General features: G+C 51.6%; 2 protein-coding genes, 1 long non-coding RNA gene and 1 pseudogene across 6 annotated transcripts; 1 reads left to right on the top strand and 3 right to left on the bottom strand.

Moving 5' to 3' along the window:
* Window positions 1–703: 703 nt before the first annotated feature.
* ERLIN2 (ER lipid raft associated 2) lies at window positions 704–17,692 on the bottom strand. Of its 4 annotated transcripts, none has more exons than XM_086380198.1 (12): window positions 16,330–17,692; window positions 16,099–16,220; window positions 14,320–14,401; window positions 13,187–13,233; window positions 11,470–11,531; window positions 11,154–11,279; window positions 7,699–7,772; window positions 7,473–7,531; window positions 6,735–6,826; window positions 5,802–5,891; window positions 4,074–4,153; window positions 704–3,288 (listed from the first exon to the last, which is right to left on the bottom strand). In XM_086380198.1, exons 1-12 carry the CDS (start codon window positions 16,552–16,554, stop codon window positions 3,091–3,093), a joined length of 1,257 nt encoding a protein of 418 aa, XP_086236324.1. In that variant the 5' UTR covers window positions 16,555–17,692; the 3' UTR covers window positions 704–3,090. The 4 variants fall into 4 exon arrangements, with proteins under 4 accessions (XP_086236324.1, XP_086236325.1, XP_086236327.1 ...); XM_086380199.1 differs by having other exon boundaries at window positions 17,104–17,692; XM_086380201.1 differs by having other exon boundaries at window positions 17,598–17,692.
* A 5,978-nt stretch (window positions 17,693–23,670) lies between these two features.
* LOC147343758 (uncharacterized) lies at window positions 23,671–37,517 on the top strand. Its single transcript, XR_015156196.1, has 4 exons — window positions 23,671–24,250; window positions 26,006–26,183; window positions 34,214–34,424; window positions 36,495–37,517. It is a non-coding gene; the product is annotated as an uncharacterized LOC147343758 (long non-coding RNA).
* On the bottom strand, window positions 27,635–31,789 carry LOC147343759 (elongation factor 1-beta pseudogene; annotated as a pseudogene).
* Window positions 37,518–51,585: 14,068 nt separating the features above from the next.
* ZNF703 (zinc finger protein 703) lies at window positions 51,586–55,911 on the bottom strand. The gene is made up of 2 exons (XM_086380196.1): window positions 55,447–55,911; window positions 51,586–54,452 (listed from the first exon to the last, which is right to left on the bottom strand). The coding sequence occupies exons 1-2, from the start codon at window positions 55,678–55,680 to the stop codon at window positions 52,923–52,925; spliced, it is 1,764 nt and encodes a 587-aa protein (XP_086236322.1). The 5' UTR covers window positions 55,681–55,911; the 3' UTR covers window positions 51,586–52,922.
* Window positions 55,912–60,948: the final 5,037 nt, after the last annotated feature.

Here is a 60,948-nt window from a genome sequence, read left to right as displayed (position 1 = left end):
AGAATGATTAATATAACAGGAATCATTTCTCAGTTACAAAGAGGGTCATTCAGTCCTCAGGGCTCTCTGCCAGTAGAATTGGTTTTGACCATTCAATTATCAGCTTGCTCAAAAGCAGAAATAGAGAGGAATGAAAATACAAAGTGACTGGCTATCACTTCTTTTAAAAGGCAACAACAGAAGCCGTGACTAGAACCTGCTGAACAGAACTAAAGCATCAGTGGTTGGTGGACAAGCCACTAGTCAGGATTCACTTATCCTCAAACCTGGGTAAGTCAGTAAATACGCCGATCTCACTTCCACCATTTACTCTATAAATGGTGAAGTTATGTGTTGAAAGATACAGAGACCCACAAACTGCAACAGATCATTTTAAAAAATCCACTTTCTTTTTTTTTTGGATCAATACAGTCAGCCCTTTGTAGCTGTGGATTCATGGGTACGGAGGGTGGTTGTACGACACCGTTTTATATAAGGGATTTGAGCACCCACAGATTTTGGTATCCTCGGGGCTCCCAGTCCCCTATGGATACAGAGGAATGACTATATTGCTAAAGTTCTTCCAGTAATTTCTGCCCTCCCCTCAATTTATTATGATCACAGATCCCTCCAGATTTAGTCAGATGAAAATTAACAAACTGTGGCTTCCTTTCATTCTGTCCTGATATTTAAAAAGTGATTAAAAACAGGTACTGAATATGGATCATTTCTGCAAAGTTTAATGAGTGAGAAACATTCAACCAAGGTGACTTTTCCTTGGAAAATCCTACAAAAGCTGAATTTTAGAAACAGTTCCTTATTTTGATAGAGGTTCCATTTATCAATAGCAGCCATGAGTTTACTGCCTGCCAAATGGCAGGCTGTCATATTTTACATGTTTAGAATTCAAATGTTTTCACATCAGGTTCTCTAGTAAGCATTACCAAAACGAAATCACACAGACAGACTGGTTAGTTGTCCCAAGCCAAGGCAACAGCCCATTCCCATGATTTTCCTATTCAGGCAGGTACAGACAACCATTGGAATTAAGCGAATGGGAACTACAATACTTGTATTTTTGCTTACAGAAGAAGGACATTGACATTGAGGGGGCAGGGGTAGCAGGACTTCACTGAGGCGCTCCTGTGTAGTGCAAGGGACAGGCCATCATGGGACGCTAGTGTTAGAGCGGTGTTCTGTCTAACCACCCCAGCAAGCGTGCTTTCGGACAGGCTGAGATGTCCATGCTGCGTATCCCATTGAAAAGAAGTGTTCTCGGAGCTTAGGCAGCCAGTCTCAGAGCAGAAAAATATGTAAGTCAGGGATGCTGGATGTGACACGGTGCTCCTGACAGGTGATTCATGGTACTGAAGTGAGGGTGAGTATATCTTAATGATGGATGTTTTGTGTTGGTCTTAGGAGACTAACTGCCTTCTGCAAAGACGCCTGAACACATTAACATCCATCACTCCTCGGACATTTTGGATTCCCGCTCAAAGTGTGACCAGGACTGGTGGTTTGAGAATTCAAAGTTCCAGAAATTAGAACAGAGAAGGGCAACATTTAAATTAAGACAAGTTAACCCTTTGTGTCTTCTTAGGCCGGCCGAATGCTCCCCCAATTCCCGGCTTTTGGGACCATCCAATAAATCAGAAGTCTGGGTGTGGGGTCAACAATGACATGGAAATCTGTCCCAGATATCATCACCATGTTCCACCAAGAGGAGGGGGGCACAGTGGGAGCTTCTTCTGGTGTGGGGGTGGGGGCAGCTAGTAACAAATCCTAAGCCAGGGCTTGTCCTGGACGAAATCAACAGGCTTGCAAGCTCAGTCCAGCAGCTGCCCTCCACTTGGTGAACTGGTGCACGACCCCGCCCAACTCCAACTCCAGAACGCGAGGAAACCTCTGTTTCTGGTTTGTGCTCCCTCAACCAAATCCCCAAATTAGTAATGAAAACACATTTGAGTGGATTCTGATGTGGCCCTTCTGACACAGGGACTCGGGCAGGAACTCTTGACTCGAACCCAAACAGCTATCTCTCTGTGACCCCTGAACCCTTGATCTAAAGACACGAGTTGCTCAGAGAACAGGCTCCCTCTTATCACCGTATCAGATGAACTCTCAGCACAAGTCATAGATGCTGAGACTGGGACAGCTTTTGGACAACCCATCCTTCTCACCCAGAGGAGCTCTTCAACGCAGAATATCCACAACAATAAAAAGACACTTGATCTCAAGGAACAGATACTGTTTGCCAAGCAGGGACCACAGAGGCGAACGGGTATTGTGGTCCCACTTCAGTAGCTTTTAAGACACTGGAGAGTTCTTTGTTCCTGCCTTCTTGATACTGAGTGGAACCAATGAACATGTAGAGAAAAAAAACAAAACCAAATCACGGAATAGGTGAAAAGTTTTACAAAGAACTGGGGGTGGTGGCCAAATCTTGACTCAGAAATGAGGTCAGAAGCCACCATGCTCTGGGGCAGAGAGGGTGGTGTGTAGAAAAGCTTGCAAAGCTAGCACCAGATCACCCTCACCAGAGCCTGAGGAAGTGCCCCTGGGTGGTGACTCACGGACACTTGGCCAGAAACGCCAGGAGAGCCAACATCCTTCAAGTCCGCCTCTCTACTCTCTGCTGGCAAACTCACAAGCACGTGTTTGCTCAGGAGCTGGGCCTCACCCATGGGCATCTCTCACTGTGGAGGTGGCTCGCGACGGCTTTGCTGCCTTTTCCCACTCCAGGGCAGACCTGGAGGTGACCTCCTGCATTTCTCCCACTTCTTGTTGATAGCATCCCTAATTAAGCCAGCCTCAGAAGGACAAAAATCAGTGCCTGGAGGTCAGAGCTCTAACCCACCTTTTCCAAAGCTTAACCTAAGTCGCTTAACCTAAGTCATGTAACCTACTTACCTGAATAAAACCCCAGTTCATCAGTCCCTGCCCTGCCCTTCCCAGGAAGGAAAATAGATTTAGGTCCGTTTCTTCTTTTTTTCACCACGGTATGTGGAAGAGAGTCAAAGAAGGTAGCGTGGAAGGGAGGGGACATCCTGGCTCCTGGTTAAAAAATAAAGATCTCTCTCCAGTGCCACTGGAGGCTGCGGACGGAAACACTCAGTTCTCGGAGTCTGCCTCCATGGGCTCATCTTCCAAGACAAAGCTCAGCTTGTCAGCCAGTCCTTCAAACTGCTTGCCCACGCCGCCCGCAGAGTCCATGAACATGTTAGGGATGTCTTTGCCAAAGTAAATCTTGCTGTTGGAAGCAATGGCCTTGTACTTCATCAGCTGCAGATACTCAGGGGTCAGCTTCAGCTGGAAGCAAAAACAGCAAAGACGACGGTGGTGAGGCCAGATCAGGGAAAAGCCTTGGGGGCCATCCCTTGACTTTTCTCAGGGAGAGTGTCTCTGTGAGAACCACACCCCGTCTCCTCTCCCTGGTCTCCCTGTTATATTAGTAACCACGTAAAGACCCTGATGCTGGGAAAGACTGAGGGCAGGAGGAGAAGGGGGCGACAGAGGATGAGATGGTTGGATGGAATCACTGATTCAGTGGACATGAGTTTGAACAAACTCTGGGAGATAATGGGACAGGGAAGCCTGGTGTGCTGGAGTCCTTGGGGTTGCAAAGAGTTGGATATGACTGAGTGACTGAACAACTATTGTATAACCACTACTCTGGGAGAGCGTGAATCTCAGGTATTCAAGGTAAGAACTGTGAGAATTTTAGCAATTTCTGTGTTTAACAGCAAAATTAAGGAGTTCCCTGATGGTCCAGTGGTTAAGAATCTGCCTTCCAATGGGGATGAGGGGGCATGGGGTTCGATCCCTGTCAGGGAACTAAGATCCCACACACTGCGGGGCAACAAAGCCCACGCATGGCAACAACCGAGCCTGAGCGCTGCAACTTAGGCCTGATGCAGTCAAATAAATGAATATTTTTTAAAAATCACCACAATTAAACTTCTATCAGGGTCCAAGGGAAAGGGAAGGCCCTGCCCACAGGGCACAGGAGCCCTCGATTACGGCCAGGCTGGGGAGGCAGTGGTCTCCTGCAAACACGTACACTTTCTCTTCGCCAGGCAGCACTGGCCCTTTACCTTATTTGCTTCGGCTATTTTCATGGCAGTGTAGCACTCGGCGTCTGCCTTGGCCTTCTCCCGGGCCAGGAACGCAGCATCTTAAGGAGAGAACGCAGAGAATCAGGGCACAGAGGCCATCAGAAAGCAGGTCCCCGCAACTTCGCCCGGCTGGCCCCGTGATCCCGGGCACACTGCTCTGGTTTCTCTGGGCTCTGATCCTCTTATTTACGAAACTGGGGAAAAGGTATTTTCTCCTATTTCGCAAGTTGTGAAAATTGACCAGGATGCAAAAGTGCTGTGCCAGCGTCTCCCGTGGCAGGGACTGGCTGACCACGTGCAAGCCTGTCGCTGTGCCTGGCAGCGGCTTCTCTGATGGCGTCATAGAAACACACATCCTCTTTCCACCTGCTTACCCCTTCTGGGGCCGGGGAGGAGAGGGCTGGGACATGGCCTCAGCCTCCTGTCTCTGAGCTCTCTGCCCTGGCCCTCTCCCCCTGTGCCACACAGCAAGAGCCAGAGAAGCCAGAAGGTTCTGGATGTGGCCTGAGGTGGAGCTGCCCTGAAACCGACTGGCGTAAACAAAACAGCACAGCTCGTTTCCAACTTCATCTCTCTCTTCATTTCCATCAGTTATTTCAGAAAGGCTCTAGCACTGGTTAAGCTGGCCCGATTCAAAAACAATTACAGGCCATGGTCCAGACTAACACCTATTTGGACTAAGAATGATTTAAGCTTCTACTAGGTAAACAATCCCCTTCCTTAATCTGCTGAGACCAGCTTTCGGTCAAGAACTGATACAAAGTTGTTGGTATTTCCTCCCTGTCCTTGGGGGTGAGGCCAACCTCATGTGAGCAACACCTGGACCACAACCCGGGAAGCAAGGTGGGTTCTCACTGTGCAGCCTCAGCAGGGCCCCGGGTGGTGGGGGCCTGCAGGGCGGCCGGGGAGCAAGCGGCCAACTCAACTGCCTTAGCACCTGGTGCCTTGTGTTTACGAGAAACAAAAAACGTGCCGCTCGGCTAAAAGCTCCCAGTGAGGAAGCACTGATCCATAAAATCCTCACTGGCTCCTCCGTGGGCCCGCTAAGCCCAACAGGGCAGGTCAGGAGTGTAACTGGGCACCGAGCTGTGGAGCCTGGGGCTGGGCCCTGAGGTCGTTTTCGGCCTACAGTTTGCTCGAGGAGGAGGTGGGTTGTAGGATGAGCGGAGGGCTGAGGGCAGGGGCCTGAAGGTGAGTGACACCAGAAAAGCCAGCAAGGAAACACCTTTTTCCAGCCTGTGATACTGGTGTTGACAGGTGTCTTCTTCACACCTGACTTAACATTCACAGGGACCCGAGAGGCCAAAGCGAGAGGGTTCACAGGCCTCTGGGACGAGGGGGCGGGGCAGGCGGGAGAGGCGGGGGAGTGGGCTGCTGCTCCGCCCTGGCTTCCTGGTTTACTTCCGGGCCAGACTTCGGGGCCCAGGACAGCCAGGACCACGTGCTTCCCCTTTTTCCGAAGCCCAGCCCAGCGGAAGAGTCCTGAAGGCATCCAAGTCAAATCTGATGAATGACTGAAGTGGAAAATTAATCCCACACTGGCCTGCATCTCCCCAAAACTTGAATCAGAGCACAGAGAACGAGGGATGTTCCAAAGAACCCGTGACGTCTGAGAACAGAGAAGGCAGGGCAAAGGAAAGGCCTCCCGGGCCCGGCCGCATGGCAGGGTCTGAGGAAGGAGGGAGCAGGGATTTCGGGCTTGCTCACCTTCAATCTCTGAGATCCTCTTCTCTGTCTCCTTCTCCATCACCTTCTGCCCAAAGGTGATTTCGGCCACCTGCGCCACCTTCTCTGCCTCTGTGTGGAGAAAAGCCTCAGAGTTCTGATATTTCAAAAGTGTGCACCTTTCACCCGACCTGAGGCCCTGAGGCAGGGCAGTGGGTGGGCCCAGGTGAAGGGCCACTGGCCCAGAGGGCAGTCATGCAGGTCCCCCGGGCAGGGGTGGGACACCCTAAGGAGCACAGGCCCTTGTATCAGTGCAAGACAGTGAGTGGGGGTGCCCGGCCCCAGGAGGGAGTTACTTCTCTGATATAAGTGAGGAGCCGGCCCCGACCTCTCTTGTAAGTCACAGGGTGTTCCTTCCAAAGGGATATTTTACGGGTTAAGGGGCGAGTTCCCTCCTGCCACTGCACTTTCGGAAGTGGCCAGGGCCGTGGCTGGCAGTCTGGAGCAGTGGTGGAGAAGCCAGGGCTGGGAGGTGAGCCCCTGGATTTGAACCCCATTTCCCTCGCTCCCCTGCCATGGGACCCTGGGCAGTAGTTCAGCCTCTCTGAGCTTCAGCTCAGTGAGAGTAGGTTACAGACAGTGGCTTCCTCACCCAGGGAAGGGGAGGGGGGGTGAGGAGCGGGATGAATTGCACACAAGTGTTTAGAAAAGTCCGAGGCTCATTGTAAGGGCTCATCAGTGCTACTGTCTTTGTACATGAAGGGTTAGCAGAAGGGCTCCTTTCATTTAAGAGGCTTGTGGAAACACAAAGCTCGACCCTCGGCCACGATCTGACAATTTCAGCTCTGCTCCCGGGGGACGAAGGCTGCTCCTGTGTGAGGCAAGGCTTCGGGGGACCGTGTCCCAGGCTTCCTGAATTGCCCTCCCCACCCCGCCAGCCCCTCTGTCGCCTGGACCGCAAAAGCACAGTCAGACCAATGAGGGCCTTCTTCCGCTCTGTCTCGGCTTCCTTCTCTACCACCTTCTGCTTCTGGGCTGCGATCAGGAGCTTAGTCTTCTCGCTTTCCCTGAAGGGCAGAAAAGTGTGCAGCTGTGAGGCCACTGGGGACGAGCTTCCTCGGAACTTTCCTGGCCCCCGGGAAGCCAAGCCCCCTGCCCTGTTGTGAGAGGTAAGCTGTCATTCCTTCCACCCTCGGGAGGTCTGGTCTTGTTTGTAAATCTGCCTGTGCCGAATGGCATATGGAATCTTAGTCCCCTGACCAGGGATTGAACCCACAGCCCCTGCCCTGGAAGTGCAGTCTTAACCACTGACTGCCAGAGAAGGCCCTGGAAGGCTCCTTAGGTCCCAGGTGAAGGCGAATGTGCTGCAGACAGTAACACGGCTAGCCTTCTCCTTCAAAACCCACTTGTGAGCAATAAAGCATAACTGACTTGAGTGACAGGCACCTGCCTGCCCACTCAGTCGCCTTCCCGTCCTCTCTGGTGTGAGCCGTGAAGGGAGCACAAGACTCCCTGACCCTCTGAAGAGCGTCCGTGCCTTCTGGTCACGGAGCCCAGGTGAGCGGCCTGACACGCCTGCCCTGTCTTCAGGGCGACGGCTGCACAGATACTCCAGAGAGGACCACACGCGCGCCACGGCTTGGTCAGCCCTGGGATGGGATGAGCAGGAGGTGGGCAGGGCGGTGCTTCCGCCTAGGCGCGGGGCCCACTCACATCAGCTCATAGTTCCTGCGGATGGCTTCTGGGATGTTGGGCTTTGTCACCCGCACAGCCTGGAGAGAGAGAAATACAGCATCTGATGGGGGCATGGGGGTGCGCAAGGACCAGCTCCCACGGGTCCTTGGTCTTCCTGCACAGACAGGACATCCTCTGGAAGAGGGGCTGTGCCTTCCTGGGGGCGGGGGCGGGGTGGGGGGTGTCCCACCAGGGTGGTGCTCACTTGGATGACGAGCCCAGGGGCCATGGAGGTCAGGTCTTGTTGCAGAGCCAGTTTGAGATTTTCATCAATCTGATCTGGAATCAAGACAGACAGAACACGGAGCTGAGATGCTTTCTAGGCAGGGTGGAGGGACGCATGGGGTAGAGAGCAAGGCAAGACACCAGCTCAGGAATGTACCCAACGGGCCAAAGCTCTTCCGGAGGCAGAGCGCTCATCAGAGCTCGAACGTCTGAAGACTCCCTGGAAGACTCTCACGGCGGACACCCACTGGGCCCGCTATGTGGCCAGATGGGAGTGTCCTTTCCCTGCGGCCTCAAGAAAACATCAACCTCGCCCAGAAGGGAACCGAGCTTTAAAAGAACAAACAACAACTCCAGCACATTTCTTGAGTCAGGAAGCGGCCCTTCCCTACAGACAGCAGCCAGAGAAGGTGGCCGCCCATCTTTCACAAAGAAGGAAGGTGGGACGGTCACGTCAGGTATTTTGAAAGGAGTCAAACACACTACATCTATTAATAAATTTCTAAAACAAAAACAGACTCTGACATCAAAAGAGGCCCCAAGGAAGACTAATTCCATCAGGAACTCCATCAGTCAAGGGGAAAAGGACCATTACAGTTCTGGAAAGGAGTCTGAGTCTTTTTTTTAAACATTAAAAAAAAAAATTTTTTTTCTTTTGGCTGAGCCACTCAGCTTGTGGGATCTTAGTTCCCTGACCAGGGATCAAACCCACGCCTCCTGCCCTGAAAGCGTAGTCTTAACCATTGGACTGCCAGGGAAGTCCTGAGCCTGAGTCTTTTGATGTGTTGTTTGCCTTGGTTCTGATTCTTCTGTCTGTGAGTCATTTTATGGCTAAGTGTCAGAAGACCTGTAACTGATCACCGCTCTAGCTGTGACCCAGAACAGGCTGTCAACGTTGGCCTGGGCCTTCCCTTCCCTGCCCCCACCCACAAGATCCTCAATAAGCTCCTTGAAGGGCCCTGAGAAAAGGACGCCCTGAAACCAGCCTGGGACACCTACATGAAACCATCTCCTTTATTGTCAGCGGCCAGCTGCTTTACGTGGCCATCCTTGGTCCAGGAGCCTTTGAGGAACAGCAAGTCTAACTCCCACCAGCCTCTCAGCACTGAGGCAGAAATGCCCGTAAGGGCAGCACCTCACACTTGACATGGGTGTAACAATTTGACGGCTAAAGATGAACATAACATTCCATATTTTCTATTTTAAATAAGAGACTGGCCAAACTTTAAGGGAAATAGCTCATACCCTCCATAAGCTAATAACATGGTTGTTTCTCAGATTAAATTCTATCTGAGTCAAGGAAGACACCCATGGCCCTGGGCTAGTAACTTTCCAGGAAAATCTAGAGGAAATATTTTACAAGATACCTTACTAACAAATTTACACCAGGACCAAGTTGTTTATGGGTGATGGTTATGCTGACAGACGCTGATTAAGTTAAGAACTGATTAAGTTAAGCGAAGAACTGACTCACTGGAAAAGACCCTGATGCTGGGAAAGATTGAAGGTGGGAGAAGGGGAAGACAGGATAAGATGGTTGGATGGTATCACCGACTCAATGGACATGACTGTGAGTAAACTCTGGGAGTTGGTGATGGACGGGGCAGCCCTGGTGTGCTACAGTCCCTGGGGTCGCAAAGAGTTGGACACGACTGAGTGACTGAACTGAACTAAGTAAACACAAAGTCCTGGATAACACTTTCATCAAACGGGAAACACGGATGCCTCGGTGTAGGCGGTGATAAACACTGCATCAAGCTGAGTTAGGGCTAGAGTACTGGGAGGAGGGGAGCAGAGAAAACCTTTTCATTATCAGGACCCAGGATTAGAGACGCGAGTTTCTCCTTTGCAGATGCAAATGGACGCTAAGCAAAACAGTGCTTGCTGGCAAGAATGAACTTCAAGAAGGAAAATATTCCAACGCAAACATAAATCCCTAGCTCCTCTGTACACAAAGCTTTACTTTACTGTGCTGCCAAGTTCATCTGCAAGACAAGACAGTGAGAAGTTTTCTAATGCAGAACAATTTTACATCTTAATTCTCTCTTCATAGAAATTAGAGATCTTTTGTTGTTGCAAATGCTTGTAATGTTCATTTACTGGCACTAGTGCTAAAACGATGGCTAGAGAGAAAATTAATGATATTTTATGAAATTCTATCGGGTTGAGGTAAAAAAAAATAGCAAAGTTACTGAATTTTTCTAAACAGCACACCAAATCCAAACGTGGGAAGAAACTTCAAAGTCTATAAAGTGAGTTTAAACCTATTTTCTTCTGCAGAAAAGTTAAAATGGCTTCTGATGACTTTCCAAATTTGAAACACAGGGCAAAAGGCTGTTTGCCTAGTTAAGATCACCGGTGTTGCCAACGACTCCACCTCTGTCTACAGGATATTCTCACTCCAGGCCCTTTAAATTAAGATTCCTGGGGAAAACCACTGTCTGGTCCTGGCATTAAGAACAGTGGTACCACTGGTTGCAAAGTGCATTTGCTTTTAGCCCTGGCTTCTAGAACACTCCTAGCAGTGAATTTAACAGAACGCTTTACCCCAAATGAGCTATAACAATTACTGAAATGCTTCTTTTCATTGTTGCTGAAGTCAGGCTATGTTTTCGTTGATCAGGAAAAAAGGAAAGAAAGTGTCAACTTAAGACCAAAGTGGGTCCTTCCTGTTTTACGCGTTTTCCTATTCTTCTCTATGGGCACAGGGTAAAAGCCATCACTAACAACTGAAACCCACCCAGGCTCTAGGACTCCAAGTAGTTCCAGTCCTTGTCCCACTTTTAGAATTAAATGTGACCCCGTGGGACTTCCCTGGAGGCCCGGCGGTTGAGACTGCATGTTTCCAGTGCGGGGGGTGTGCGTTCGATCCCTGGCTGGGGAACTAAGATCCCACATGCCTTGCGGTGCGGCGGAAATACAAACACACTAAAGCAAACAATAACAAAAATGTAACCCCGTGGTTCTCATCACCCTGTCCTGGCGCCCTTCATCCAGGGTGAGGTGGATGGAGCCAGAAGCCAGAGGAGGGAGGTCTGGACTTCACCTCTGCTCCCAGCCAGCTCTGGGACTTTCTCCCTCGGGACCTTGGTATCCTTATGTTGAAAGGAGGATGCTGGGCTGGGTATTCTCTAAGGTTCTTCTGGAACTGACCCCTCTTCATTACAGAAGGAAGTTTAGGGACATGGGCACATATTTCCATCCCAGGTCTGATGTAGGGCAGGAGCGAGTCTCTCGTTCACTATGACTCCCGTGTCCAACACTCAGCCACTCTCACCATCTTCTTCCATCGGCACCCGTGTTTCCCAGCAGTGCCCCATGTGACTGCCTGCTTCCCGGGCACTGGATCTTCAACACTCCGGTCCCTCGGTACCCACCCTGCCCCGTGGGCAGCTGAATCAGGCAGCAGGTGATCATCTGAAGAGATTTTCTTACCGAAGAGCTCGATGTAGACCTCCTGAAGCGTGTGGACACTGCAGAATTGGTTCAGCTCATGGTGGATCTTGTTGAAGATGAGGGCCTTGTCGTAATCGGCTGTGTAGTTCTTCACTATGTCATACACTGAGGGGGAGGAGACGTTCAGAGTGAGGAGGGCGGACCCGCCACGCTCTCAGACACACAGGCTGTCCCTTCCCGAGATGCTGCGACAGACACGGGGGTTGGGTGGGGGGAGACTCGGGGATGATGCCAGGAGAGTGGGCTGTGGGGAGGGGGTGAAGGGGGGTAGGGGAGGTGCACTGCAAGCAGGTACCTGCGTGTGGGACCAGGAAGTTCACCACCTCGATCCTGTCGAAGTAGATCATCACGCCACCGCTGTCGGAGGAAGCGCGGACAGCGCGGTCAGTGCTGAGCTTGGGGATACTGGGCCTCTCCCGGGGTGGTGGTGGTATGTATGTGTGTGTGCGCGTGTGGGACTCGGCAGGAAAGGAGGAGGGTTCATGGGGGTCACAGGTGTGTGGATCTCAAGGCAGGAGACCTTCTGAGTTTCTATCATAATCTCCTGAGAAATCATACCTCCTAAAAACATCTCCACAAGGACAAAAGTGAAACTTTTGGGATACAAGAAGAGTAGTTCATATGTTTTGACTCTGCAGTGACTTTTGAATAAAGCTACCAATTGCAGGGAAAAGACTAAGGAAGGTCACGGAGTTCTCAGAACTTTAAAACGTGGAATGTTTTGGTCAGTGTTTCTCACTGTTTTCACCATCATTTAGTTCAGCTCCCTCCCCACCTACCTTCAATATTCATTAGAAAATACTTTCAAACATACAGAAAAGAACAGTACAACACTCATATACCAACACCTGACTTTAACAATCATGAACAATTACCTATTGATTGATCTACTTTTTCTTTTTTTTTTGCTGAACATTTCAAAGCAAGCTGCAGTCAGGATACTTTCCCCCTAACACTTGGCAAGCACCAATCACCTAAGAACGATGACAGTCCCCTGCAGAGTCAAAATACCATTCCTAAAGCTGGGAAATTAGCGATAATTCCTCTTCACCTAACGAGCCCTTCTCTAATTTTTCCCACAAGTTCCCATCATGGACTGAATTTGTGTGAGCCCCAAAATCCACATGCTGAAACTGGAGCCCCCAAAGTGAGTGCATTTGGAGACAGGGCCTTTACAAAGGTGATTAAGGTTGAATGAGGTTATAACGATGGGGCCCTAAACTGACCGGACTGGTAAAGGGAAGAAGACAAAGGCACCAGAGATCTCTTTCTCTCCTCACACATGCACAGCGGAAAGGCCGTGTGAGGACACAGGAAAGCAGTCACCTGCAGGCCAGGAACCAACCTTGCTGGCACCCTGATCTTGAACTTTGAGCTTCTGCAACCGTGAGAAAAATAAATGTCTATTGTTTCAGCCACCCAGGCGATGGTATTCCGCTATGGCAGTCCAAGATGACTAACAGTTTCCATAACATCTTTTGGAGCTGTTCTGTTGGAACCAGGCTCTAATCAAGGTTCACCACTGCATTGCTTATTTCTTTATGTCTCTTTTTCGACCCAAGCCCTCCAAATACAAAGCCTTTGTGATGAGATCAGGCCAGCTATCCTGTGGGAAATTCCGATTCTGTATCTGTCCGAGCGTGTGGTTTACTTTGTTGCTCTGTCCCTGTTCTGACCACCTTGACTTTTCAATCAGACCACTGCAGCGGTTCTCTTTCAATTCCCTGCCCTGCAGTCTTCTCCTACCACCTATCCAACATTCTCCATATTTAGTTCTGTTAAATTTATCTTCCTCTATCAAGTTATTTACCTGCTAAAACCCTTCATCATGTCCTTCAAGGCCCTTCCAAACCTGTCTCCACCACCTACTCAACTCAGAACACAGGGAGCTTGGGGGCAGAGAACTCGGTGAAACCACCCAGGGGGGTGTCCCTTTCCACTGTCTCTTACTGCAGCCAGTCAGATGGTCCTGCCTCTTATTTGTCTTCACAGCTTGATTCTGGGCACCTTACCTTGTCCCACAAGGCACATTCTTCACCTCATCTGTCTGGAGTGTGGTCTGGAAATAGGAGAGACAGAAGATGCTGTAAGGTGAGAAGTGACCAAGAAAGTGACTTCTTTAGGGAATCCCTTGGCCTTGGTCTTAAATACTTATCTGGGTTAAGCTTTGCCTCTGTTAAATGTGAATACCCCCCTGAATCCTCCTTATTTGCAGTGTGTGAGACCAAACCAGGCGAAAGTGCCACCCCAGCTTCGCTGTAAATGCACCACCATACAAACAAGCTGAGTAATGATGGTTTAGTGCAAAGGACCCTGGACTAGGAGTCCCACGACTCTGTTTACATTCACCTCTTCCATTTACCAGTCTGGAAACAGCAGATTATTTAACCCCTCAGCCTGTAAAACCTGTTCAGCCCATTCTCAGGATTACTGGGAGACTCAAACGAGATAATATGCATGAACACACTTTGAAAACCATAAATCATAGCAAATGGCAGAAGAAACCTACAGGGCAAATGCTGATGAGGTAACCCAGGACACTTTCCTGGGTTAGTTTAAAAGTCATTCTCTAAATCTTCTTATTCCTCTTGTTGGACATACTTCAAAGATGACTAGTCTAATTCGGCCTGGCTTTAGATCTGTCATGGCTAATCCTATCCCTATTTTAGATGTCATTTCCCTTCATTAAGTTCAACAACCCGCACCCCCCACAAGTTATGTTCACATCGCTCATGTTCAAATAAGAACCAACAAAATTATCATGTTTTATTTCCATCTATCTTGGGAGCCTATGGTTTATCACACACACACACACACCCCCCCCCCCCCTACTTTTCCTTCTATGCATTCAGAACAGATTCTTCTCTGGCTGTCTTGAAGTGGAGACATAATTCCCACCTGGGACCGATGGGCCAAGGCAATGACCCCATTCAGCTATTTCAACAATTAAGTAAAACTCCAGAGTAGATGGTTCATGGAGCCTCAGACTTTTTAATCTGTATTATATATATGATCTACTAAATGAATTCCTTGAAAAGGCATCATACTTATCCACTCATCCAAGGGCTAAATCATTCTAAATCATGCATTAATCACCACCCCAAATCTGCAGTCATCCAACCCTGCACCCCCAAGCCCAGTATACCTGCACAGACTTATATGATGTGATGAAAGGAAGCATGAGATGGAAGCCAGGGCCGCTGGTGGAAGTCAGCAGGGCACCACCTCTGCAGTGGAGGAAGAGAGAGGCAGGCTCAGTTTAGCAAAGACATGTCTGTTACATCAATATGGGTTGGGCCCACTTTCTCTGCAGCCCCATAAGCATTTAAGAAAGAGGGACAGGTGCCAGAGCCATGTCCACGGATCCTTTTCTTCCTCTCAGCTCGACCCTAATAGTCTAAGAAGCCTGATGGTAAAACCTAAAACCATTATTCACGCTTTTGCAGAGAGAAAAACGGCACACAGACAAAGTGGAATAAAGCCAGTAGAATCCCTGGCTATACTTGAGATAAGAGAGGTGTGTATGCTCAGTCACTTTAGTTGTGCCTGATTCTTTGCAACCCCACGGGCTGTAGCCCACCAGGGTCCTCTGTCCATGGAATTTTCCAGGCAAGAATACTGGAGTGGGGTGCTATTTCCTTCTCCAGGGTATCTTCCTGACCAGGGATTCAAACCCATGTCTCTTACAACTCCTGCTTTGGCAGGCAGATTCTTAGCTAAGAGAGGAGGTGTGTTTTGTCACATCTGTTGAGCTTGTGACAATCCACAAGGTCAGTTAAGTTCACTAATACAGTGACCAATTAACGATACTAATGTTGGAGTTCAGTGACACAAACAACCAAAAGAATAATTTTAAGGAAACTTTATAAACCATCTAAATATTTTTTGGGGGGCAGTGGAGTTACCTTTGTAGTCATGCTATATGTGAATGGTAATAGAATTAAAAGTCATTTTGGGAGACATGCTTCCTTGGTGGCTCAGCTGGTAAAGAGTCCACCTGCAATGTGGGAGACCTGGGTTTGATTCTAGGTTGGGAAGATCCCTGGAGAAGGGAAAGGCTACCCACTCCAGTATTCTGGCCTGGAGAATTTAATGGACTGTATAGTCCATGGGGTCTAAAAGAGTCAGACACAACTGAGTGACTCTCACTTTGGAAGACATAGAAGCAGATGGTGGGAAGACACAATTAAAGGGGAGAGTGGAAGCCAATCAGACTTCCAGGACTTGCTATTGGCAGCCTGAGAAAAAGCATCAAAGGGCTTTAATAAGGAGTTCATAGAGGCATATAAGAAGGAGTTCACATAGATTTAAAGCAAAAACTTGGTTATGGAGGTTACTCAAAGGAAAGCAACCCAGGATTTATAAGTGTTTCTTTGCTTCATGTTATTTAAGTCACAGATACATTTTTTTAAAGAGCAGTCAAAATAAAGTGATGGAATAGGTTATTTAAGAACCACTATCCTAGAGCTTGCCTCGATGGGTACAAATCAACCTGCAGGCCCTTTCATTTTCCCTGAAATGTTAATTTTAAGGCCTAGGTCCAAATTATATCTCAAGTTGCCATGAAGAACTGGCACTCCTCAGAGGTGAGCTTGTGGTACCAAGATGCCCACAGGGAAGTAGGAGAAAACTGTTTCAGAGATGATCTTCAAGGAGCATGGTTGCCTTTACGTTTGTCTCTAAACCTAACACGTGTATCAGTTACCATCCATGGCATCAGACTAGTAAGTTTCATATTTACATTTCTCTATATATTTACGTGCATGAGTGTATTCCCCTTCCATAGTCACTGGCACAAAGCTCAGTCTGAAGACTTCCCTATTGAACACAATATAAATGCAACCGGCCAGCACAATCTGTTACACATTGACTAGGAGAGAGTCACCGAACAGGAAGTCGCAGGCTCTCCCTGTCACTGCCTTACCTGTAATACACCCCAATATGTCCCTCTTCTATCTTGTGCACTGCCGAGAAGAGAGATGCACAAAAGAAACTGGCAGCCACAGCCACAACCGCTCCCAACTGAGCCATCGGAGAACGCTTACCCTGGGGGAAAAGATACAGGAAAATGTGTGTGCCCTGACTTGTGGGAGGAGAGCTCTGGCAGCCAGAGTAGCTCCCCAAGCTGAGCTCCTGCAAGTGGCTCACGTCCAACCTGTAGTAGTGTGAACACCAGGCTAGATCTACACCTCTTCCTCCTTGCTCTCAGTCGACACCCCAGAGCCTCAGCTGTGGAATTTACACTCTCCACCTTCTGCAAGAGGCAGTGGCTCCAGACACAGCCCGTGGCCCAGGGAAGAACCAGTGCCAGGTGGGCAGTGTTCAGAACACAGCCCTCTCTTCCTGTGAACACCAACGGGCTGTCACCGGAGCCACTCATGTTAGCAGCAGGGAAAGAGGCAGCTGCATTTACGTTGGCCCCAAATTACAGAGGATGTCAAGTGACAGGCAGTTGCGGCTGTGTAATTCTGGTCAGAGCCTCCCAGTCCTAATTGCCTGCCATTTCAAAGGAAACCATTATTGACTCCTTTCGGGTGCTGGAGCCACAGAGACAGCCTGCGAGCAGAGTTCAGAAGGGCGGGATTCTCTGGCCTTTCCTCCACCTTCTCCGTTATTCCTTTGGCCCTAGCCAGATACAGGGCTCTGGGCAAGGATGAAGCCACGCTCCGGCCCATATGCTTGACTGGCACTTTGCACTTGGCAGGTTCTCCCAGCCCACTTTGAGGGGGGGGGGCGGTTAGGGGGTCCCCCAGGCTGGGAAGACTGGGGCTCCTGGGTCGACAGCATTCAGGCACCGGGACGCGAAAGAATGAGCATCCAGAGGCTCATTTCCTGAACCCCGAATGATCTGGAAGAAACGACAGTAACTGAGAGCGCGCTGCGTGCTCAGTCGCTTCAGTCATGTCCGACTCTCTGCGACCCCACGGACCGTGGCCCGCCGGGCTCCTCTGTCCATGGGATTTCTCCAGGCAAGAAGGCAGGAGTGGGGGTGCCGTCTCCTTCTCCACACTGACAGCGAGGCTCCCGACTCTGAGCGCCCCGAGGCCCGCAGGCGCGAGGCGTGGACTCTGCCCCCCGGGTCTGACTGAACTCGGGCGCGGACGTCGGTCTGCGAGGCTTTTCGACGTTCCCCTCGCAGCCTCCAGCTACCGATCGGCAGCGGCGGAAAAAAGCCTTTCCCTCTCCCGTCCGCCCCCCCGCGCGCCCCTTCCCCGCCCTCTTCCGAGAGAGAGGGTCTCGCGGCCCCTCAGGAGCCGCGGGGTCGAAGCCCTCCCGGGGACCCCGCTCGGCCCCGCCGAGAGGCTACAGCGGGGCAGGAACGAGACGGGAAGGGCTTGCTCGCCCTTTCCCGAGGGACATAGGACGCTGTGCAGGCGATCCGGGAGGGCCTCTCGTCAGTCAGCTCCGGCCCGGGGGCCTCACCGAGGCCCAGCGCGCGCGCAAAGGGGCGCGGGCCGCGTACCACGCTGTCTGTCCCTCCAGGCGCTCCGTACTCTGCCGAAACCCCCAATGCGACCGCAGAAACCACCACACCCCTCCGCACGCTACTTCCTTCCGGGCCCGTCGCTTCGATGACGCTATTTGTTCACGCGAGAAGACCACACCCCCACCCCCCCACCCCGCGATGGCCGACCCCGCCCCCGCGCCCCGAGCGGGCAGTGTCCGAGGATAGCCTTCAGGGGGCGCCCGCGGCTCGGTCCGGGCTCTCGGGACCCCGATGTGAGACTTTCCGGTGACCCCCGGGAACCAGCGGAGTGGCCGTGGGTGCTCAGACAGAGACGTCAGTTTCAAAGGATTTGAGTTTGGAGTCTGCTCCGGACTCCCCTCCACATTAGATCAAACCTGTTTTTTTTTTTTTTTAACGCTGGAGCAGGTTACCAGAGTATTGCAACCGTTCTAGCTCTCAGCTCCACTTAACCTGTAGCACCGCTGAATGAAACATCCTTTAAATGTGCAGATTAGCACCATTACGTCGCTAATCAACAGTCCCTACTGTGAACTGCCCTTTATGCTTTTCTAGGAGCTTTCGCTTCTGAGGTCCCTACAGCACCGTAAAGTAGATTAAGCAGGAATTATCTCAATTTTTTTATGAACAAAATCTACGTTGAATGAAGTGCGAGGGTAACTGAATCATAGTCGGCTTTCAGTTCAGTTCAGTTCAGTCCTCAGTCGTGTCCACCTCTTTGTGACCCCATGGACTGCAGCACGCCAGGCCTCCCTGTCCATCGCTAATTCCCAGAGTTTACTCAAACTCATGTCCATTTAGTCAGTGATGCCATCTAACCATCTCATCCTCTGTCGTCCCCTTCTCCTCCTGCCCTCAATCTTTCCCAGCATCAGGTCTTTTCAAATGAGCCAGTTCTTTGCATCAGGTGGCCAAAGTATTGGAGTTTCAGCTTCAGCATCAGTCCTTCCAATGAACACCCAGGACTGGTCTCCTTTAGGATGGACTGGTTAGATCTCCTTGCAGTCCAAGGGACTCTCAAGAGTCTTCTCCAGCACCACAGTTTAAAAGCATCAATTCTTCGGCACTCAGCTTTCTTCACAGTCCAACTCTCACATCGATACATGACCACTAGAAAAACCATAGCCTTGACTAGACGGACCTTTGTTGGCAAAGTAATATCTCTGCTTTTTAATATGCTGTCCAGGTTGGTCATAACTTTCCTTCCAAGGAGTAAGCGTCTTTTAATTTCATGGCTGCAATCACCATCTGCAGTGATTTTGGAGCCCCCCAAAATAAAGTCTGACACTGTTTCCTCATCTATTTGCCATGAAGAGATGGGACCAGATGCCATGATCTTAGTTTTCTGAACGTTGAGCTTTAAGCCAACTTTTTCACTCTCCTCTTTCACTTTCATCAAGAGGCTTTTTAGTTCCTCTTCACTTTCTGCCATAAGGGTGGTGTCATCTGCTAACTCCTCTTTGAAAGTGAAAGAAAGTGAAAGTGAAGTCGCTCAGTCGTGTCCGACTCTTTGCCACCTCATGGACTGTAGCCCACCAGGCTCCTCCGTCCATGGGATTCTCCAGGCAAGAATATTGGAGTGGGTTGCTATTTCCTTCTCCAGGGGATCTTGGCTCCTCACAGGGTCTTGTACTTGTATCTTCCAGCTAGATTATAAGTTCCCTGAGGGTGGAGACAGGGTCTTCCTTCAGCATCCCAGTCACTTCGGTGCTGAGTAAAAACAGACAGCAGCACAGTGGATCCAGAGCCAACATCCAGACCTCGTGTCTCCCAGTCTGCAGCCTTCACTGGTCGACAGCATCACACCGGGACCTTTCTAATTTAGCCACTGAAGTTATTGTGTTCGTGGAAGAGAGAGTCCACGTAATTACAGTCTTCTGTACTTGGAAAGCATTTTACACAGGGAAGATGGCAAGCTGGGGGTGTTGGACAGATTTAGGACGCAGGAAAAGGAAAGTGTAGGTTTTCCAGACATGGCTGCTGGGGACTGGCCCATTTCCAACCTCCTCTCTCACCACCTCCTGGGGGATTGCGCTGGGTGAGTTTGTGTTGAGAGGTTTCATTGTATGTTAAGTCCACAAGTGGGCTGCCTGGATCCTCGTGCCCACCTCGTAAGTGAGGGTCTCCTGTCGACCCTGTCACTGCAACCGCACCTTCAACACACACAGGTGGACACAGGCTTGGCCAGTTTCCTGATTGATCCTATCAGAACTTAAGAGCGTTTCCTCTCCAAGTTCAGTGATAGAACTGGGCCCCACATACTTAATGAAAGTATTGTTAATAGTTCACATGTAACAAATGTTTCCTTAACAGTTAAGTGAATGAATAAGAGAAATGGAAATGCTGGGGTTTATCAGCCGGAGGAATGGGACTTAGCTTGCAGATAAGAGAGTTAAATTAGTTATCATTTAAGAATTTCCTGACTAAACTTTGGAATGATCTATGAACGGAAGTGGTGGGGTTTCTTTCTCAGGAGACTTTTACCAGGTCTGGGTTATTTACTTACGGCCCTGCCTACAACCGTAACTAAATGATGACCTAATATTTCTGAGAAGGGCATGGAAACTCACTCCGGTATTCTTGTCTGGAGAATTCCACGGACAAGGGAGCCTGGTGGGCTACAGTCTATGGGGTTGCAAAGAGTCAGTCATGACTGAGAGGGACATAATATTTCCAAAAACTCCTTAAGAGGCCTGTGATTTTTATGACTCTATACCCAACATAACCACAGGTAGGTCTGTGTTTAAAAATCCATTAAAAAAAAAAAAAAAACTTGCAGTATAGAGGAGTGGCAAAGTGCAGATACTCCATGGTGAAATTGTGTGTATTTAAATCCTGCGCCCCCTCCTCTCCCCGGCCTCCTATTAGCTTTGGGACCTTGGGAAAATGACTTCATCTGTGCCTCAGTTTCTTCATCTGTAAAATGGGGGTTAGCTTTACAGGACTATTGTGAGGATTAAATGACAAACCGAGAAAAGCATGTACAACCACCCTTGCCCCATTTTAAGTGTCCAATAAGCATTAGCTCTTGCTGGTTTAAATAAGAACTTTCCTTAATGCATTCTTGTCTGTGAATTCAGATTATTATTATAATTAAAACATTTTTAATTTGCCTGCATTGGGTCTTAGTTGCAGCCGCATGTGGGACCTTCATTTCAGCTGGCAGCTCAGTAGTTTCGGAGTGAGGGCTCAGTTGTCCTGAGGCACATGGGATCTTACTTCCCTCACCAGGGATTGAACTAGCATCCCCTGCATTGGAAGCGTGGATTCTAAACCACTGGACCACCAGAGATGTCCTGGATTCAGATTATTAATATGACGGAAAGTGAGAGAAGGATGAGCTCTAAGGTCTATGGTTTTGAATTGTAACTAGATGAAGGCTTAACAGAGGAAGTGATAAGGGATTCCAAACTGATACCTCCATAAATGTTTACAATACAGTTTTCATGAAGCATGACTGAATGTTTTCCACATACCAGGCCCTGTGCCTTTCCTATTTTATAGTCTTCAGCTTAGCCCTTTGAGTTCAACTCTGTTTTAGAGAAGGATGTTGAAGCTTGGAGAAGTTAAAGGAGTGTCCAAATCACAAAGCTTTTAAGTTGCCAAGGCCAGATTCAAATGAAGTGAAAGTGTTAGTCACTCAGTCGTGTCTGATTCTTGGCGACCCCATGGACTATAGCCCTCCAGTCTCCTCTGTCCATGGAATTCTCTTGGCAAGAATACTGGAGTCGGTTGCCATTCCCTTCAGTTGCCATCCAGGAGATCTTCCTGATCCAGGGATCCAACCTGGGTCTACTTCATTGCAGGTGGATTCTTTACCTTCAGAGCCACCAGTGAAGCCCATAAATTCAAACGACCCCAAGTCTATTTCTTCATTAGAGCAGATGAATTAGAAAATAATGATGCAACTTAAAACACATACATACACACTTACCACGTTTATTTCAGATGTAACTTTGCAGGAATGTAGATCAGTGGTCAGATATTGTGGAACTTTAAGTTGGGCTGGTTCATTTTGGAAGTTGAAGCAGGATTTTGAAAAAACATGCTCACCTCAACTATCCACGTCCCCCAATCTCTGGATAGCTGTTTAGTCCTCCAACAAGTTAATTGTTGATGAAGGTGCCACTCCAACAAGGGAAGAGACGCCTTCTTTCCATATTAGAGCCCTTTTCGTCAATAACTGCGTTAGCCCTGGAGCGACCAGGCAGCTCTGAAAATCTTTGGCTTCAGTTCATCTATATCACAAGAGTGGAACTTGCTGGAAAAAGTGTTTTTTTTTTTTAATTTTGATTTTTCTTCTTTAGCTAATGCTCTAAACAGAGAATAGAGGTCATCTTTTAGGACATTTGATCCCAGTAAGATTTTGGTTGGGGAAAAGGAGTGAAGAACTGCAACCTCAGTTATTACGAGGGCTACTCAGAACTTTTCCAGCTGGCAAACCTAGGGCTGGTGTCTTGGGACAACAAAAGGATATTTGCTTGGGGCTAATGACATTTCTTCAAGGGAGTTCTGTAAAAGGATCAAAGAGAAATCACGAAAACAAAATTGAGTTGGAAGTCCCCTAGAGATCATTTTGTGACTGTGTTTTTACAGCGTTATTGAGGTATAATTGACATACAATAAAATGCACATAAAACATGTAGTTTGATGTTCTGACATCCATACATACTTGCAAAACCATGACGACAGTTAAGATAATGAACGCATGCATCACACCCTCAGTTTCCTCATGCCCTGTGCAATCTTTCTCTCCCAGCCCTCTCCATGACCCCTGATTCCCAAGCCAACTCATCTCCTTGTTATTCTAGCTTAGTTTGTAGAATTATGTATGTATGGAATCGTGCTGTATGTACTCCTTTTGGAGGGAGGGGGATGTCTAGCTTTTTTTTTTAAACCCAGAATAATTACTTGGAGAGTCATCTAGGTTGTTAACTAGATCAAGAGGTCATTCCCTTTTCATTGCTGTATAATATTCCACAGCACAGTTGTACAGCAGTTTGTTTTAGCCACTCAGCTGTTGATGGACATATATACTGTTGCCTGTGATTTTAATCCAGCCTTTTAATTTCACTCCTGGAAAAACAAAGGGCAAAGGGGAGGATGTCTTCAGAGAGGCGGCTTGATCAATGTCCACAGTGCTTTGGGAGTGATGGAATGCTGAGAAAGGAGTCAGCCACCTGGGAAACTATGCCGGAGGCCTGATGGCCTGAAGTGTGGCTTCGCTTGGTTTGCCTGGGGTGTGCCTTCATTTGAATCTTTGAATCCATAATAATATTAGGAATTTTTAAAAAGACTGTATAGCATTTGTTCTGCATATATTTATCCATGTGTTCAGTCACTAAGTTGTGTCTGACTCTTTTGAGACCCACGGACTGTAGCCGACCAGGCTTCTCTGTCCATGGGATTTCCCAGGCAAGAATACTGGAGTGGGGTGCCATTTCCTTCTCTAGAGGATCTTCCCCACCCAGGAATCGAACCTGTGTCTCTTGCATTGGCATGCGGATTCTTTACCACTGAGCCACCAGGGAAGCCCACAGAACTACTGGTGTATATGCTTGGAATGTAGATCTCAGCTCATCTTACTGAAATGAATTCCAAAGAGGGAGATCACTTGTTCTTCAGAAGATGAGACATGGGGAGAGGCTGGGCTGTAAATCTTGGAGGGGAGGACTTTAATGCCACTTAGAAGTCAGGCCTGAAACACCCATGATGTTTGTCAGTTCACATTTTAGTGTTCTTGAGTAAGTGCGCAGGGTGTGGGGGATGAAATATGGCAGGTATTTGATTTAAAAAGCCTGCCCAGTTTTAATGTCCTGATAAAATGTATTAAATCTTTTAAGGTTTTAATGAATCTAGTATGTGTTTCATAAATCAGGAACTCTGCTAAGCCGTCTCCTGGTTTAATAAGAGTAAACTCGGAAATTGCTCTGAGCAGAAGCAAAATACATTTATATCACATTGAAAAGTAATAGATTTTTAAGCTGAGGGGGTCTTTCTGGGCCTTTTAAGCTGTTTGCTTATTACATTGCTCCAACTCCTTCAAATATTAAACCCCAGGCAAACACGTGCTTAACCGTATCAAGATGTGAACCAGCACAAAGGTAAAGATTATTTGAAGGAGAGCAGAAAACAAAGCCAGTATTTCCTGATCTGGGGACCTCAGACCAAGCTGCTTTCTGCACCGAAACAGGCTTTGTGTATCTAGGCTTATGGTGGTTGGCTAAAAATCATTAGTAACTGTTATTAAACTTCCTAAGTTCTCTAACTCCTCCATCCTCACCCCAACACATTTGCTGGACTCACCCAGCACATTTGTTGGACTCAAGTGCTAAGTATGTAACACCCTTCTTGGGTTTTACAGCTGTCCAGGGAATGGCTTGTGAAGGTCGCTGGTCAGACTGTCTGTATAGCAGGCGTATAGAAGCCTCTTCTTGTCTTCAACCTAAGGGCCGTGTGGTGCTGCACTTAGTTGCTCAGTCCCGTCCGACCGTTTGCGACCCTGTGGACTGCAGCCTGCCAGGCTCCTCTGTCCGTGGGATTCTCCAGGCAAGAATACTGGAGTGGGTTGCCATGCCCTCCTCCAGGGGATCTCCCCGGCTCAGTAAAGGTTTGCTTTTGTTCCTTTCCCTTCCTTTCTTTCTTGAGTTCCCCCAGCACCCAGGGCTCCAGCTCCAGCAGGGGTGGGGAGAGGGCTCCTGGGGTGGAGTGGGGTGGGTGTAACAGCTGGGTCTCTCTGATCAGGCTGGGATGGGAACCCCCTGGTACCCATTTTGTGGCTGGGGCAGATTCTGGGTGAGATGGTGGTTCCAGGACACTTGCGGGGGGTAGGTGGTGGGGAGGTGGTGTTGGAAGAATGAAGTGGGGGTGGTGGGGCTGGAACATTCCAGAGCACAAAAGCTGGCAGGGCTTGTGAGCTCTGCAGGGGAGGGAGCCGGGCCCCATAAAGCTCAGTGTGGAGAAGCCTGTCCAACCTCATTAGCTGTCACGGGCAACAATACTGATCTGGCAATAAAGGCGATTCCAAACCTGTTGGTCATTAATCACCCGCCTGACAGTTGCGAATGGAAGTGGAAAAACCTCATCCCGCCCCCCCTCCATCCTCCTCCCACCCTGGCCCAGCTCTGGGGTTTCAGGTTACCTCTTGGTATATATGGGGTTCGCTGCTGGGGGCTGGTCCATCCCCCTCCACTTTTCCAGGGGCCGGGTTCCGCGTGGACAGGCCACAGGTCGGCCAGAGCAGATTCCTGCCCGGGGACCAGGAAGCGAGGAGGTGTAGGGAGGCGCCCCCCACCCCTCCCAGGTCGGCCCCCTGGGATCCAGGCTGGAACTTGGCCAGCAGGAGCGTGGGGTTGGGGAAAGCTTGTCATCAGCGCTCCAGCCTCGTCTTTCCACACCCCCTCGCTCTCCCTGGCACCCCCCCCCCCCCTTTCTCTCCCTCCTGCAGCCACCAGGTGCCAACATTATTTCCCCTTCTTTTCCTTTTCTAGTCTTCCCACCCCTTACCCTCCGATCCACCCCTCCCCCCGCCCCAGGCAGATCTCCGCTCGGGAAAAGCTTTCATCTCAATCCTTTACGCCCTGCTCTAAATGTTAGCCCCGTGTCCTTTCCCAGAGTCACATGTATGGTCAAGCCTCGTCCTGAACCGTGGCATTTGGCGACAGGCGACTTGGTTGACAGTGATGGTTTGTGCGTGGGAGGACCGGGCGGGTCTGTCCCGGCGCCCCCTGAAGGCAGCTTGCGGGAATTGCAGCTGAGTCGCCTGGTCGGCGGAGTGGACCGGGAGTGACCAGTTGGGTGGGATAGGTGACGGGCCAGGCCAGGTGAGGACTCGCCAGCTCTGCAAAGTTCCTGGCCTGCTCCTCAATACGCTTGAGCCACGTGACATTTTAGAGCCAGGCGGTGCAACTTTGACTCCATTTCAAAGGACCTAGAGGAAGAGGAGGGCTTCCCTGGTAGCTCAGTGGTAATGAATTCCCCCTGCCAAGCAGGAGACGCAGGTTCGATCCCTTGGTGGGGAAGATCCTCTGGAGCAGGAAATGGCCACCCACGCTGATATTCTTGCTTGGGAAGTCCCATGGGCAGAGGAGCCTGGTGGGCTGTAGTCCAGGGGGTGGCAAAGAGTCCCTGCCCCGCCCCCGCCCCCCAGTGACTTGGCAATGGAACAACAACAGGAGAAGGGTGTGAAGAATTAGCTAGGACTTTCTGAAATGATAGCTTGACTTTTTGAATACTTCTTTTGGCTGTTAGGATGGGCAGGCACGAGAGAGAGGAAACTGAATGCTAAAACCCAGGATGGGGAGAAATTATAACATAAAATTGCAAGTGATCTGAATTGATCCTCTAGTTTCCTCATACTTTTCAGACTCCCATGGGCAAAGATTGACCTGGCCTGGCCCACAGTTAGCTGGTACCGTCTGTGCTGCCCACAGCAGAGAATAGCAGCGTCTGTCCCCAGCTGATCCATCCAGACTACTGTGACAGAGATGAATTCCCATGGCCTACTACCAAATGGAACAAAGTGGAAAAGATCAGTTTTTAAGGTCTGTTTCATAATTTTCTTTACATTCCTCTTTCTTTTATTTCCTTCTTTTTTTTCCCCCTAATAATATGGTTGTTTTTAATTCTACCTAAACTCCATTACTTTGGCCACCTCATGTGAAGAGTTGACTCATTGGAAAAGACTCTGCTGCTGGGAGGGATTGGGGGCAGGAGGAGAAGGGGACGACAGAGGATGAGATGGCTGGATGGCATCACCGACTTGATGGACGTGGGTTTGAGTGAACTCCGGGAGATGGTGATGGACAGGGAGGCCTGGCGTGCTGCGATTCATGGGGTCACAAATAGTCGGACATGACTGAGCGACTGAACTGAACTGAACATATTAGAATCACTGGGGAGCCTTTAAAAAGTAGTGATGCCTAAGCCACATTGCCTGATACTTTTTCCCCCTAAACAAGTGACATTAAACTTTTTTTGCCTGTTTGTTTTTGGCTGCACTGCGTCCTCTTTGTTGCCGCTTGCAGGCTTTCTCTGGTTGTGACAAGTGGGGCTGCTCTTCGCTGTGGTGTGAGGGCTTCTCATTGCGGTGGCTTCTCTTGCTGTAGAGCAGAGGCTCTCAGTGCTGAGACTTCAGTAGCTGTGGCATGTGGGCTCAGTCATTGCTGTGCACACGGGCTTAGTTGCCCCGCGGCATGTGGGTTCTTCCCAGACCAGGGATCAAACCCGTGTCCCCTGCATTGGCAGGTGGATTCTTAACCACTGGACCACCGGGGAAGTCCTCTCTGATATTCTTATTGATAACATTGGTCTGGGATGGGGTGCCCCCATGGAAATACCTTCAGGTGATTAAAATCTCCGGTTGGGCTGAGAACTGTGGGTGTAACAGCTTTACACTCATCATGTCAATTCCCACCGTGAGGTCTTTGCTTTTGAGTTTCCTCTGCCTGGAACACCCTCCTCTTTTCTGTCTGCCTGCTGACCAGCCAGCTGTGCCACTCAAGTCAGCTGCTTCTACTGTGAAGCACAGTCTTATTCGAGAGAGGAAAGCAGCAAAAGATGTGGTCCTAAGCTGGGGAAATAATACACGTCAGTCGCACATAATGTTTCTATGTGAAGATAAATGGTCTAATACCAGAAGTAGGTGCAGTCAGAGCTCAGAGGAGGGAGAAGTCAGGGAGGGCTGGAGCAGCCACAGAAATTTGTGTAGAGGAAGGGGCTGAACTGAGCGCCCGTGGGTGTTGGGGTTTGGGGAAGGAGGCAAGCAGGATAGAGGACTTCAGGCAAAGGGATGACATGAGCGAATGAGTAGAGGCTGAAATGATCTGGGCACGTGCTGGGGACAAGGAGAAGATTTGCTTGACTAGACAGAAAGTTCAGCCCTTCCCCCTCCTTCAGCCTTGCAATCATCCCCACCAGGCTTCCTGGAGCGTCACAGTGGATTCCACTTCATCGGGAGTTGTTTTGTACTGTCTGGTCATTTTCTCTTTCTTCCTTTGCTGTCTTTCAGGCTTTTATTTAAGGGCACTGATCCACGATGGATTTTAGATCGTGTTGGACGCAGCCACGTCCATAGACAGCCCATACTTGTCAAAAGCAGGGATCTACTCCCCCAGTATATCTCTTCCAACTTTGTCGTCTTCAACTGCACACTGTATTTGAAGTTTTTTAAATTCCAAACCCCACCAGAACTAGTTTCGAAGAGCCTCAGACCAGGCCATCTGCATGCATGCTTCTGACGCACTCCTCTAGTTTTGCCGTATCCGTGTCATCACTCCAAGGTCTCACGTCTAGTAAGAGGGAAGACTTGGCAACAAGGGCTGGGATCTTGGCTTTCTTTGACTCGTGCTGTGCAAGGCATTCTTCTCTTAGCCTCCTGGCTTCTTCGCTTTCCCCTTCTTCATCAGACCCAAAGAGATCACTGTCATCACCATCTTTACTATCTGTAGCTCTGCTTTCTGTGGTGTCTTCCGCACTAGTAGGGCCATACTTGCCCAAAGCTTTCTTCACTCCTGGCAGGCTGACCTTTTCCTTTTCGTAAGATTTGATGTGATTGTGACCTACCACCATAGGTCACGGCACAAGGTGACAGATGATGGGCCCGAGACGGCTTCAGATACTGCCGCATTGGCTTGTGATGGTATATGTCTCTTGATGTAGATTTTGTCTGCCGTGTAAGTCATTGAGCACCTGGAGGCCGATGGGGGGTCTCAGGTTTCCATAACCCAAGGCGTGGGCTGACGGGGGCCTGGGAAGCAGCAGAGGAAGAGAGGAGCTCAGTGCCAAGTGCTAAGAAGAAAAAGGACGTTTTGTCAGTTTCATGTGTGTGTCTCTAGCCCCCTCCAACAGATCTGTGAGCAACAGGAAACTGGACCATATTTAAGTTGGGACTTCAGTTCAGTTCAACATATTACATATTAAGTGCCAGTTCTAGGCTTTTGGGATTCAACTAATCCCAAACAGAAGATCTACCTCTTTTGAGCTGAGATTCTGGGCAGGGGTGATACAGATAACAATAAACACTATAAATAATATATATAGGTAAATTACATAGTCTCGTGAAAAGTATAAGTACCAGGGAAAAAAGGAAAAGAACAGGGTAAGAGGAATCAGGAGCGAGCAGGTGAGTGTGTGCATGTGTGTGTTTGTGTGTCAAGTTATTAAATGGAAGGTGTTAAGTGCAAGGTCTGACAAAGCCTCATTGAGAAGGTGACTACCCACCAAAGACTTGAAGGAAATGAGGGGTGTGTCCAAGTGGATCTCAGGGAGAAAAAGAGCCCTAGACAGCAAAAAGATTTCTGTGTTGCAGCAGGCCTGGCCTCTTGAGGAGAAGCACAGAGGCCATATGGATGAGGCCCAGCGTTGGAGGAGGCAGTGATGGGAGAGGAGGCCAGAGAGACAATAGAGATCTGGACCATGTTGGGTCTCAGAAGCCACCCTGTGGGCTTTGGCCCTTGTGGGTTTCAGGCAGATGAGTGACATGATCTGAGTGGTGTTTTTAAAAGCCGTCTTGGGCTGCTGGATTGAAATAGACAATGGGGGTTGGGGATAGAGCGTCGGCAAAGGTATAAGCCAGGAAGTCCATCATGAGATCAGTGTTTCCAGGCATGGCTGAGCCCACGCAAGTGAGTGAAAGAGGACCTTCGAAGCATTCACATGGGAAGGCCGTGCATTATTGTATGTGTGAAGAAGAGCATCATTAGAAGATGCCCACTATTTCGACTGGGCTTCCAGGGTAGCTCAAACGGTAAAGAATCCGCCTGCAGTGCAGGAGACCTGGGTTCGATCCCTGGGTTGGGAAAATCCCCTGGAGAAGGGCATGGCAACCCACTCCAGTATTCTTGCCTGGAGAATCCTATGGACAGAAGAGCCTGGTGGGCTCCAATCCACGGGGCATAAAGAGTTGGACACAGCTGAGAGACTCTCACAACAACATTATTTATATTCTTGACCAAACTGAATAAGCCTGACCATCCAGCTTGGCTTCAAGAGACAGTTCTCTCCCTTGGAATTGCCTGGCAGTCCAGTGTTAAGACTGAGCTTCCCCTGCAGGGCGCACAGGTTCGATTCCTGGTTGGGGAACTAAGATCCCACATGCTGCACAGCGCAGTGCCTCTATCCACAAAATAGACATTTGTCTCCCCTAATCAACACACACAACTTTGTTATTGCCTGTAAGGTATGTGATGCGCTTTAAAGATGATTTTAAAAGAGGTTCATGGCATTTCAAGCAAGGTAAGAGAATAGAATAAAATGTATGTCATTCCAAAGTATCCATTTTGAGTGGGACAGTATTTTGATGTCTAAGCCCTGTTAAAACTGTTTAAAAAAAATTCTGTTATAGTATTTCTTCCTCTGTACTCCCCCCTTTTACTGAGCAGGGGCTTGGCACTCAGCGCGCAGTACACTCAGTGAGCACTTGGGGAATGGAATTAAGCCTTGGGCATGCTGGTATGTGCTCATTTGCAAGGCAGTATTAAAAATTCCATTTGAATTTCCAAATCCAGCTAGTTTCAACGGGGCAACGTCTTTTTTTTTCCCCCTTAAAGAGAAGTGAGACCTGCATATTTAAAAGAAGTTCTTTACCTCCACCCCGCCTTCCCTGCCCTCCCCTCCCACCCACCAACGAGAAGCCAAGGTGACCACTTTCTGTTCAGTTTCTTACAAGTCCATTTAAATGAACATGCAGCCAGGGGGGTAATCAGTCTGTCACCCAGTCAGCAACATTGTTGAGTGGTTTCTCTGAGTATTAGTCACCAAGAAAGGATACCAAAGAAATAGAAACGGTCAACTTTGTCCTTGTGTTGCTCCCAATCTGCCAAGGAAACCAGGAACCATGCATGCAATAAGGACATTTACAAAGACACGCTGGTGGGCGATTCCAGGAAGGAGACTCCTTATTGCCAAATGTGCGTGTATCATTGTAAATCCCTCAATAACACGGTGTTCGTTATCCCCGTAATGATCCTCTGAAACAAGATCACGGTGTCCCAGCTGGAAAGAACCCTGCTAAGAACCCATCTCATCCAGACCTCTCCCTCTGGGAGCGGGAAACCCGAGGCCCAGGGATGTGGAATGAGTCACCCTTGGTCACCCAGGCAGCAGGAGGGGCTGGAACCAGGTCTCTGGACTCTCAGTCTTTCCTAAAGTTCAGAGTGAGAGGAAGCTTGATGAAGCTGGGAGAAAAGCTTGATTTGGCAGAAGGAGAAAGAACAGGCAGCTAGGGAGAAAAGTGCATAACGGTTTGTCATTTCACAGAGGAGGGGTCCAGGCGGGGAAGATGTACTGGTTCATCTGAGGGATGTGGAAGGGGAAGGGGTTCACAGCAGGGGGACCCCTCGGTCCAGAGTCACAAGAACATTAGCTTTTGACTATTATTTGCTGAGGCTGACCCTTCCACAGCTGAGGAGGCGGTTGGAGAGGTTAGGAGTGCCAGACCGAACGAAGGCCAGCCAGGCGGTAATGACACGGCGCAGGCCTCAGTGACACATGGGATTTTTCAGCTGGGGTGTTTCGGTCCCAACCACTGAGCTGGAACAAAGACCCCAGACCAGGGACACCCAAGGGAGAGATTCACCTACTCCTGTGACCCACACACTTCAGCTCACAGCGGGGATCAGATGGGGGTGAGCCTTGCAAAGCCATCCAGCTGGGACCTTCCCATTGTAGCATAGCCTGAAAACCGAGTCTGTCTGGCTGTCCATTTCAGGTCCCTGCTTCAAATGGAAAAAAAGCAGCAGGACTTATGCTGGTGATTCTCTGCAGTGTTCTGGCCGTGGTTCACTGGGCCGCGGCGGGTGAGACGAGGGTAAGGTGGGAATCTGGGTTTTTTACGATGAGTAGCCCTGTGAACAGCCCTGCCAGGGGAGTTGTTGCTGCTGCCCTGAAAATAGTTTAATCAATACTGTCTTTCTAGATTCCATATGTATACATTAATATACAATTAATGTATTAATTAATACTTATTAGTTAATAATGTTTAATTAATATACAAAAAAATCTTTATTATCCTCTTTCCGACTTACTTCACTCTAATACGCTCTAGGTTCATCCACCTCATTAGAACTGACCCAAATGCATTCCTTTTTATGGCTGAGTAATATTCCATTGCATACACGTACCACAGCTTCTGTATCCATTCTTCGGTCATGATGGACATCTAGGCTGCTTCTGTGTCCTTGTTATTGTAAACAGTGCTGCAAGGAACACTGGGAAACATGTGTCTTCTGCAATCCCACTACTAGGCACATACTCTATGTTTGGGTTTTCTGGCCCCGAGGCACATGGGATCGTAGCTTCCCGACCAGGAATCGAACCTGCAGTCCCTGAGTGGAAGGTGAAATCTTAACCACTGGACCACCAGGGCAGTCCCAGGGCCCACATTCTGAGGAGCAAGCCTTTCAAAGGGAATCCATGTGAGTCCAACTTTCTAAAACCCTCGCCTGGAGAACGGCTTTCCCAGCTCTTTCTACCTGAGGGCTGCCATCTTTCAGAGTACGAGTACTTTGCATATTCTCCGCCTTTTCTAGACATTTCCAGCCCTTCCTCTGAACCGACCTCTCCTCTGAAGGCTGGTGGCCCTGAGCATCTGCGCTGCTCCTTTGGCTTCAGCATCCGTGGTCCACAGTTGTCCTATACTTGTTATTTCCCCAACTCGACTGCAGCTACCTGGGTCTCCCCCTCCTTTCCTCTGTCTCGGTGGAGCCAGGATTCCATGAGTAACGAAGCCCTGACTTGATCTGCCCTCTTGGAGCCTGGAACTTCTCTCCTGTGCCCTTTGTCACCTTGCTCAGTGGCCCCAAGAATCCTTGGTGGGCGCCATCTCTCTGTCCCTGTTGCCCAGGACTCTGTTTCTAGAACAATTGGATGGAGTGTGTTCCTCTCCTAAGAGAGGGCTGAGTTCCGGAATGGGGGTAAGAGCTCCCTCTTGGCAGAGCTGGGCCGGCCCAGCCAGGCGGCCAAGGGACCATTGATCTGAGTCCAGTGAAAAAGTGGCTTCTCGGGAGCCCTGGATCCAGGCCCACTTCCAGACAGCTTCTTCTTTCAACGCGTTTTCCTGTGTTTTAACTGCACAAACACGCCCGTTCCCAGCTGTCCCTGAGAGACGGTGATGGTGGTGGCGGTGACCACAGCAGGGGTCAGGAGGGGCCGGTGGGGAAGTCGGGCTGGGGGCGCCTTGCTGTATTCGAGACCTTTCCGTGGTCAGGGCTGAGGTGATGTTGTGGGTCTGCAGATACAGTCGTTTGGACTCTGACTCCTGCGACAACTTGGTGACGCCTAGGAAAACATACGTGAGTGTAGGGCGAATTCACAATAGACGTCTCACCTCTTTCTTCTGCCTTTTATACCTCCCTCTCATTTTCATACACACGCACACACACATACACACACACACTCACTCACAAGCACTTAACCAATTAAGTCCGTCGGGCGCTATTTGCGGATGATGGTGTGGAATTGTGCCTGAGTCGTGTCCGGCATCATTAAATGTCAGCATTAACAATACGGCACTTGGCAATCAAGGCTGCTCTGTGGCTGTTAGTCATTAATCACCATCTGACAGTCCTGAATTGGAAACGAGGAGTCTGTTCACATGTGCTCCGTGGACCCAGTTACCCTCTCAGTAATCAGTCTCGGAAAACTTTTCTTTGACTCTCTGCCTGTGAGGGCCCCTGTCCTGGCGAGGGGGCGGGGGTCCTTAGGCTGAGCCCCTCTCCTCCCCTTCTTCCCCCTCCCCTTCCCCTCCTTGTCCTCCTCCAGCTGCGGAAAGGAGCCCAGGTCCTAAAAAAACAGGGGAGAGAGGAGCATATTGTTTTTGGCCTACCCTTTCCCTCTTAGGCCTGTTTTACGTAGCCTTGTTTTTCTATTTTAGCCCCACGGCCAGGAAAATTCTTTTTCTCCCTGAAGAAATTCTGAAAGACAGCAGGGAGCTCAGTTCTGTTCCAAAAGCTGGTGGGGTCAGTTCGTCAAGTGCGTCCTCAGGTGTGAACCCGTGTCTGGTAGATGGGAGGGGGGGAACCTGACGAATTTGGGGGATCACTTCCAGCCACATGGATCTGAATTTCCACAGGTCTTCTGGGTCCCTTTGCAGAATTGAGACCGAGGACTGTTTCTCCTTGGGGTCTAATCTCAACACCTCTCTACAGCCTTACCCATTCGTTTGTTCCAGAAATATCCACTGAGTGCCTGGGATGAGCCAGGCACGGGCTGGACCCTGGGGTGGGAGCACTGAACACGGACCCGCGTCCCTCCCTTGGGGTGGTGGCTGTGAGTGGGTGAGATGGGGCTCAGAGACAGAGTCTGTGTGGCCCCAGGCTTGCTCTCTGTTGGGGAGTCTCTTCCTCTGCATTCTTGGTGCGTGTGCTGTGAGCCTGCTGGCTCCTCCTCGGACACGAGCATCTGGGAAAATGGTCAGGTTCCAGAGCTTTCCCACCTGACGTCTCATTCCCAGCAGCCCCCCGCTCTCTGCCTACCCAGGTGGGGCTGCTCCCCAACAGGTGAGCACTAATGTCTTCAGACATGTCGCCTTCTCCCTGGACCCCTTTCACAAACACATCTAATGATATCTTTTCAGGATTTTGTTCCTTAACTCCAAGGAATGAGTTGAGTGGGGGCAATTTCAGCCACCGTGGCGAGGTGGTAGAGGAAGCAGGTCAACGACGGCCTTGTCCCCATGTGGGTCTCCTCTGCCTGCCTTGAGGGTTTGCCACTCCAACCAGGATTCCCCAGGGTGACCGCCTTGTCCCCAGGACCACCTCTGTGCTGACGAGAAGGAAAAACTTCAGGTATCAGTGCAGGGTGTGCTTTCTTGCTCTCTTCCCTGGTGGCTCTGTCTGTGGTCCGTCCTCTGAGTTTCACCCCTGGGTCTCCTCTCTCAGCCAACTAAGGACTTCAGTTCATAGATACTTACCAATACCTACACCCTTTCGCTGTTTTCCAATTAAATAGAATTCAGCAAACTTTCACTGACTGTCCACCACATACCTGGAGCTGTCCCAAGCACGCAGGGAACACAAGATGAATAAAAGATCCTTCTTGCCTTTAAGGAATTTATGGGCTGGCAGAGGGCTTTCCAGGTGGTGCTAGTGGTAAAGAACCACCTGCCAATTCAGGAGACCTAAGAGACGCAGGTTGGATCTCTGGGTCAGGAAGATCCGCTGGAGGAGGGCATGGCAACCCACTACAGTATTCTTGCCTGGAGAATCCCATGGACAGAGGAGCCTGGTGGGAGTTGCAAAGAGTTGGACATGACTGAAGTAACTTAGCACGACTTAGCACGTATGGAGGGTGATGAGGGGTCCTCTTATAGAGAAGAACTAGAAAGAGGATAAAATAAGGGGCTCAAGGGGTTCAGAGCGAGGGAAACCGACAAGTGGCTGGGGTCAAAGGACCATTGAAGTCGTGGGGAAGGAAAGAAGGAACATCTGGATGGACTGGTCTGTATGGGTCAGTTTGTGGCGGACTTGGAAGCTGGATTAAAGGTTTGGCCTTAGGTAGATAAGGCCCATGGGTTTCCAGGAGTAAGAAACACACCCTTGCCTATTTCATCAAAAATATATCTTTCAGAACGAGGGACGGCTGAGTTCCCTCTCAAGCTTTACATTCCAGGCCAGAACCATGTAATTATAGGTTGATTTGAGTGATCATCAGCTGAACTTTGGTCTCTATCAGCAGCCGTCCGTGCCACAGCTCTGGGAGCTCTGTCCTGGGGTGTCCCCGTGACTCTGAGAGGTCCTGGCAATGCCAGTTCTACCTCCGTCTCCCTCTGGCTTGCGTGGGTTCGCAGCTCTGCCTCGCTCCTGTGGCTGGTGGCCCTGGGCGCGGGCTGACTGGTCTGGTCTCTTAGTCCCAGCATCCCTTCTTCTCCCAATTCATCCCCTCCTGGTTCTTCCAGGGCCCAGCCTGCATTTTTGTCCTTCCGTGGGGGCACAGCTACAGGGGATAGTGTCTGCACGGCAGGGGAAAACCTGGCTGCTGATAGGGTGTGGACTTCTGAGCCCGAGACACTCTCCCTGCCTCACCTGCCTGACTGCACTCAGCCTTCACGGCTCAGCCGCAAGGTCACGTTCCCAGAGACTCTCCCTGGCCACCTTGTTCTAAACGAGGACTCCTTGTTACCCGCTCTTTGTACGCACCGCGAAACAGTTTGTCGTTGCTGCCACCACAGTTTACAATTGTTTTTTCAGAGGTTTGTTTGTTCGGCTGTAGTGGGTCTTTGTCGCTGCACTCCGGCTTCCTTTAGTTGTGGAGAGCGGGGGCTACTCTCTAGGTGTGGTGCTCAGGCTTCTGCCTGCGGGGGCTTCTCTTGTTGCAGACTCTAGAGTGTGCAGGCTTCGGGAGTCATGGTGCCTGGGCCCTAGAGCCGCTGGCATGTGGAATCCTCCAGGACCAGAGATCGAACCGGTATCCCTTGCATTGCAAGGTGGATTCTTAACCACTGGACCACTAAGGAAGCCCCTCAGTTTGTAATTATATATTGATCTGTTTCGTTTTTCCCCTGCATTAGTCTGTAACCGCCATGAAGGCAGGCGCTGAGTGTCATTTTGCTCACAATTGTACAGCCCTGTGCCAGGTGTGACTTGGGTACTCAGGAGGTGATGTGGACTGAATGCCTTGGGTCCGTCTTGTGGCTGGATGATCTCAGAGCTGGTTGGGCATTTACCCAGTGGCCTGCTGCTGCTGCTGTTAAGTCACTTCATTTGTGTCTGGCTCTCTGTGACCCCATGGACTGTAGCCCACCAGGCTCTTCTGTCCATGGGATTCTCCAGGCAAGAGTACTGGAGTGGGTTGCCATTTCCTTCTCCACACAGTGGCCTAGGGGTCGGGAAACTGTGGGATTTCTCTGTCTTTTTCAGAAGGAAAGAGAGAGCAGAAAATGGGAAGTGAGCAGCCATGAAAATGAATGAAATAGCACCATTTGCAGCGACATGGGTAGACCTGGAGATGATCATACGAAGTGAAGTAAGTCAGAGAAAGACAGGTACCACGTGACATCACGTATGTGGCATCTAAAAAACAACATACAAGTCAACTTATTTACAAAATAGAAATGGACTCGCAGATGTAGAAAACAAACTTATGGTTACTAAGGGGAAGTGGAGGAAGGATAAGTTAGAAATTTGGGATTAACATATACACACCACTACATATAAAATCGGAGAAGGCGATGGCACCCCACTCCAGTACTCTTGCCTGGAAAATCCCATGGACAGCGGAGCCTGGTAGGCTGCAGTCCATGGGGTCGCTAAGAGTCGGACATGACTGAGCGACTTCCCTTTCACTTTTCACTTTCACACATTGGAGAAGGCAATGGCAACCCACTCCAGTATTCTTGCCTGGAGAATCCCAGGGACGGGGGAGCCTGGTGGGCTTCCGTCTATGGGGTCGCACAGAGTCGGACACGACTGGTGACTTAGCAGCAGCAGATATAAAATAGCTAAACAACAAGGTCCTACTGTATAGCACGGGGAACTATATTTAGTATCTTGGAAGGACTGATGCTGAAGCTGAAACTCCAGTACTTTGGCCACCTGATGTGAAGAACTGACTCATTGGGAAAGACCCTGGTGCTGGGAAAGATTGAAGGCAGGAGCAGAAGGGGACGACAGAGGATGAGATGGTTGGATGGCATCACCGTCTCAATTGTCATGAGTTTGGGTAAACTCCAGGAGTTGTGATGGACAGGGAGGCCTGGTGTGCTGCAGTCCATGGGGTTGCAGAGTCGGACACGACTGAGCAACTGAACCGAATTGAATAACCTATAATGAAAAAGAATCTGAAAAGGAGTATGTATATATAACTGAGTCAGTTTGCTCCATACTTGAAACTAACACCACATTGTAAATCAGCTATATTTTAATAAAGAAATGAGGCATGAAGAGGGTAAGCATGACTTGGCATTCTTGGGGACCTTCCCCCCGCTCCCCTCACCCTGCTCATGATCTGGCCCCATGGAGGATGCTTAGCTTCTCCAATAAGAGACACTGGGAGATGGCCCTGGTTTCAGAGACCAACTTCTCCTTAGATGGAGTCCCCAGACCTGGGAGCCTGGCTTGAAAAAGACAGCTATGCAAGTTCCAGAAAGAACCAAACAGCCCGTTCCTGATCCCAACCACCCTCCACCAGCCTGTTCTTAATGGCTTCTGAGCTTGGAAACCCCAAAAAGTTTTGGGGACCATTCTTTTGCCATACTCGTGGACGAGCCACAGTGTGCTGGGGAGATGGGAGAGGAGAAGAGGAGGGAAGAAAACAGCTCAGAGCAGGGCTGGCCCGAGGGAGCAGCGGGAGGGGGGTGTTAGTGTTGGGGGTCGGTGGGAGTGCACCCACTTCCTCTTTCCCCACTTTCCAGGGGTCTCCCTGCTGAGCGGGCTTGAGGGTATGAGAGCTGAGGGAGGCAGGGCAGAGGGTGAAGCCCTCAAGGCATGAGGGATGGGGAGGAGACCCTTGACTCCAAAGGTGGTCCTCAGCCAGGGCTGGTACCACCCTGGGGGTGCTGGGATTGTACTTTGTCTCTACGATTGGTGGGCGTGGGGTGGGGAATACCAGCCAGTAGTGTCAATTTTTTAAATTTGGTTTTGATTGGAGTATGGTTGCTTTACAATGTTGTGTTAGTTTCTGCTGCACTGCAGCATGAATCAGCTATGCTGCTGCTGCTGCTGCTAAGTCGCCTCAGTCGTGTCCGACTCTGTGCGACCCCAGAGACGGCAGCCCACCAGGCTCCCCCGTCCCTGGGATTCTCCAGGCAAGAACACTGGAGTGGGTTGCCATTTCCTTCTCCAAGGCATGAAAGTGAAAAGTGAAAGTGAAGTCACTCAGTCGTGTCCAACTCTTCACAACCCCATGGACTGTAGCCTCCCAGGCTCCTCCGCCCATGGGATTTTCCAGGCAAGAGTACTGGAGTGGGGTGCCATTGCCTTCTCCCATGAATCAGCTATAAGTACACGTAAATCCCTTCTCTCTTGAGCCTCCTTCCCACACCCCCCACCCTGCTAGGTCATCACAGAGCCTGAGCTGAGCTCCCTGCACTATGCAACAGGTTTTTGTTGTTGTTATTGAGTGACTAAGTCATGTCCAATGCTTTTGCGACCCCATGGACTGTAGCCCGCCAGGCTCCTCTGTCCATGGGATTTCCCAGGCGAGAATACTGGAGTGGGTTGCCATTTCCTTTTCCACACTGCAACTTCTCACCAGCTTCCCACCAGCTATCTATTTTACATGTGGTGGTATTAATATGTGTGTATATATAAATGCTACTTTCCCAATCCGACAGGTAGTGTCTTGAGACCGAAGATGCTCATCTTTCTGCCCTACATGGGAGATGCCTTCCCAAGTGGGAGTTGTCTTGTTCCCAGGGTCCCATCTGAGAAACACTGACATGAGAGAAAGATAAGGACTCTGATGCTTCACTCTTGGGGGTGTAGGATGCCCGTGGTTTCCATCCCCAGAGCTCCTGAGATCCTCAGGGTGGGGAGAGTGGACAGGCCCACCCCTGACCATGGGGGCGTGTGACACGGCGCTCAAGGACAGCCTGGGTCACCGCCTCCTCATCCCCCCTCTTCATCCCCTCTGCACCCTGCAGGCCCGCAGGGCTCCCCAGCAGGCCCTGCGCACCCTGCCCCAGGCCTCACGACTGTGCCTTGTAACTTGTAACTTTTTCCATACGCGGGGCTGCTCCAGTATCAGAGAAAGGGGAAATGGCCTGGAGAGCTAGAAGTGGGTGTGGGCGGAGGTGAGGTGGTGGTGGGGGCGTATGTGTCGGAGGGTTTGGGGAGAGGCTTTTTTTGGGGGGGCTGTGTTGCTGGGAAGGGGGCGGGGCTTGGGGAAGTGGATGGCCAGCCTCTGGCCTGTTGGGAGGACGCTGTTGGCACCCGGAGAAATCCATCCAGCGGAGCCAACCCTCATTAATCATCCGGGCGGCTGAACTGCCAGCTCCTTTCAAGATCTTTCAAGAAGGGTTTTTACCCAAAATAGAGTTGAAAATGTGCTGGGCCCTACTCAGAATCCCATCAGTCTGGGCATTATGGAAAGTGTCGGGCGGGCTGTGACGGACAAGGCACACTCTGTTGCAGGGGTCCTGACTCCCACAGCCTGTCATATCAAGCGCCTGATCAAATTTGACAGCTTCATTTGTACCTACAGAATAGATAAAAGGGGCTGTTCATTGAAACAAATGGAGGGGAAGGTGGGGGGGAGGAACAGGAGGTGGGAGGGAGAGGGGGCAAGTGTGTGCGGTGCTGGGGGGACGGATGGCCCCGGGGAGGCGGTGGCGGAGGGCCATGGCTGTAGGGGCAAGGGGGTGCCAAGGAGGATGCTGCCAAGAGCAGTCTCTCCTGCAGCACCCCTGGAGAAGGGGGCGGGGTCAGGGGGAGACAGGTGAGTTTCAAGAAAAGGGCACTGTCAATGGAGACCCACCTGTCAGGGTCACACTGAGGGGCTCCCCAGCCCCTGGTGGGGGGCTCCGGGCCCCGAGGCTGTAATTGGAGCCAGGAAGCTGGCCCTGGAGCAGGAGAGTCCGGGGTGACTGGCTGTGATGCCGGGATGTGGGCCAGCTCGTGGGAGGTGGGTCTCAGCTCCGAGCCCCGAGCTGAGGCTTGCGGGTGGCCCCCAGCACTGACTTCCTGAGGGTTACATCCGTAGGTGTCCGTGTTCCTTGCAGATGGCAGCTGGTTGGCATGGGCTGGAGGACGTCCCCGTACCCCTGGCACAGTCCGGCTTTGGCTTTGTTCAGGCTGCCCCACTGGCCTGGAAAGACCCCTTCTTGCTCCTTCCGGGGGGTTTAGTGAACAAGGGAGTCCTCCCAGACCCCCCAGAGTGCTCCAAACGCCTTGCAGTCTTCGCGGCTCCCCTTCGCTTGTTAATGTCAGACTTTATGTCATGTTGTTAGCATGTATTTATTTTCAATTAATTTTATTTTAATTTAAATTTTAAATTTTGGCTGTACAGGCTCTTCAACGGGGGGCTTCCCAGGTGACGTTAGTGGCAAAGAAACCACCTGTCTACGCAGGAGATGCGGGAGACGTGGGTTCGATCCCTGGGTCAGGAAGAGCCCCTGGAGGAGGGCACAGCAACCCACTCCAGTGTTCTTGTCTGGAGGATCCCATGGACAGAGGAGGGCCACAGTCCACAGAGGATGCAAAGAGTCAGACAGGACTGAAAGGACTCAGCATGCATGCATAGGCTCTTGGCTGTGGTGTGTGGGGGCTTCTCTCAGTTGTGGCCCTCTGGGCTTAGCTGCCCCGAGGCATGTGGGCTCTTCGTTCCCTGACCAGGGATTGAACCCACGTTCCATGCACTGGAAGGCAGATTCTTAACCACTGGGCCACCAGGGAAGCCCTACTAGTGTGTGTTTGTCCAGGTTCTCCTACCAGACCACAAGCAGTTTGGTGCGAGGGTTGGGGGTGTGTGTCTGACGTGTCTTCTCTCCTCTGATAGCATTTAGCACACTTAGCAGGTTTTCAAGGAATATTCTCACAGGAGACTCCACAAGGCTCAGTGGTGACATCAGGAAGCCAGCCTGGGATCAGGGGGTTCAAGGTTCCTGTCTGACCTCTGGTCTTCAGAGGAGAGGGTCAGAGGTCAGCAATGCTCTCCGTATGCTGACCCCGCCCACCTGGCGCCTTTGGAGGACTTAGACGCTCCCTTCCAGGCTGATGCAGCCCAGGCTGGTGGTCATGGGTGGCCCCTGGAGCCCCCTCAGGCTCCTGTGGCTGGACAGCTCTGGTGGCAGGAACATAGATTTCTGAAATTGGATAGACCTGGTAGGGGGTCTTGCCTTTTCTGCTCACTGACTTGGTGACGTTGGGCAAATGTGTTTAAGAGTAGATTTACTGCAGAGAAGAGGTGCTAGGATTAAGTAAAACCTTGTGTGGAAAGTACTTAGCACAGTGCCTGGCATACGGCAAGCACTCAATTAATGTTCGAGAAGGAAGAAGGCCGGGTCTGGTCCGGTTGTCCAGACCTTTTTCCTTTGAACTTCAAGGACATGCTGTTAATGGCACGTGTTTGTTAGTGACCATCAATTCTTATCACTCTGAATTGATCCTTAGTTTTTTGTAAGTTTCACAGATGGAAGCTTTGCCAGAATGCAGTGCCCAGAAGTGCAGTGCATGGAAGTGCAGTGCACATCTACCCCTCTTGTCAGGAGTGGATGTTAAGATGCTGCCTCAGGGTACGTCCCTCGTGGTCCAGTGGTTAAGAATCTGCCTTTCAATGCCAGCGAGGTGGGTTCGATCCCTGGTCAAGGACCTGAGATCTCACATGCCTTGGAGCAACTAAGCCAGCATACCGCAACCAGAGAGACCTTGTGCTACAACGAAGATTCCATATGCCACAACTGAGATCCAGTGTAGCCACATAAATACATAGATATTAAAAAAAAAGATGCTGCTTCAAGATTACATGGTATGTGGAAGGTCACGAACCTCTTTGAACTTCAGGATCTCCTAGCCCTGGGATGTCTGTCCTACCGGAGCGAGGTCAGCCATGTCCGGCTAAAGCATTCCATCCCAGTGCCTTTCCTGTAATTTCAGACGTAAACTCTCTCCAGGTGAACAGGGCTGTGTGAGCTTGGAAGGGCTTCTGTTGGGGAAGGTCTGGGGAAGCGGGTGGAGGTGAGGGAGTGAGGGGGAGGTGAGTTCTGTCCTGGCTTCCCCCTGACACACTTTTGTGGCCCATGGCAGTCTCTGCATGCCCTCATCTCGCCAGAGAGTTAGTTTTGCCCTGATTATGGGAAGGGCAGGGTGAAAGCCAGTCAGAATGCTCAGAAAGCACCTTTGGGGGGGTTCCCCTCCTGCTCCCCTCTCCTTGTGGGCACAAGGGAGGGTCAGTGACTTGCCCTTGCAGTTAGGAGGGGCCAGAGGATTATGAGCAGAGGTTATATGTGCCATTTTTGGCCTGAGCTGTGTGACTGTTCATGCCAGCTCTCCCCCTGCTGAGACTGGCAGGGACGTCAGGGGGCCTAGTTAATTATGTGCAACACTATGATGCTTCTGAGTTTCACCTTGGTTAGACTGAACCAGAGTCCTAGTTATTTAACCAAACTCTGCTTCCAAAAGAATTCTGTGGATGTGATTGAAGTCCCTAATCAGATGACTTTAAGTAGCTCAAAAGGGAGATGACCCAGGGTGAGCCTGACCTAATCAGTTGAGCCCATTAAAAGATGCTTCTCTGAGCTCAGAGACTCTGTAGGGCTCATGCTGGTAGAGTTTCAGCCTATTTGTGATCTTGACTACCTGCCTGCCTTAAGAATTTCTAACTTGCTTAGCTAGCCACCATGATTGTGTTGTCAACACCTTACAATAAATGCCTTGCTATTAATATATTACTGGTTCTGCTTCTCTGGTCAAATTCTAATTTATATGAGATCCCTGTCAACCCATGATGGAGATGTAGTATAGCTGAAAAATAAGCTTTTGTTGTGTTAAGCCCCCAAGATTTCTGTGTTAATTTGTTACTGCAGCATGCTGCTACTGCTAAGTCACTTCAGTCGTGTCCGACTGTGTGTGACCCCATAGACTGCAGCCCACCAGGCTCCCCCGTCCCTGGGATTCTCCAGGCAAGAACACTGGAGTGGGTTGCCATTTCCTTCTCCAATGCATGAAAGTGTAAAGTGAAAGTGAAGTTGCTCAGTCATGTCTGACCCTCAGTGACCCCATGGACTGCAGCCTTCCAGGCTCCTCCATCCATGGGATTTTCCAGGCCAGAGTACTAGAGTAGGGTGCCATTGCAGTATCTAGCCTATACCGACTTTTGCAATAGCATTAATAAATCCTGAGTCCATCATATCTTAATTAGCTTATTTATCTATCTCCTACTAGACTGAAGCTCCTTGAGGCTAGGGCCAGGGTGTGTCTCATCTTTTTAGTGCCCAGAGGAGACCATAGTACCTCATACGCAGTGGGCACTCTGTAATGTTTAACAAGTGAGTCAAACTCCTGCACTCATCAGTGTCTCAGCTCTTGGAAGGACCCATGTACTTTCAATTGCACAGTGTCCAGCAGGGTCCCAGCACATGTAGACACACTGGCCAAGACATTCTGATGGGATAGTTCCCCTTATTCTATCCATCCGCAGCATCTAAACCCACCTGGGTACAAAGTCTGAAGCTACTGGCTCAGTGCAGAGTTTTATAGTCAGGACTGCATTTGTATCCTGATTCCACAGCTCTTTCACTGTGAAATCGTGAGCAATTTCCTTAACCTCTCCAAATCCATTTTTTCATGAGAGTGAACTGCAGTTTTGTTGTAAATATTAAATATTTAACTGTGCCATGGCATACACAAAATGATGCTTAGAGAGATGCCATAAGGCAGCGGTCCCCAACCTTTTTGGCAGTAGGGACCATTTTCATGGTAAACAATTTTTCCATGGACCAAGTCGGGGGGATGGTTTCAGGATGATTCAAGTGCGTTACACTTATTGTGCACTATTTCTATTACTATGACATCAGCTCTGCCTCAGATCATCAGGCATTGGATCCCCGAGGTTGGGGACCCCTGCTCTAGGGTGTGCCTGGCTTATTGTGTATTTGTTTGGTGCTGCCTGTATTTGAAGTTGTCAAAAGTGAGAAGGATAAGTGTGACTGTGTAGTCATACTATTCCCTTTATGGACTAGGTACAAGCCCGTATATAACTCACCACACACACACACACACAAATTCACACCTCCACCTACCCAGGAGAACAAACAGGACACAGGGAACGTGCAGCGACATCTTCCAAATGACTGTTTCCATTCTAAAATCTGGCCTCCGATTTAAACTCCGGGAGGATCATTTTATCCTCTGTTCCAAAGATCGATGGAAATCCCCACTGCCCACTCAGAGCAATGGTCCCCCACTGTGGTTTGATTTTCCTCTGCCTTTCATTTCTTCCCTCGCCAGTTCCATTTTCCAAAAGCAATTGGCTGTAGGCTGTGAAAAATAAGATTCTTTATGTAGACCTTGGTTTAACCTCCCAGGATTCTCAACACTAGTTAAAATAATAATGCTTGACCCACTTAAGCATCCAAGCAGCCTCCGAAACACGGGCATCACCGTACCCTCAGCATTTTGTCGAATGAACCAAGTATTTTAATGCTTCCTTCTTTCCCTGGATGGAAAGTTCACATTACCGTATTCTCGTGGACCCTCCGCCCGCCCTGCATCACGGAGGTGAAGTCACAAGGAATCTTTTTCTGGATCTTCCACATTTACTGTCCTGATGGGAACTTCAGAATCGCATTAGACTGAGGACCACTGTCAGAGCCAACTCCAACCAGCATAGTGCATCACCCTTGAAACATTTAAAAACTCATAGACTATTTCAATTAGAAAGGGCTTAAATGTGGAGGAAAGGGAACTCTTGTGCACCCTTAGTGGGAATTAAATGGGTGCAGCCACCATGCAAAAGATTATGGTCGTTCCTCAAAAACCTAAAAATAGAACTACCGTATGATCCAGCAATTCCACGCCTGGGTATATATCCAAAGAAAATGAAAACACAAATTCAAAAAGATACATGCATCCCAATGTTTGTAGCAGCTCTATTTACTATAGTCAAGATATGGGAACAACCTAAGTGTCCATCAACAGATGAAGAGTGGATAAAGATGTGGTGCGTGTACACACACACACACACACACACACACACACACACACACGCGGTGGAATACTACTCAGCCATGAAAAAGAACAAAATCCTGCCACTTGCAACAATGTGAATGGACCTGGAGAGTATTATGCTTAATGAAAGAAGCCAGAGAAAGACAAATGCTGTCTATTATCACTTATATGTGGAGTCTAAAAAAATGAATGAATGTGTAACAAAACAGACATGCAGAGAACAAATTAGTGGGGAGAGAGAAGGAAGGGCAAGAGAGGGGTAATGGAGTAGGAGGTACAAACTGCTATGTATAAAACAGATAAGGTATGAGGATATATTTTACAGCACAGGGAAATATAGCTATTATTTTACAATAACTTTAAATGGAGCACAATCTATAAAAACATTGAATCGCTATGTTGTATACCCAAAACTAATATAATATTGTAAATCAACTATACTTCAACTACAAATAAATAAAATACTTCATGATAAAAAAATCCTTAAAGATGATAAGGACTAACAGTTGCACTTCAGAAATGGGAAAAAAGAGACTCAGAGAGATTAAGTGACTTCTCCAAGGTCGCACAGCAATAATCTTCAGAACCAGAGAAAAATCCAGGTTTTTCTGGCCCCTGCTTCAGTGCTCTTTCTAACTCTATGTATGATGACTACAACTTTCTGGACTTATCAGGGGCCAGGGTGCGCCTCCGCTGACCTTGGATCTGGGGACGACCGAGGGGAGGCAGTTTCCTTCTCTCTCTGGGCTGCAGGTTTTTAATGTCTTCTTTGTTTGTTTGGGGCCCTGGAGACTGCGCTGAGGGGAGAGACTTTCGGCTGCTCCCTCAAGCTACCAAAGGACACTCACACCCTGGGTCTCCATGTTGAATCATACAGTCACTTCATTTCCACTCAGCCGGCAGTTTCCGTTTCTTTTCTCTTAAGAAGTTTCCCAGCGCCTCTGTGATCCAAACCCCCCGACAGCTTTTCCTGTCTTGGGATGTATTAATAAAGCTGGCGATAGGCCACTGCCCCTGGGAAAAACTTGTAAAGGCACTTCATCTAGGAAGAAGCATAAACCATTTCCAGGTCTGGAAGGTACAAGTGGGTTAAGAGAAGCCTGTTCTTGTATTCCAAGGGGTGGTTCCCGGACCAGGGATTGAACCCAGGCCTCTGCAGGGAAAGCACCAAATCCTAACCACTAGGCCCCCAGGGAACTCTGGGGAGCCTGTTCTTTGATCTGCTGGCTTGGAGCTCTGGCTCAGCCTGCTCATCACCATGGAATGAAGGTCTCATCCATCTTCCAGCTTTCAGAAGAAGACGGGCCTGAGGGGAACTGGGGAGCCTCCCAACAGATCAGGGCTCCCGTGGGAAGGTAGCCCCAGCGAGCTCTCCCTCCAGCTGCTGCAGCCCAACCACTGATCTGCACAATTAGCCCCTTATTATAATTGGTCAAGTTCCCCACTGTCTGCACTGCACAACTGAATGCTTACTAGATCTGCATAAATGCAGTGGTAGAGAATACTCTCTCATTCTCCATCTCATGGGTGTGTCTTGTCTCCCCCAACTAAATTGGGTAGGAATCTGGTCTGAGTTTTCTTCTGTGTTTCCTGGCATCCGGTGTTGCGCTGGTCACATAACAGGAATCCTGTAACCTCTGCCTTGGTGATCCACCTCCTGGAAGTCTGACTCTCCAACACCAGGTCTGTATTTTCAAGCAGCCATTTCCGTGCTGGTCATTAGGTACACCATTTGTCAAAACAAACTGTGCAAGTGGAACGAAGTCAATAGCACTCTTGTGTCCGCCGCCCACTTTTTAAAAGTTGAAATCAACCATGTTGTGGTTTGGTTGCTCAGTCGTGTCCGACTCTTTTGTGACCCCCTGGATGTAGCCTGCCAGGCTCCTCTGTCCGTGGGATTTCCCAGGTAGGAATTCTGGACTGTGTTGCCATTTCCTTCTCCATGGGATCTTCCCGTCCCAGGGATTGAACCTGAGTCTCCTGCATTGGCAGGTGGATTCTTTACCGAGTCACCAGGGAAGCCCCCAAATGAACCATGGGGCTCCATCAATTTCCCGCAACCCCCCGACCTTGTTCCCACCCCTGTGTGGCAGGGTGGCTTCGATTCTGTTTTTAGCTTGGCCGAGCCCATCGACCCCCTCCCCGACCTCCCCGCTCTGCTGGGTGCCTTTCCTGTCCTTGGACTCAGGGGCTGACAGCTGGTTTGGGGGGACCGGAGGAGAGGATGAGGGCATGCTGAGTGTGACAATAGGGGGGGCTTTGTCCAGGGGCCAGGGTGCGCCTCCGCTGACCTTGGAACCGGGACGACCGAGGGGAGGCAGTTTCCTTCTCTCTCTGGCCTGCAGGTTTTTAATGTCTTCTTTGTTGGTTTGGGGCCCTGGAGACTGCGCTGAGGGGAGAGACTTTCGGCTGCTCCCTCCCTCCCGGACAAAAAAACGGTGCATGCTTTTCCTGTTTAAACAGGGCACAGTTGTGAAGTGCCCTGACTGCATACACCGAGGCCCGGCAACGGCTGCAATAAATCAATAGGAAAATAGAAGCTGCCAGTTAGACTAAACAAGTGCATTTGCAAAGACGGCTAGCTCTCATTAATCACTCTGACAGTCCTAAAAACACATTTCCCCTTTAATGACTGTATTTGGATAATCAGTGCTTTTTCCTCCTCAGTCAGAGTTTGAGTAACAGACAGCTGGTGTTATTACGGGCCATCAGGGAGGGGGTGTGGGGTTTAGGGTCGAGGGGGAGCCGACCACTGGAGGTCTCCTCGTAGGGGCCGGGCTGCCATGCGATAATGAGGGGGAGCTTTTGTGCTGTCATTGATGGCTCCTGGGCAGCCATGTGCAAGTTCCTCCCCAAACTTTGACACCCACCTGCATTCTGTGGACACAAAAGCCTCAGGGTGGGGTTTTGGCGGGGAGGGGTTGGCAGGTTTCACCTGGCTTGGGGAGGAGGCAGCCAGGCGAGGAGCTGGGCCCATGTGATCTGGCTTTGTTTCCGTGAGGTGACTTTGGCTTTCAGGAGGAAAGTTTGAAACCCGGGACATTCCTCTTTATAAATGATGTAACACATTAATGCACAGCGCATTATGAAAATGGTAATTCAAACCCATAGTGCTCCAAATTAAACCATACATTATCGGATGCACTCAACCATCTATTTTGCAAAAAGACAGGATGAATGAAATCAAGTCAAACAGAAAACTGGAGTGCAGCTTCCCCTGCAGAATGATTAATATAGGACAGAGTCACGGCATTATTGGAAGACGGATTCCACGGAAACCCAGACATCCATCAGGAAGGGGTTAGTTCATATGCTGAGAGACACATCCCAAGATGCTGGAGAGGCTAGGGCAGCTAGGGCTGCAAAGGATGGAGGCCCCTGCACCCCACACCTCCCCCGTGGGCTGCAGATTCTCCGAGGATGGGTTTGAGGGGTGACTGGGAAGTTAAAAACAACCCCCTGCAATTCTGTTGAGCAATATCTGAGGGTGAGTGAGGCCTCCCCACCCTTCTCTTCCTCTCCCTGCTGTCCATGAGGCCACAAAAATAACCAGGCAGGAGGTGTGAAATTATGACCCCGAGCCAGGAACGTCCAGTGTCTAAAGGTCCAGCTGTGTGGCTGTCACCCTTCCCAGTGCCTGGGGAACACAGGCCCCCGGTTCTGGCGCCTGGAAGAGATTAGGAGGAGGGGCGGGAGGAGGGCTAGAGAAAGGAGGAGGAGGTGGAGCCATGGAAGGTGGAGGTGATGCTGGAGCACAGAGTTGCCGGATGAATTATTTATGCAAATGAGCAGCTGGTGGGCAGCATTATGGCTCTGAAAACAGCAACTTTGTTTCTGTAGCCCCTGCAAGTAACACACTACCCCCCCCTCCACCCCCAGCCCCAGTGAATGAAAACAGCCACATGTCTTGGGACCCTCACCCTTTTATGGTGGGGAGAGCTGGTGGCGGAGGGGGAAACCTGGGCCACTCCAGGCTACAGTGCCTGCCTGCCCTTTGAGTCACAGTGGGAGCTGGAACCAGCCTTTCCAATCAGGCCAAAGGCATCCTTCCTGGTCTGCAAAAGCCAATGATACATTTTCTGGGGGAAACCTCCTCCTCTGAGGAGTTTCTAATGTGCATTCTCATACCTTTCCTGAAGCCAAGTACCTGGAGACAACTTTCTTTCATTATATGGGGAGATACCAAGTCTCTTCCTTTCTCCTGTCCCAACAAGGGGAGCCTGTGGTCCTTAGGAAGGTCTGAAGACCATAGTGTTAGTCGCTCAGTTGTGTCCGACTCTTTGCGACCCCATTGACTATAGCCCATCAGGCTCCTCTGTCCACGGACTTCTCCAGGCAAGAACACTGGAGTGGGTTGCCATTTCCTTCTCCAGGGGAATCTTCGCCACCCAGTGATCGAACCCAGGTCTCTTGAATTGTAGGCAGATGCTTTACTGTCTGAGCCACCAGGGAAGCCCCTGACCATAGTTTAAGAGAAAAGTTTAACTCCCCCTGCGGAAGGAGCAATTTCCAGCAGTTTTAGCAGGCATTAGAAACAAACAAAGGTACCTGAAAGAAAGAGGGAGATTTGAGAGGAAGGGAAGATTAACCAAGAGCAAACAAAATAACAGAGATAAAGAAAAAAATGAAGCAAGTAGCTACAGTTCAGTTCTTTTGAAGCTTGGGGCCAGTTTGAACTCTGAGAAGTCCGGTAAGGATGATCCCTCAGGAAGACTCTGAGCTCCCCTCAGGGGCGACTTCTTCAGGGCCTCCAGCCTCTCCCTTACCCTGTTTATCACTGTGGGCAAGGATGCCAGCAGACCAGGTTCCTTCCCTGGGGACACATACAGGCTCTTACTCCAGGAGTACTATTTTCTGCGGAAGATGACTGAGGTTCTCTTGACTAGGGAAGGAATTTTGCCCAGAAACAAAGCTATAGGGGCAACCCCTCAAGTCCCAAACCCCACAAAACATCTTACGCTGAAGTTCTGTCAAATCCCGAGGGAATGACGCCCGATGAGTCCAAGACCCACCCTGTGAGGAGTTTGGGGCCATTTGTGGGATGAATCAGCGCAAGCAGAGACCCCCGTGACCTCTGGGTCTCCGGACATTTCTAAAGCACACAGTTTGTGGAGCAGGAATTGCCCTAAAGCCGCATTCTTCACCGAGAACGTCAAGCAAAACAACACGAATGGCAACAACAGCAGCTCCCAAAGCTGCGAGGCGCCTGACGCAGAGGAGCGCGGCTCGGAGGGGACAAGGGGGGCATTTTTCAGCGCGCCCAACAGGTGGCTCCATGCCTTAGGCGCATAAGGCCGAGCATCCAAGCCCCGAGGCCCGCTGCACCCCGAGAGCTGGGCGCCAGGCGTCCTGCATCAGGAACTTGCGAGGGGCCAGCCTCAAGGCGCGCCCCCTGCCCCGGGGAGGGTGGGGTGGGAACGAGAAAGCACCAGGGAAGACGCGCAGGCCCCGAGGCCCCTTGGTCCCCTCCTCCGGACCCCGGAGACTCCCAGCGCAGTAGAGGGGTGCTCCGGCCCTTTCCTTATCATCCTGAAAAACAGCACCCTCGCTGTCGCCTGCTCAAGGATACAGAAGCCAGTATCTATCGTGCCAGCTCAAGAAAACGGGGAAACCGAGGGTGGCTTCTACATGCCGAGTCATTGCCGCGCCTTCTCCGCAAATCCCAAACTGGGGGCGCAGACGGCTGGGGCCCACAATCCAGCGCTAGGCTTAGGAAGTCCCCAAGCTGTGAGCAGCGCCCTTCGCGGCAGGTGCGTGTACCCGTCCTTGGACTTCAAGGTGCATGAAAGGCACTGCCAGGGAGAGGAAATCCTCATTTTTTGAGTGCGAAGCGCGGAAGGCGAGTTTGCGGCGGGCGCCAGTCGCTCGCCTCTCTGCCACCAGGTGGCGCCAGAGGCACGTCGTCTTCGCCGGCCCGCGGGGCCCAGGGACGGTGCTGCGGAGTCTCTGAGCCCCGGATCTTGGGTCCCTTCTCCGCCCCTTGAGTCTCGAATCTAGGCCCTTATCTAGAGGAAAAGTCCTCTTGCACACACTCTCTCCGCCCCGTCCCCAGGTGATGTCAAGGCCTTTGAAGTGAGCTTGGGAGCTAAATAACCGAGTTGGAAAAAAAAAATGGGGGGGGGGGGGATTTTATTATTTGTAGTGCGCTGGCAGTTTGATTTTCTCCCTCACCTCCCACATTCCCCTTCCTCCCCCACTTTCTTGAGAAAACCCATTAAACTCGTCCTTGAACGGAAACCCGAGAAGGAAACCATAAGGTGTTTTCAATGAGAATAAAAGAAGGGCATCTGCTTAGGTGTCTGGAAGTGGGCCGGTGGGTGAGGCAAGACAGAAACACACCACGGTGTGAATATAGCCAAGTACTCCATTTATTAACAAAATAAGTCTTACCAAGGGAGAGCTCTATTCATCTCAAACGGGCCCCGCAGCCCCCTGCATCAGGCCCAGAGGGTGGGAGGGAGGGGATCGGGAGAAGACCCTGGGCCGAGTCTTCGATCCCAGTAACTGAGGGAGCCCACGGCCAACTCTGGGGACTCTTGGGTCAGGCCTGGGAAGGGGTGACGGGCTCTGCTGTGATCCGTGTGCTCCCTGACTCCCCTCCCACACCCCCAAAGGTGCTAAAAGGGTTGTATTGCCAGCTGATACTGCCACTGGTCTGCTTTGGAAGGATCTAGCAAGAATCACCGACCCAGCCCCCATCGCCAGGACAGGGACCCCTGCCCCAATTATCAGAAAAAAACAATGACTATTAATGCACTTCGCAAACTATAAAGAGCAAAGTTTCATGCCAGCAGGGCCTTCTAGGATTTTTACTTGAATGAGATGAGCCCTGCCGGCCCCCTCACCAGCAGGCCGTGGGACCACCCCGGGGTGTTTGGGGCCTTTCAGAGTCTGGAAAGGGGAAAGGCTATTGGAAGACTCTCCAGCCACTGACTCGTGCTCAGAGCAAGATAGGGGAGAAAGGCTCTAATTTGGGGGACCAGGGAGCAGACCAAGGAGCCCAGAGGGGAAGAGAGTGGCAGGGGAGTGGTCACAGGGCAGAGTCCCGGGGCCACAGAGCTCAAGACCTCCAGCCCCCAAGGTCGCTCCCAACACCCCCGAATGCGTTACAAAAAAATACCTCCTCTCTGTTACTTGTACAAAGAAAAAAAAAAAAATCCAATAACAAACCAGAACCTCGAATGGACGGAAACAAGAAGGAATGAAGGGCAGAGGGGCGGGGCAGGGAGGAGGAATCGTAGTTTGAACGTTAGGAAGCATGCAAGCAAGTCCCCCCGGAGAGAAAACAAAAAGAAGCTCCCACGCTGCCCCCTCCTCCAGGTAAAACCAAACCAATCCAAAAAAAAAAAAAAAAAAAGTGGCAAACTTACATCTAAGAAAAAATAAAACAGAAAAGAAAGGCAGGGGGGCGGGGGGGGCATGTAGTTACTGGTGTGATTAATATTATTATTCGGGGAGGGGAGGGGCGAACAGACTCTTTGCATACCATTGACTCGTGTGGGTCGTTAATGCACTTATATTCCCAGCTTGTAAGCTAACATTATAGTAAATAAATACACAGTCCGGTGGGGAGGGGAGGGATCTGGGAGGTGGGGGGGGGGGGTCCGGAGGCGGGGGCAGGCGGCGGGGGGCTGCAGCGGCGGCGGGTGGGGCGGGAGGGCGCGGGAGGAGGCAGGGCTGTGGTTACTGGTACCCGAGTGCCGAGGCGGAGGCCAGTCTCTGTCCGTACAGCGCGTACGGTGAGTAGTAGGGTCCGGCTGTGGGCAGCGACGGCACGGCCAGGCCCCCGGCTGTGGACAAGTGGCTCTTGCCGTACGGGTGGTACCGGCTTAGCCCCAAAGTGTGTGGACTCCTCAAGGACAGCGACCCCGGGCTGCCGGGGGCGGCGGGCGGGGGCAGGTGCAGGTGGCAGGAGGCGGCGGCCGCAGCGGCCGCGGCGGCGCTGCCCAGGCCTGAGGCCCCCGGGTAGGTGGCCAGAAGTTTCTCGGCGCCGGGCAGGGCTGTGTGAGTCCGCAGGTGGCTGAGCAGCTCCTCGGAGGTGGCGAAGCGTTTGTCGCACGGCCCGCTGGCCGCCACCCAGTTGCAGCTGTGCGGCAGCGGTTCGTTCTGCAGCATGAAGCCGTAGGTGTAGAGCGGGTGGCCCGGGAGCGCCGCCTGGGCGGCGCTGGACGAGAGCGCAGCCGGCTGCAGCGGGTGCCCCGGGTACACCAGCGGGTAGCCCCCCGCCTTCAGGCCGGGCCCGGCCGGGTCGTGCGCGCTGCACGTGGAGCAGCCCGAGCCGCCGAGGTGCGAGGCGCCGTGGTAACCTCCCAGGCAGTAGGGGTCTCGGCATAATCCCTGCAGGAAGGACGGTGGGGAGGCCCCGGTGAGCGGGCTGGAGCTGGGGGGCTTGCCCGGCGGCAGGCCCAGACCCCCCGACAGCTGGCCTCCCACGAGGCCAGACTTGCTGGGATCCAGGCCAGGCACGAACTGAGACGGGTAGCCGGCGTAGGCGCCCACGATGGAGCCGTGGTAGCCGATGCTGGAGGGAGGCAGAGGGAACACCGAGTGACCCGGCTTGTAGGGCGACACCGGCGCCACGTGGCCGGCCCCCACCAGCGCGGAGGGCGGCTCCGACTTGCGCCCGGAGGCCCCGGGCTCGCCGCCGCCGCCACCGCCGTGAGGGCCGGGGTCCCCGCTGCTGCTGCGGCTCACGGCCGCCGGCTCCGGGCTGGGCTTGGACTCCTGGTCTTTCTTATCCAGCTCCCCGCTGGCCCCGGTCTTGCAGTCAGAGTGGTGCGGGGAGCCGCCCCGGGAACCGCCAGGGGAGGACGAGGACGACGAAGCGGAGACCGGCGCTCCATGCGGGGGGAAGGGCGTGCAGGCGGCGCTGGGCACCCTGAAGCCCGCCTTGTCTCCCGGGGACAAGGAGGAGGAGCTGGAGGAGCTGGAGGACACGGAGGAGGAGCCGCTGTCCTTGCGGGAGTCGCCGCCCCCGGAACCCTTGGAGTAGGGCTTGAAGCTGGACTTGTCCTCGGCCGGGGAGTCCCCCAGCTGCTTGAGCGCCGCAGAGGCCGAGGCGGCGCCGGAGGCCGAGCGGCCGGGGTCCTTCTCCGCTCCCAGCCCGTTGGCCGCCGCTACCGAGTTGAGCTTGGACGAGGGCGGCGGGTCCGGCTTGCCGATCTGCGAGCAAGTCTGGGCCAGCAACGCCAAAGGACTCTTCTTGGCGTCCAGCTGTGGGAGACAGCGGCAAGGGGAGGGAGAAGGGGGTGAGACCAGGGACCCACGGAGCAGCCGGGGGGGTGGGGTTACCTGGGGGGCAGGGTGGGTGAGATGGGAAAGGAGGGCCTCGGGGAGACCGGCTGCGAGCGGGGGGGCTGAGCGCAACTGCGCTTACACTGCGCGTCGGTAGTGGTGGGATCCCTCGCTGCCCCGGGTCCCGGAGGGCGCCGCAGGCCCTGGGGAACGGGCCGAGGAAGGCGTCCACCGAAGGCCACCCCGGTGGAAGGTGACTTCTCTGGAGTCGGGGCTGGGGGAGGGGCCGTGACTCCCCCCTACTCTCTCATCTCGTCCTCTCTAGGCCCGGGTTAAAAACTTATGCCTTCAGTTTGGGGAACTTCGCTTAGGACGGGTTTCTGGCGGTGACGCCGCGGGGTAGGAACAGGGGAGAAGCTGGATCTTGAGCCTGGGCCGCCGCGGGCGCTTTCTTCGGAGCCCCCTTCCCTCCCGGGGAGGGCCCCCAGGGGAGCGGGAGGAAGAAGGAGCCGGGGTCGGGAGTGCCGGGGCGTTGTGCGCTCCAACCGGATGGGGCAGAAGCGGAGTGGGACGGGGGAGGGAGGTGGCGATCGGGCTTCAAAGAGAACAAACCCGGGTGGAGAGGTGGGGGTGGGGGGCCGAAAAAAGCCCAGGAGATAGACTCTCTGGCCTGGGGACTGGGTGCCGAGGAAAAGTAAAGGGCCCAGTGGACACTCCAAAAGCAAATCCAATCCGAGAGAGGAAACGCGAAGCTCCGAAGGGCGAGCGTGGAAGGGGAACCTTCTCCCCCGGGGAGAAGCCCGGGGGGGAGAACCCAGTGGGCTCCGATCCCTCTGTATCTCCGTCCCTCCTCTCACTCCGTCGGCCAGTGGGGCCGGACCCAAGGGTCGCACCGAGCCGCGGGGCGCAGGGAGCCGGGCAGTGGTGGGCGGAATGGGGCGGGCGCTCGGCGGGCAGCGACCAGGGGACTGACCTCGATGGGGCTCACGGGCGTGGAGGACAGCGGCTGCAGGTACTCCGGGTGCAGGAGGTGGCCGGTGTGAGCGCTCAGCATCTTCAGTACCCGGATGGGGAGCCGGTTCGCCTGGCGCAGGGGGTCCGCCGGGGGCAAGAGGGACACCGCCGCCGGCCTCTTCCCGCCGCCGCCGCTGCCGCTACCGCTGCTCTCGGGTGTCCTTGGGTTAGATCCAGCGGGCGAATCGCTCATTTGGAGGAGGCAGTGCCGCTGGGGGGGCGGGGAGGGCGGGGGCGCACCGGGGAGGCGAGCTCCCGGGGCGGGTGGGCTCGCTCCGTAGCTCTGAGCGCGGTGCAGCGGTCGCCGCGTCTCCACCCCTCCTCCTCCTCCTCCGCTGCCGCCGCCGCCGCCACCGCTGGCCCGGGCGAGCAACACAAAAACCTTCGCCTTCCGCGAGCCGCACGTCAAATAGCCGCGATCGGCAGCCACACTTCAAAGGGATCGCCGCGCCCGCCCAATCGCCGATCTCGCCGGGACCCCGGGGCGGGGAGAGCGCCCGGCGCCGCCGGTGGGCGGGGAGAGCCTTAAAGGGGCCGCGCCCGCGAGCCGCGGCGCCGCGGCCTGGCCCCACCGCCGGCCTCCTCCCCTGCCCCCAACCGGGCCGCCCCGGGCCCCGGGGTCCCGGCGAGATCAGGGCTTCTCCGGGGACCCTGTCGCTCTGCGCCCTGCCCTTTCCTGTCGCTCTGCGCTTTCTCCCTTCGCACGGCTGGGGTTGGGTGGGGTGGTGCTGGCCGGGGAAGGGGGACAGGTCACCCGCAGTCCGTGTGTCTCTGGGGTGGGGTGAACTGGGTGGGCTGGGGGATGGGGTAGGAGCCCCTGGCGGCCGGCTCCGGGACTGCCAAGTCCCAGCCGCTCCCGGAGGCCGCCTGGGGGCGGGCCGCGCCTCCAGAACCCCAGCTCGGCTCGGGTCCTGCTCGGGTTTTCAGCTCTTTCCCCCCTGACTTGGCTTCCTCCCGGGTGTGCTCACTAGGAAGCGCCCGAACCTCGGAGGCAGCCACGGTTCTCGCGACGCGGCGAAAACCGCTCCAGCAACTTTGAGCCAGCCCTGTCCGCAGCCTGCAAGTTTGAGGACTCCCCTTCCGGGGTGAGATGGTCTCGATAAGGCGCGATCCCCGCTTGTGGTGCGCGCCGCCGGGACGCGCCTGGCGCGCGGTGCCTGCGCACCGATTTATAGGTTCGATGCTTGGGTGTGTCCCGGGTTTCTTACAGCGTGCTGCTTAGGGGCACACAATTCTCTCACGGCCCCGCGCCTGACTGCTGTTTCAGGGGTAGCGGGTGGGTAGGGACGTGGAGGGGTTTGCATCCTACAAGAGGCGGGGTCTCTGTAAACGCTGCACGTCGATGTAAGCGCCAAAGATGCGGCTCCTCCACGCCCCGCCCCACTTTTCTTCTCGAGGGGGAAGATGCCCTAGGTTTTCCCAGGGGAATTTCGGAATTAAAAACTTTTAAATGAAAATAACAGTACCCCCCCATCCACCCTGTCTCCTTCCTCCCGTGCCTTTGGGATAAAGTATGCATTGCGAGCTTCGCACCCGACAGAGATTTCACATAGTCCCTGTCCTGGCGTTGGAGTCCCCCGTCCGCCGATCGGAGGGTGAAGTTGGCCCTTTGTACGCAGGCCTTTGGGGAGACCCCTTTCCCGGTTCTCTAGGCGGCCAGTGGAGGCGCGCTGGTGTCACTGCCCCGCTCTGAGCACCCCTTTTCCAGCCCGCATCTGTCACTCGGATTGTCGGGCCTGTCACTCGGGGCATATTGTTCCCGGACTGCCGGTCCCTGACTCTGCTGCTCGTTGATCAACGCCCTGAGATCCCCAGAAGGGCAGAGACGATTTCAAAGGCGTTCTTCCAACAGAAACGAGTATCACAGAAATAACAAATGGCAGTCTTTACGATGCTCAGTAGAGAAGGCACCAGGCACCACTCCCAGGCCACGTCAATCAAACACTAAACTGAATGTACTCCTTGGATCGGTCTGGTTTTTGGACAGGATATCTAGACCTCTAAGAAATTACACAGGCGTTCCCTACCCCGATTTTAATCCTGATAAAATTAGGTTACAATGAATGCCAAGGGATGTCCTGACTGGGTGATGTATTCCATACCGCAGCAAGGAGGGTACAAGAAGGAGGGGGGAGACCCCATTTATTTTGTTGTGGTGGTCCCTATCCCCTGCCCACTCCTCCTTCTCCTGCCAGCCTCTGAGCACTCTGACATCCTTGCCACTGCCAGTGTCAAGTTTAAATGACCACTGCAAGGCTGCTTCAATCTACCAGATGATTTGGCCTTTGGGAGACTTCTCTGCAGAGAGAGCGAGCAGAACCTTCCAGAATGAAGACGGTGGGCCTTGGTAGGCCACTTTGGAGGAGGAGGATCTGGGAAGAGGGGAGCCCTAGGAGACAGGAAAAGATGAAAGACCCCTTCTTGATGATCACAACCAGCCCAGCTGTGAACGCCAGCCAAGGACTCCTGCTCTGACCAGGCAGATGTGTGTTCTGGATGATTAATGGGGAATTAGTTAGGAGCAAAGGGGAGGGGAGAGAGAGACAAAGGCATGTAGGAATTTGGAAGGAATAGAGGGGCAGGAGGCAACAGAAAGAGGGGAGAAGAATGCAGGATGATAAGATATTTACTGTCTATTTGGGGAGGAAAGGCGAAGAAGAAGGTAAGGAATGAATGAAAGTGGTGGAGGGGAGAGGAGGAGGTGAGGACAAGGTGACCAGTCTTGGGGTGAAGGGTGGGGAGTTTGCCTAGGGAATCACATATTGTCTTCAAAAAACCCTGCTCCCTTAGTTCACAGCTCATCACTAGGAACTGGGGGTGCCAGACAGCACTTCGGTGGAGACCAACCCTGTTTCCCCTCTCCTGGAAAATGCTAGCAAGGGAATAGGGCCATGCTTCCCTTTGGGATGCTGATGAGCAAAGTGGGGCCCCTTTGGCTGGATCCATCTAATCACCTTAGTTGGGAAAATGGAAAATCATACTCAGCCAGGCCAGAGGCCTAATGAAAAGATTGTTGTTTAGTTACTAAGTCGTGTCTGACTCTTTGCCACCCCGTGGACTGTTGCCCACCAGGGTCCTCTGCCCATGGAATTCTCCAGGCAAGAATTCTTGAGTGGGCTGCCATGCCCGTCTCCAGGGGATCTTGCCAACCCAGGGATTGAACTCGAATCTCCTGCATTGCAGGTGGATTCTTTGCCACTGGATGCTAGAGGATTATTACAATCGGTAATTGATATTCATTTAGCTGAAATGCTAACTTCTACAGAGTCCTAAATGGGGTCCTAGTAGCCTATTGCAAGGCCATTTTCAAAGGAATGACTTGTCACCTGGGAGAGAATAAGGTTAAAAGAAGCTGGGCTGTGTTTCCTGGGGTTGATGGGGTGTGGCTGAAAAGGCCATGTGAGACACTGTGTTGTTCAGGGCCCAAGTGCTTCCCTTGCAGAAAAGTGGCTCTTGCGTAGCTAAGAGGCCCTTCCCAGACTGCCCTTCGAGGGAGGGCACCATGACAGTAGGGCAGGGTGGGGCTGCTTGAGCGTACCCCTGCCCACGTGGGGAAGAGTCACATTCTGTGCTTCAGGCTCTCGATACGCTTCAGGTACCTTTGTCATTCCCATGCATAGCATGGAGAGGTTAGTCACTCACCCAAAGGTCTGTGAGCAGTGGGTGACAAAGTCTTCTCATGGAGGTAGGTCTCTGGGAACTAGGCCTCTGTGTCACAATCCTGCAGTGATCCTGGACAAGGAAACCCCGCTGAGCTTTGATTTCCTCAGTTATAAAACCTAAGAGTGTGGGACTTTCCTGGTGGTCCAGTGGCTGAGACTCCATGCTTCTAAGGGTAGGGGACCCAGGTTCAATCCTGGGCCAGGGAACTAGAACCTGCATGCCACAACTTAATAAAAAAAGATCACCCATTACGCCGCTAAACATCCCACGTGCCACAACTGAGACTGGATGCAGCCAAATAAAGACATAGAAATAAATATTTAAAACTAAGCAAAAAAAAAAAAAAAAACAAAAACCTAGCAGTGACCGCCTCAGGGTCGGCAGGCCAAACCAGACAATGCATGTCGCACTTCTAGTGCTCGGCACAAAGGAAGGCCAGTGATAGCTGTGACCAGTGGTGTCCTCAGCATCTGTGGGGCGATTGCTCAGAGCAGTAGCCCCCAGGCCTGGAGGATCCGAGGCTCCAGCCCAGCCCCCTACCCAAGTGAGGATACCCCTTCCCCGGTCTCCACTCAAACAAGTCTTTGGAAAAAAAAAAAAACATAACCTCTAAGAAGCCATCACGAAAATCCTTTAGGAAATTCTGAATATTTATAGATTTTTTTTTTTTCAAAATTTCAATTTACGTAAAGAAACCCGCCTGAGTCAGGCTGGGAGGAGCGGTGGGAGGTGCGTTGTGTAGCGTTAATGTGGAGTTTTCCATCGTCAAGGAGGCTGAATTGCCTGAATGATGGGTTCTCTCTACATGACACTCAAGCCCTAATGGCAACAACAGGAAATAATATCTCACTGGGTAACTATTTACATTTTTTTTTTTTTTTTTACAAGCTGTAAGAACTCTGAAAAGTCTGCCTCACAGAGGACTTGGTTTTCCTCCCTGGCACTTAATATCTTTCAGCGGCTGGCAATTACTGCCTTGGCCAGGAGCCCTGATTCAGCACTACCTGCGTCTGCCTAGCTTCAGACACAGCCCCGGGCACCGGGAGGCCAGAAGAGCCTGGGGCACTGTGAGAGCAAGCGGGCAAAGCTAGAAGGACCGGCCTTACTGGGGAGCCCACTCTGGTTGCCCTTTCTTCTCTGTTCTCACAGCTCCGATTCTGTTCTGTTATTACACTCATCACCTGGCACCTGCCAGTATTTATTGACTTGTCCATCCTCCTGCTGGACCGCAGATGCTTCTGTATAGCTCTCATCCTCTTTGTATTCTGTTGCCTAGAGGGATGTCTAACCATTGTGGTCACTGCAGCTAACACGAGAGCCAAGCATGTGTAAGTGCTTTGCACGATTTCTCTTCTTTAGTCCCCACTGGAGCCCTAGGAGGTAGGTCGTGTGGTTACCCCATTTCACCCAGGAGGATGTGGAGGCACAGAGAGGTTAAGTACCCCCGCCGCCAGTTTGAGCTGGTGGGGGATGGGGGCTTGAATCCACACAGTCTGAATGCCATCCATGTCCAGTGCTAGTTTGTTGATGAATGAATAAGAACTTTACGTAGGAGGGTTATTTAGCTCTGTCTCCCCTCTCCGTGTAAACAAAAAGGTGGATGACTTAGTATTTTTCAAAATGTCAACTGTATGAGCCCATTAAAGGATCTTTCCCCAAATACCTGTTTGCATTCATCATCTCGCAGCAATTTTCTGAGTTATTTTGGGCAGGTGTATTTTCCCCCCTGCTTTGACAGATAAAGTCGGGGCCTCCAGAGCTTCTGGGGGAGCCTGAAGTCACGTGGTAGTCCTGGCAG

This window comes from Bos grunniens, chromosome 27 (assembly GCF_055505025.1).
Source record: "Bos grunniens cultivar Pamir isolate PY7600 chromosome 27, Bosgru_T2T1.0, whole genome shotgun sequence".
Classification (NCBI taxonomy): domain Eukaryota; kingdom Metazoa; phylum Chordata; class Mammalia; order Artiodactyla; family Bovidae; genus Bos; species Bos grunniens.
This window is presented reverse-complemented; position numbering and strand designations above follow the sequence as displayed.

Excerpts from the sequence above, each read along its gene's own strand:
- ZNF703 (XM_086380196.1), bottom strand. The coding sequence starts at position 55,680 with ATGAGCGATTCGCCCGCTGGATCTAACCCAAGGACACCCGAGAGCAGC. Across the intron at positions 54,453-55,446 it reads CGCCCGTGAGCCCCATCGAG|CTGGACGCCAAGAAGAGTCC; the intron begins GTCAGTCCCCTG and ends TGTCTCCCACAG.
- ERLIN2 (XM_086380198.1), bottom strand. The coding sequence starts at position 16,554 with ATGAGTGGCTCCGGTGACAGCCCGTTGGTGTTCACAGGAAGAGAGGGC. Across the intron at positions 11,532-13,186 it reads AATGTGCCTTGTGGGACAAG|CGGTGGCGTGATGATCTACT; the intron begins GTAAGGTGCCCA and ends TTCCTCCGACAG. Across the intron at positions 7,773-11,153 it reads GGTCTACATCGAGCTCTTCG|ATCAGATTGATGAAAATCTC; the intron begins GTAAGAAAATCT and ends TCTTGATTCCAG.